Genomic DNA, 72,089 nt, shown 5'->3' with positions numbered 1-72,089 from the left:
TGTTTGTGTCTGGGTTACTTTGTTAATCCTACTAGTCCAGTCTCAGAATCAGGCTCCCTGTCTTTTCCATCTTTGTGGCCTGAGATCCTACCTGAGCCACTTTAACATCGCTATAGTGGGAACAGAAACCAAGCTGAGGAACGAATGGAAAATAATGTGTTAGAGACTGAGAATGTAAATTACTCTTTCAAAAATACTGCTAAAGGAAAGTGAAAGGAGAGCATGACTGAGAAAAGGGAAACAAGAAATGAAGTTTCTGGGGTGAGGGATACCTGAATATATTTGTTGGTTGAGGAGGATGAATGGGTGGAGACAGGAAGATTGAAACTATAAAATGAAGGAATGATTGAAAAGTCAAGTTTTCAGATATCAAGGAAGGACTGAAGTCTTGAGTACAGATGGAAGCATTAGCCTTGGAAAGGAGAAGAGACAAGACTTTCTCTGAGACAGAAGCAGCAAATACGTGATGAATGCCATGGGGGCAAATGGCAAGACCTTGATGCCGTTCACATATGACACTGTATCCCTGGGGTAGGAAACAAGGTCTTCTGCCAAGGCTGATGAGGTGGAAGTGCAGAAAGGAGCTTTCAGGGAGTGATGATAGAGCCTGCAACACGGTACTGGGAAAGGGAAGGACCAAGGGCCATAAAAAGGAGGCACTGAAGATGAGAATCCCATCACTGTGACAGCTCCAAAACGAATGACCTTGTAATTTTCTTCAGTGATACTTGACAGGCAAAGAGTAGTTCAAAAAAGCAGACAGTTAAGTTAATCTAGGGTAAGCCAAGCAGAGGCACTGAAAGACCAGTTATACTAGTCTTTGTTCCTGTTCATCTATATTATTCTACTGACAGAATCTGATCTGGTACCCTGTTCTTTTGCACAGAGCTTCTACAGTGAGTTTTGTTTTCAGTTACCCACCCACCCACCCAGAGAGCAGGGCACTGATTCTCAGCATAGTTGTGAAACATGCAGTTTGTTTACCTTTCCATGTCCTGACCTGTGCTCCTACCCAGCACCCCCCGCCCCAGGCATTCACAACTCAGGGTGCGTTAAGTGGCCTGTGGTCTCAGGATGCCTCACTGGAGGCATTTCTCACTGGCTTCTCATGTTTTCTGACACTCCTACTGAAGCCAACCTATTTATAAAGTCTCGTTGGATTGAGGGGCCAGCTACTCTGAAAGAAAAAGGGAGGGCATAAGAAAGGGTTTAGAGAATAGAGTTGCCTAAGAAGCATGAAGCCAGAAACTTTGGAAGGACAAGATCAGGAAGAAATTCTTCATAAGTAGTAGGAACAGTGATGTCTTACATTGAGTTGTTTATTTTGCTGTGCTATAGTGATGATTTCATGTAGCCATCAGCAGAAGTTGTTAGACACACAAAACAAAGAATGAATGGAGGAAGGGGAGTTGGATTAAGGCATTTTCATTTACTAGTTTATTGCTTTATTTGACAAATTAGATTCTATCTCAGTTTCTACCTTTGTGAAATAGGTATAAAGATATTTATTTTGCAAGATTGCTCTAGGCCCCTGGATAGATACTATTCTCTTTCTTGACCTCAAGGCCTTAATAGGTGATGGATTAACCAGGGCAGAGAAACTAAAATGGTGCACAGGTATTGGCAGATGTATTTGTGGCAATAATTATTTCTACCAATTTTCCTGTTAGGAAAGATTTTCAGTTTTATTAGGGGTCTTGAGTGCCTCAGTTTGGAAGACTTCTCATCCATCATGAGAGATTTTTGTTTGTATTCGTTTTACAGTGTGTGAGATACCTTGTTTCCTGGCCTGCCAGGTCCTGGCTAACTGGAAAGGAGGGAGGTAGCAATGCAGAGTCCAGGAGGGACCTGGAGCCAGACGCAGCTGGTGGAGTGAAGCAGGGTATGGGGAAAGAGTTTGAGGTACAAGAAAGAAGTCCACTCTAGAAGGTAGAACCGTATTGGAGGAAATGAAGCAAAAGACTGTTAGTAAGCAGCCCAGGTTGCAGAGGTCCAGCAGGAAGTGCAAGATTGCCTTAACAAGTGAACAGAACATAGTAATTAATGATCAGGAGCAGAAATCTTAGGTCAATATTCAGCTTTAAAATCAGATTACTCAGTGTCTATTTTCAAGGATGTCCATCAACAGAAAACAAGCTTTAGGACCAGAGTGACTAGTAAGGAGTAAGAAAGACACCCCCACCCCCACCCCCGTGCCCAGATTCCTAGAGGCTATGAATTTCACATTACAGGTAGTCAGGATGAGAGCCTGGGCATGAGAAATCAGATTAAAGGAGTGGGAGTTGGGGGGGTAGGATCTTAACACAAGACATAACCGGAGCTGAAGGTCAGAGCCGGTTTGGTAACAAGGACCATAAGATGTTGAGTGTTGCATTGGAGCCCTTGAGAGCCCATACTCTGCCTTCTCTCCCCTTGATCTCATACACACACACAAATCTAAGGTTTTCTGTTGTGCTATTAGTACATGGAGACCATGCTAGCAGAAGGCAGGTAGTCCATTAAAGAGAGGAGAAAGGGCTCTAGAACTCGCCTGCTGGGATGGCCCTAAAATGTTGTTTGTACCCTTCACATAATGTCAACAAAAAGGCAGACTTAGGAGAGATTCATTAACAATATCAAATCTATAACCAGCTACTCCATGTAATCCACAGGCATTGTGCTGTCATCTGTCTCTTTGTGTCCAAACTCCCTAACATGACATGAAAATTCCTTTGCAGCTCAACCTCTCCAGCCTCATCTCCTGCCTCTCCCCTCCTTGCTGTCTGGTAGACGCCTGCTGATCCTTGAAGACCCAGCTAAAATGTCACCTTCTCTGTGGAACTCACCTAAGTCCCTCAGGCAACCTGAATCACTGGTCCTCCAGGCTGGGTTCTCCAAGCAGAGTGCATAGTGTCCTTTATAATTCATCACTTACATCATCTTCATCTCTTTACATCTCCATCTCTCCCACTGGAGGTGATCTCCTCCAGGGCAAAAAAATGCCTGATTCACTCTTGTTTTCCACTTTCTCATTTTGTTCTTGTCACAATCTCATGTGGTTGCCCAATGAGGACACTGTGGCCCAGAATGTTAAAATGATTTGCCCAAGGATATCCAACTAGTTTGGAGCAGTGCTTTTTCTACCACACTGTTCTGCTCCTCATCTAATGATTATAGTGATCTTTAAATTTTCATAGTACCTTTAGTAACATTTAGACATTTATGTATTTATTTCATGGTTATTCATCTGGTGTGGGTGGAGGGGCCTCATTGCCCCCTGTTAGAGATTTCTGAGTTGAGACAGTTAGTGAATTGTTCAGTCTCAAAGCCAGTCATTGAAAGAGCCTTCATCTTGTCCTTATGCTTTACTACCAGGCCACCCTGTCATACAACACACACTGTTAGCTTTTTGACATGGTTATCAAAGCAAGAGGAAGAAACCAGTTAGACTATGCTGGTCACTGCTTGAGTTGTTATTTATTCCTCCTACAGTTTTAGACAAAAGTCAGAACTCTCCCTGGAGGGAGTCTACTAATGTGGGTGATTTATCACTGTCCTTTCTTTCACATATATGTCTTAGAAGTTAAAAGTAGGGAAGCTGAAAGCAGGAGACCACCTGGGGCAATGTGAATTCTCTTTCTCAATCAGAGTCTTTGTTTAACTGATGTAGCTCTCTGCTTGCCATGCATAAGAAAACTTTTTATTATAGTATACTTTAAAGAAAGGTATTTTCTGCTAGCACTCTATTCCCTAAAGGCACTTTTTATTGGGAATCTGGGATGAAACACTATTCTTAAGGAACACACCAGTGTGGGTAGGTCACATTTCATTCTTGTTTACAAGGACAGGGTTCTGCATAAGACCATATGGCACCATGCTGACATTTTAAAGGCAACACTTGTTTCCTAAGTTACTTTGTAGTACTAAATGAGAACCCCAGTGACTTGAAAGATTATGTCTTTCGCAATTACAGTGTAAGTAGGGTACTCTCTGCTTAGTCTCCAATGAAAAGTTTTCTTCTTCAGGGAGTATGTTTGTTAGCAACAAAAGATGCTCTCTCAAAACTGCCTTGATCCCAAATATTCACATGGTTCAGAAAATACCTGGATAAAATTTTTCCAGCCCATTGCCCTGATGCACTGAAAAAAAAAAAGTTTTTAAGCCAAATCTAAATCTAATTAGTTACATGTGTAGAAATAAATGTGGGTCTCAGTAATTTCAGGTTTTTATGCACCTTTCATAATGAGAATAGCGAATAGAATTTCTCGACAGGGTACAGGGAATAGAGGTCTGGGAGCCTGCAATTATATAGAGTAGCCCTGGAGTTTACAGGCAGATACGTAGTCTGGGGGCTCCTAAAAGCCAAGATGGGCTTGGGTATAACTAGGTTTGCTTAGGGAAAAACAATAACTCAAGTGCCTTCCAACGAAACGTTTTTCTTTTCTCTACATGATGGTATTGCTACATTAACATCAAAAACCAGAATATGAAAACAAACGTGTGTGTATATGTATGACTGAAACATTATATTGTACACCAGAAATTGACACAACATTGTAAAGTGACTGTACTTCAATAATAATGAAAAAAAAGCAAATAAGCAAAGCACAAACAGATGTATTTTTCCCTCATACGAAAAAAATCATAGCTGGTTGAACTTCATGAAGTCTTGAAAGTTATTTAGATATGGCTAAATCTGGCTATAATTGTCCACCAAACAAGACACACTGACATATTTATTATGTTTTTCTTTAGTTCCCACAATTTGCTTGAATTATTATTATTATTATTATTATTTACTTTATTTAGTATGATAAAGGAAAATATGTTTGAATTGCTTCAGGAATGTTGGAATATTACAAGATTGGTATGGGGGATGAACTGTGAAAATGGGTGCAATTATTCCCCAGACTCTCAAACCTTCACCCCTGACAAAGTGACTTTGCACCTCCTCTCATCAGAAGAGGGAATCTCTTTCTCTACCCCTTGAACCTGGGATGGCCTTGCAGTTTGCTTTGGCTATTAAGCCATGGCAGAAATGATGATGTGCCAGTTCTGCCTTTGAACTTCAAGAAGCCATGTATGCTTCTGTTCTTTCTCCTGGACTTTGGCATCTACCATGAGAATCAGCCCAGGTCTGCTTGTTCCAGGATGAAAGACCAAGTGGAACAAAGTTAAGTCATCCCAACTAAGGCCTTCTAGATCAGCAAGCTCCTAGTGAAATGGCAACTGATTACAGACACACGAACAAGTCCAGCTCAGATAAGCCCATTTAGAGGCAGGCAAGTAACTCACAGACTCCTGAGCAAACAGAAATGCTGTTGGATGTCCCTGAGATTTGTTTATTATGCAACATTATTGTGGCAAAGATAAAGGATAGCAATGGTAAATATTTATTTATGTTGACACTTGCAGTCATAATGATGAAACCCCTCTCCTTATTAAACTTTCACTTAAAAATACACATATATAAATGACAAGCTAAATTTTTTTTAAAGCATCAACTTTTCATTCCACTGATGGATAATATGCTATGCCCAGTGTATAGTAATTCTTGGGACCTACTGATATATGAACTTACAGAAAGCCTTTCAAAATCTAACCTGTTTGTAAGTGGAAGAGCTTCTGCAGAGAGGTGGTCCTTCTTTAGCTAGCCAAGATTTTCTTTTTTCAAGTTGAAATGTAAACCTAAATTAATTTATAAATTAACTAGTTTTTTTTTTCCTGCCAAGACATTTACCTCTGTCCAGTTTTTTTTTTTTTTGACACTTATTTTCTTTCCCTTTTTAAGGCATATTTTAACTGCCTATATCCGGAATGATGATAAAACTTGGCTTTAAGGAACTATCCTTTAGAAAGAGATCTCTTACATATCTGATAAGCCACAAATTTCCCTCTAGTGCAAAGCCAGACAAGCAAGTAAGCTATTTTTACATGAGAGTTTAGTTTCTAAAGGAGAGTATAGGCTGAAAAGGGAGGGTGTATCACTGGTTGTTGCAAATTTCTTGATGCAGGAATCCTTTGTTCTTGCAGCTGTCCCTGTAGCTCTGTCACAATGTCCCTATCAACCCTCAACAAGACCATTGTTATTTTCTGTTCTGCAACTTTGTATCTCTATGTGAATGGAAAAGTGTTAAACCTTTAAAGGTCAGAGCCTTGAGAATGGATCATCATGTATATTTCAGGCCATAGGCAACATTCTTTTACAGAGATGCAAAATCAGCATGACTAAGCACAGGCAACAGAGAACAAGGGTTGGAGCTAAAGGAATAGATCCAATATGGAGTCAGGTTTGTTCGTCTCCATTACAAAAATAAAAGCGAAGAGAGTACAGAGAAGTAATTCAACCTGGTAGACACTCAAAATATATGAATTCATGATGAGGAAGTGCTTCTCTTCAGTTCTCTCACTAACTCATTGCCGAGAGCCTTAGAAATCATAACTTGATGATTTTATCTTGAATACATAAATGATGCAAAATCCCATTCCACCCTTACTAGACCTATGACTTCCATGACTAGTTTCCTCAACTGTAAAATGGAGATAATAATACCTGTCTCAGAGGGTTAGTAGGAGGATTAAATGAATATTTGTAAAGTTCTTAGAACAGTGCCTGATATCTCATAAATGTTTAAGTAAAAAGCTAAAAACTAGACACTAAGAACTTCTGGTTTGTATCCTGGCATGTAAGTTGGAAGTTGCTACTCTGTCCTAACAAGTAAAAAGCTGAACAAATTGCAAATTAAACAACTCTTTCTAGATTCATCAGAGAAGTGAGGTCATGGAGCAAACCATTGCCACCCAACCCCAAATTGTAGTGAGAAATAGGTGAATATACAGAATCAAAGCCTACCTATTGGAGCAGGTACCACCTATGCAGGATCCAGGGTCAGGGTAGGAAAACTTGAATAATAATTGATGAATTGCTGGAGGCTCTGAGTAGACAAGTCTGAGAGCTAAAAACTCCAAGGGGCCTCAGTCATCAGGGACTCACACTTTTGTGAATTTTACCTCTAGAAGCTGGACCAGGTTCTCACAGTAAGTATCAGAAAAAAATCCCCTCATGCTTCCTGCAGGGGAAAGGGGAAAGAAACCATTTTGAAACACTCCAGAGTACTCTGTTCTTTAACAAGGTCTGCCCTCAGGAGAAACTAGTTAACCAGAGCCCAGTGTGCTGGAGTTTTATCAGAGCTTGAGTGACCAGGGGGAGGGAAATACGTACATAACTTTAGCCCATTCTAGCCATCCTGTCCCACCAGGAAGAGGGAGCAGAGCTGATGGAAAAGTATGTGTAAACTTCACAGTCACCAGAAGACTGAAGCCTATCCATAGGACTACAGACTGCTTTCCCTCACCCCCACCTCACCACCATGCATGTTACTAAAGACCTTTTACCTGGTACATTGTGTCCAGCTATCAGGAAAAATTATACGTCAGAAGGCAAAGAACCCAGTTTGAGGAGACAAGAACAAACAGCAGAATCAAACTCAGATATGGCAAGGATGTTGGAATAGTCAGACTATGAATTTTTTTAAAGATGCTAGAATTATGATCAAGCCAATAACATTGACAGTCACTAGTAATATAAAGTGTGGTGTCTGCTCCTGTGCATATTGTGATTCAGTTAGAAAGATGGGACCCACTAGAACAGATGACATAAACTTTACCAGATAATTCAGCAACATAGGCACATACATCCTGGGAAAATCAAATCAAATCCATGAGACTCTGGAATAAAAGAGTAATCAGAGAGATGTAGGGTTGTATCAGAGAAGCATTTCCTAGAAAAGCTAAGTTCTGGTGTGGGTCAAGGGGAGGCTTAAGTGAATGTCAATGATTGAAAAAGAGTTGTCAATTTTTTTTATTATAGAGGTAACTCAAATCCCTAGAATTACCCATAGTAAGCTAAAGAAACCACTTATACTCAGTCTCTTAGCCTCTGGAAGGAGTTTATACTGCCTTCAAAGGTAAATAACTTAGACCCAGAGGAAAACATACACTTAGAGAGCACCTGGTCTGATATGTGAGATGCTTCTGGGAGTGTCACTTTCCGAGACAGTAGAATAACTAAGAAGTCAACTATAAGAAAGTGAAAATTAACTTACAGGCAACGGTGGAATTGTCAACTACTTTGCTTCTTTTAATTTTTTTTTTTGTCTTCCTGAAAAGGATAAATTTGGTACACGATAATTAGCTGCTCTGCTTTGCTTCCTCTTTGCAACCTGATGGGCCCTACCTTATGAAACAATTGGTGTTCTTGCACTGTAGACATTTCTTGACAAATGTGAGAGAGTGCACTCACCCAGATGGATGAAAACACCACTTGTAATGACAGGAAGCCATATTAGAGGGCAGGATTGCTGTGCATGTGCAGTCCTCCAGCTGAGGTGTTTGGGAGGTTTATTCTTCCTTTTTCAAATCTTTTGGGAAGGTGGATACAGCAGTTCAAGAAAAGAGATGCCACAATTCTGACAGGTTAATTAAGCTTTCACTTCTGAGTATTATATGTATAGCAAAGAAGAAAAACCTTAATTTTCTTTGTACTGTCTGACAAAAAAGAAACACAAGATAAATGCAGGCAGATTCTTTCAAAGTTGTCCCTATTACCGATTCCTAGTCTGCAGAACAGAGGTTTTAGAAGTCTAAATCAGAACAAATGAAAAGTCTCAGCACCTTTTATCTTTCTGTAATTTACATATGTATGTACATATACCAATAGAGATAAAGATGTTATTCACCAAAATGTGAAAGTTGAAGAACCCACACTTAGGTTCCTCCTTATGTGAGCTTCCTCTTCTTTCACTTAATGTCACCACCAATGCAGAAAATGAAATATCCAGTGTGGGAGGTAGAATTTTGGCCCCCTTGTCTTCACTTTCTGATGTTGTACCTGGGTTTACGTTACATGGCAAATGGATGTTTGCAAATGTAATTCAGTTTACTAAATAGCCTGACTTTAAAATAAGAGGCCAAACTGGATTATCCAAGCGGATGCAACATAATCACATGAGCCCTTAAAAGCAGAAGAGGGAAACAGAGGTTCAAGGCATAAAATGGATTCATTGTGCCCCCATTAGCTTCAAGATGAAGGAAGCCACATGTCAAGGACATGGCAACCTCAGTCCTACAACCACAAGGAACTGGATTCTGTCAACAACTAACAAGCTTAGAAGATGATCCTGAACTCCAAATGAAAAACACAGTCCTGGCTGATGCCCTTACTTTATGCTGATGAGATCTTAAACAGAGAATTCAGCTGTGCTGTACCACAATTCAGACCTGTAAAGACTATGAGCTAATAAATAGGTGTTGTTTTAAGCTGCTAAGATTGTAGTGATTTGTTAACTCAGCAATAAAGAACTAATATATTCAGCTTTTAACCAATTAATTGTCTTACATTTATAGTGGTCATGTTATAGTTTGTTATATATTTTCAGATATTTATATACTACATCTTTGAAGAACACATTCTGAGTATGTATGCTATATATATATATATATATATATATATATATATATACGTATGCCTGCATAGGCATATAAGTTCCCAAAGAAGTTTTTTTACCCCTCAAAAATGTTTCTTCAAGTAGACCTTCAAGGGAGTTCTGAGCTATTTCTGAATTAGGTCAATTCATATGAACCACGGGGCTAACTAAATTTAAGGCCTCATTAAATAGGATTCTGGCTAGATATCCGGGGTTAAGGACTAGGAGTCTGGGGAGAGAGTGCTATAGTGGGCAGCCCTGGTTTGCTGCCTAACACTATCCATTGTCTTTCCTAGTACAGAATCTGTTTCTCCTAGGAACATCACCTCCACCCCCACACACACCCACGTACATACCTTGCCCTCACTGTTACTCATTTGGGTAGAACTGAACCCACTCCTATTTCCAGAGGTGGACCTTGATTGCATTAGGCTTATCTGAACATACCATTCTTATGACATGTTACCTGGTTTAGGAATAGGTACATAACTCAGAGCTAAGTCTATCAGCTCATTGCCATACATTGTCCTGGTCCAAGGATATTAGTTTGTATTCTAAGTTGGTACAGTCAGAGGGAACCTACAGGATTTTGCTGAGACCAGTAGGATATAGACTCTTCCTTTCTTTGACAGACCCAAACAAGGAAGCACACAGCCCCAGTTGTTGCTGGCAGCCATCTTGGGATCACACAGAGTAAGGGCCTACTTGAGATTAGAGCCAACATCAAGGATGTGGAGTGGAGGCAACAAAAATACAGAAATAGCCTCCCAAATACTGCTTGGCCTCTGAATGAGGTCTGTTCTGGTCCTAGACTCCAGTTAGATGAGCCGATAAAGTCCCTTTTTTTAATAGAGCCTGACTTGAATGGGTTTTCTGTTTCAGACATCAAAAGAGTAAAAAATACAAATCTCCTACTTCGCAGGGTTGCCTAGGGCTAGCTCAGCCTACACTTAACCTTTACCACCTTGCTTCTCCCGGGTATGAGTCCAAGTTGTAATTTCCCAGAGAGCAGCTTTCCCAGAACAAACCATGCAGTGGGATAGTGAGCATCCCACACGTCTCTTTTGCTCATTCCTTTTAGTCCCTGCCTTCTCCCTTTGATCATGATTTTTGTTTCTAGGTAACATACCTTTTTCTTCACAGCTCTCATGCCGTTATTCAGAGAAAGTCGATAAGAGATGAAGGTGAATCATTACAGGGAGTTAACTGTTAGGCAGACTTCTCATTTGGGGGCCGTGCTTCTCTTTCTGGTCTTTAATGTTCCAGGCCATTCAGTTAATCCTCTGTCCTTGCATTTGTCCTGCATCTGTCTTTCCATTTGATATATTTCTTCTTCTCACATTCTGAGTAGATGCTGCATAAACGGTGACTGAAAATCTCAAGTATACTTGTGCTAGCTGAAAATAAAAAAATGTAATCTTGCTCTGCTGTTGTACATCCATCTGACAGTTTGCCCTGGAGTAATCCAGTGAGGTAAATTGAGAAATCCGTGTCACTCACACGTATTTGAACAGAACTGCCAAAGCTTGTCTAGGCAAGTTTTCTCACTAGGTAAAATCTACTTATGACAAAACCTTGTTGATTTATTGTCAATATTACTTCATGAGAGTATGTATATTTACACATGTGAACTCTGCACACCTCACACTGAAAATCCTTAACCATGGTATAAATCCATTTCTTCTAGATTATAAATGTACAAGGAATATATTTCTATTGAGAGGAAATGATAAAATAAAAATAAATAAGATGAGGAGTAAACCCATATATGTTGTAATTTTCTTCTTCAAGACCCTTCTCTAAGTTTTTTAATGGCTACCTAAAATTCCTTTACCTTGGATAGAAATTTTTATTTTATACTGAGTTTTAAAAGGCTTAATGTACAAGTGCAAGTTTCTCCACCTTAGAGTTTAAGGCAGTTAAACCTTCCTTTCCCATGAAGAAAGTTTAATAATGTATATGATGGTGGAGACCCAGAGAAAGAAATATAAAAGTATGGGAATGGGAGTATTTAAGTTGGAGACAAATTTCAGTTTTCATAATAAAATTATTTCTCATGCTTTATCCTATGGCAGCAGATTGATCTGTGACTATTTTTTCTTTTAACAACTGAAATGATTTGTCAAGGACCTGAGAAGATAGCCGAATCAGAATCCCTTATGTTGTGGTGACTACTTGTGCTCCCTACGTAATGCCTAATGGAAGATTAGAACTGATGGGAGGAAAGGAGACTTTTCTTTAGAACCTGTTTACAGTTGAGGGGTTGAAAACTACTCTTGATATTATTAACTTTTAACACTATCATTTGAACATCTACTTCTCCCTCAAGCTAGTATGGGCAAATATCCTGTCAGATACTGGTACTGGCCAATTAAGTCTGCATCTCCTAACCAGGGTTCTTTGGAGAAGCCTTTCTCAGGATATCTACTGTGTTAATGTAGATTGTGAATTTCAAAGAAAGATATAGTACATCCAGAGATTTCTGAGCTCATGGAATCTTTTTCTTTCTCCCATAACACCCGGATATAACTCATAGGACACAGGTGGTTCTCAGGACACAGAGAATTTTCTTTAAGGTAGTAAAAGAAAAACCAGTGTTGTCATTAATTCCAGGGTCAGGTTTTCAGTCCTTATATGAACCAGTTAACTTTGCTCTTCCCTGAGAACCTGAGCTTTTGTCTACCTTCTTTCCACCTTTCCACCAGCCTCACAAGTGAGATCAGAAGTAGTGGCACCATCAGTCCAAACTTATCTCTGGTATTGGACAAGACAATCTATAGCATAAATCAAACTCAAACTGGGTTAATAACAGTGCCTTTCACATCCAAAAAAAACTTTCACCATTCAAGATAAAGGTTAGCCTTTCTCCCAGATTTCTCCCTCTACAATTATTTTCTCCACTTAGAATTGAAAAAAGAGCAGAATCTGCAAAAGAATTTAGAGTAGAAGATAAGTGATATATGATTTGGGTCCAATCAAATGCTTTCTTTTCAGTTCTAGATAAAGAATAATGAAATAATTGAAAGTAAATATTATAATATTTGATTCTCACATGAAATAATCATTTAATTTCAAACTGCCTCTTTCTTATTATATTGGTATCCCCCCCTTTTTTTTTGCTTCTTGCTCATTTCTTTAAATGTTAGTATTTTTATTTTTTTGAAATACTGTCATTTTATTGGATTGATATTAGTGGTATTGTCATATCAACAAGTTCACAGCTTTTATTATTTAGATGTGAACATGTATTATTCAGATTTGAACAAGTGTGTGTGCTCGATTATGCAATTACATTGATCAAGTATTTATAAAATAAAAATAAAATAAAAGATCAAAGAATTGCAGAAAGATGAATTCAGAATACTGATGTTATACAAGCTTAGGATTTAAAGAGGTGAATGTGTATGTGTGTATTTGTGTGTTTTGAATCTGAAGGAATGAAAATAACAAGAAGAAAATGCTGATTGCTTCCTAACGGACAGAAAAGCCACCATCCTGTGTGCCTGTTCTCACAGCTGTGTATGTCACTAAAAACAGAATCAAAAAAGGAAATTTTAGTGAGGTGAACTCAGTATACGTAAGAATAAGAACTGAATTTACATCTTCTGATGCTTAGAAAGAATGTCCTAAGATTTTCCTAATCCTAGTTTTATTTCTTTAATGTTTAGTTTTTAGTTCTTTTAAATTGGTCCAATATGCTAATTGTGCTGTGTGAAATCTGCCATTAGAGCCATTATGAGAGTCCTAATATCCACAGGTTTACACTGACAAAGACCTCATGGAGTTCGCTCCCTCTGCTTTTCCAATTTTAAGTGAGCCATTCAGTTAAGCTTGCAATCCTCATATTTCTAATTGTTCAGTTTCTAAGATATCCTCTGAAACAATGACTCATTGTTCACTGTACTGTTTTTTTCATAATGTGCAGATTTTACCTTGAGTCCTTAATTCACCTTAGAGCCATTTCATTTCTATTAAAATGGAACTACATATTATATAAATAATGACTTCACACTCTTCATCACCAAAAAGCTACCTCAAGGAGGATGGAAAGGACCCAGAATTAAATGTAGCCCCTGTGCCATTAGCTAGCTATAAAGGAGGTTATAATCTCCTTTTGCTTTCTGTGCTTGCATCTCCATGGAGAGATGGTTGAACCTGTCAGCATGGCTCTATGGTAAGGTGAAGCTGTGATTTTCCAAGATGGGTCTGACTTTGAAACATCAATGTCTAGTTAGCTGTATAGAACAGAATAATGGAAATCAGCCATTTGAGGAAGAGATTGGGCTAATTATGGGGCATTGGACAATCAGCACAATTTACAAATATTGTGTACTTCTACTACCAGATCAACATATTTTGGTTTAAGTATACTGAGTACTCTAATCTGGTAGAAAATGTTCTTCCTACTTATTACATAAAACATTGGGCTTGCGTTTTGGCCAGTGCATGAAGTCTCATGGGACTTCTCTAAGTCTTTCAACAGATGTGAGTGAAAAATGAAGGATATCCAAGCCAGGTCAACAAGCACGTTAATGGTTCAAGCTCAAACTTTTTCTCTACATATGGACCAAAATCAATTGCAGTTAAATTCCTGATAAAATTAATATGGGATACTTTGCCCTAGCATCTAAAAAAATCAATGCCCAAATCCTCCAGAGCCCCAAGAAACCCTTGAGAAGTATCATGGTCAGAATTATTGGCACTTGAAATATGTAAGGACTTAGATATGACTAAGTTCAAGTTTATCCAAAATACTGAAAATCCTAAGTTATCTATCCTAAATTATCAAAAGGAAAAAAGATAATGTTAGTGGTAGTGAGAAGACTTAAAGGGCAATTGGACAAAAATGACTATAAATGGACTAACACCAAACTGGTAATTATACACAATTACAAAGTTTTTAGAAATTTTGGTTAATATCTCATGGGCTTTAGCTTTGACCCTTGCTCCCTATTGTGTAAAAGTGTCCCTTTTCTCCTCCTCCACGTCTTTTGCAATACTTGGTATAATTATTTATTTTTCTCAAGTTTGATAAGGCATAGGGCTATAACCAAGGAACAACAGACTTCAATTACAAAGGAAATGGTCTCATATCTCACTCGACTATTTAGGGAAAAAAATATGATTCATAAGTTACAAAACAACTCCTCCCTGAAAATACTTTAAATTAGATGTGGTGGGGCTGAAGTTGCTGGTGTTTACACATAGCTGATGACATACAGAATTCTCCAGTGCTCTTGTTTGTTTGGGACCTTAAGAATCTTCTGTGCCATCTAATGGAAACAATGCAAACTGCAGCTTGCTTTGAAGGACAACACTCTGAGATTGTTTAGCACAGATCAGTGCAAAAGAGATGAAAGCAATAGCAACTTAATAGATCAAATACCAGCCTCTAAATATAATGACTTTGGGGAATTGGCCCTTGGTTTTATAGTATACACAATTCAAATATGCCTAAGGTATTATGATTTCAACATGCAAATGAACAAAAATACAATGTATCCCTTCATAGCAGCCGACAATGGAGTTTACCCACATGATTTGCCAAAACAAAATCCAGAATATTCCAGGTTTGCTTTTTAAATAAGTATTCATTTGCAAGTTAGAACTATATTTCTTTTTCATGTCTATGCTACAGGTACAATGTCATTTAATTTTCCAGGTGTTTACCACTTTCAAAACCCATGAATTTCATGTCAGAATCTACACCTAGATATGTAAACTCAAATGCAGGCAGAGAAAAGGAAGTAATTTAAATCAAAAGTGAAAAGGGCAGATTCAGTTCAGTGGGGGCTCTCAGCAAAGTGGAATGACACTCCCCCTCTAAAGGGAATGAGTGCTACCTGGCAACAGCTGACTATTGTCCACTGAGAATGTACAACAGAAGTCAGAAATCTGTACCCTTCTGTACATTTCCCTATTTTTTAAACACTTGTTCACACTCCTGAATACATCTGTGGTCCAGATATGACCCAGACCTAAGACCCACCATTTGTGATTTGCTGCTTCACCATAATTCAAGGCAACACAATGAGAACATAGTTATTAAGTCCTGCCATGTCTGGAATCATTTGGGATACAAATCCTTTGAGAAATGAGTGCTCTCATATTTTAATTAATATGCATAGATTTGTTTTAACTCTACATGGTAATGGGGAATATCAAATCACAAATATTATACAATCTCTCTATTATTCCTGGCCAAGTAGCTCTAAGTCTAAAATGCACTGAATCCGTAGCCAGACTGTCGCCTGTACAGCCCTAGGATAAAGGCAGCTGTCCAATTTTGTCAAACCACAGTTTCTATTATTCCCAGCCCTTGGGTTGGAGACAAGCACACATGAATGAAAAGTGGACTTCAGTTTTTGAAAAGTGTTTTCATGTGATTATTAACATTTTTTTCTATTTCTTGGGCAAATAAAGTAAAGGGATTGACTAGCAGTTAATTAGAATTCAAACATGAAGAAAATGTAAAGAATAATAAAAGATATGAGGGCACTGGATATAAATAAACCCAACCAGACAAAGATGTGCTTTTCCCCTAAAAATGTTTAAGATTTGTGGTGTATTTCAATTCTTTCTCTCTGTTTTTCAGACTCTGTGGCTCACTACCTCACTGTTCTGAGATATTTCTGTGACAGTTCCTCAGTAGGATGTGTGTTTCTTTTTCTCAAAGACCCACAGAGCCTGCAGGGACTTCTTTGACCAGCCTTGGGACAGGTGAATGTCTGATCCACACACCTTCTAACAGCACCTTTGACATCAGATTAGCATCTTACATCTTAATAGTCAGTATTAACTTGCCTTTTCATCAACCAATTGTTCTGTCACAGAGCTGGGTCCTTAGCTCAGGAAGTACTCACAGCACAATGCACATTAGGTACTTAGCACAGGCACTGGACATATAGTAGATCTTCCAATAAATGTAGGTAATTATTATTTTCACTCAAGGACTTCTCATTCAAGGATTCAAGTAGCCAGAAGAGCTATTCTTTTGTAGTTTGTAAGAAGCAGGTAGGGATTATGGAGTGATAAATTAGCTAGCAAGGGTTGAGTCCACTTCCTGGATGCTCCCTTCTGCATGGTGTACATGGTGTTTGTCTAGGGTCGGGGTGGAGGGTTATGCTCCATCAGACAGTGAAGAAGGAAGGAATGATGGTGGTGAGGCCACTCCAGCTGAAGGGACTAGTCTGGCCATTACTGTTTTCATTATGAAAATATTTCACATTTATTTCTTGTCCATTAAATTTCAGGTTTCTTAAAGGCAAGAACTATATCTCTTTTCCTTTCCAATCTTCTGATTTACCTTAACATCAAGTTATACATGTCATAGGTTTTCAAAAATGAATGAGAAATGAGTAAGATGTCACTTATTTCAGTTTCATTATAAATATTGTCTTTGGGATCTTGGAGGGTTAACAAATTAATTGCATGTAGTATTTTATTTGTTGTATATTGATATTAATCCTTTATATGTAAGATATGATTCATCAATGGCAACACAGTACAGTCTTAGTAAGGTATAGAAATTGATGAGTTAATATTTACCAAAGAAAATAATTTTTATGCTTGTGTTGACCTTTCTATAAGACTTAGTATTGCTTACTTGGTAGCATATTTAGTAGCGAAGTAACCTAGATAAAGTTAAATCATTAGTCTTTGCTTTGATACTTAGAAGAGAAACTTAGGTAGATTTTTAAAGCATATATTATATTTAGAATTCAGTATATTTTAGGTGCAAGCAACTGAGTATTTTTAAAATGGTCCATACACTGCACATTGTACCCCTCAGCCCTTTAATTTTTTCCAACTTCTCACTTTTGCTGTCTCATAAATAAGGACTAGTACAGCAGATGTTCTTTGAAATTATGGCCCAGTAATGCTGTTTCACTAGCACTGTTTCCTTAATGAAATATTTTTGTGTTAATCTCAACTTCACCTTGTTCTGGACTCTTGGATCTGCTGCCCTGAACTCAGGTTCCACCTTAGGCTCTTTTCAGGGCTGATAATAAGTTACCCCAATATCTGAATACGATACATTCATTTTCTTACACAAGCCTAGCCCATTCTGTCCTATATGTCCCCAGTTTTTAAGGCACAATTTATCCTCCTCCCCACAACCACCACCTTCAGCCAGGTGAGAACACAGCTCCTATTCCTGGTCTAAGAAACAGTCACACAAAAACCAATTCTCTGTTCCAACTCTGTTATTAGAATGAAAAAAAAATTTATTGAGGCTTGAGAAACTGTCTTGTTTGTGCAAGGTACCCTAAGGAAGGTTCACTGTTGGGAGTTCAGTAAATTTTGGGTTTATAAAATCCCATTCATTCTAATGTATCTTAAATGCCAAAGTATTCTGGGAAGATTGTTCCCAAGAGTGAGTGATCTGATTTGAAGGCCTAAGTGGTGGAGGTTACTGGGAAGAGAACTGGAAAAGGCAGTTTCTCTCGGGTGAATCATGGGCATAGGGACTGGCTGAGAACATCTGAGTGGAGTGAAGCAATGCCTATGGAATGAGCCTTGGCCAGGAAAGCATGCTGGTGTTGGACAGAGGGGATGCAAAATGTATAGCTTCAGCTTTGTTGGAGCAAAATCTTAATTAGTCTTATTCTCTCCCTCTGGCTTTCACTGTCTTTTAGATTTGCAAGGAAATGGGTTATATTAAATGGGCACCTAGAGGCCATTTTTCCCTCAGATTTTGATGGCACCTTCTTTTGCACAGAAGATAGTATCGATTTACATTCATTCTCATAGCTCTGTGTATTTTCTCAGCTTTAAAAAGAATGCATACCCATTATACCAACAGGGTGAAATTACATTTCAAAAGTATAAAGAAGAAAATTACAATTCCCAAACTAGATATAATAATTGTTAAAATTTTGGGTACATTTCTTTGCAGTACACCATGTATCTTTTAACCTGTTTATAATTGTGCCATTTTTACCTTTTATCACTTAAAATGACAATATAAATGTTTTCCTATACATTTTAAGTTTTTAGCATATTTTGCATATATTCATGTCTTTATGATTTTGCTTATATAAATAGACTATAATTTACTTAATTATCCCCCTTTGTTATCCATTGTGGTTGTGCGTGTTTGTGATTTTGCTCTATTTTCTCTCCTTTCTACAAACCAAGTGCAACTTCTAAAGCCAAAGGTAGATTCTCCCATCCTGTGAGGTCATTAACTTGGAGTGAAATGATACAGGAAGAATTGGGACAACAAACTTTTGTCTGTCCACGATATAGTTCAAAGTTGGACAATGAACTGCTTAGGTATTAAATCAAACATCTGTTGTCAAGTCTAATTTCCAACAAGTCACATAGAAAATTGTCTTTCTTTACATGTCTTGCCAAGAGGAAATTTGGGAATTGGAGAGGTTTATCATCTGAAGGTAACCCAGTTTTTCATTTGCAGCCTCTCTGTTAAATGCTGCGTAATGTCTTCTTATGGAGTTTCATTAGACAGGCGCTCTGGTGCTTCTCATTTCTGGGTATTCATGGTTTTATTTAAAATACTCTTAACAAATTATTCTTTTATATTTACAGTATAAATCCAATCCAATATTTATAGAGTAAAGAAACAATGAGCATTTATGTATTTTGTGTTCAATATATTGTTCATACTGAGTTCTCCATAGACAGCAATAAGAAAACAATATAAACCCATCAATATTAAACACCAAATCTTAATCTCAAATGAGTTGTAATTGGATTCAATTGCAAATGGATTTTTCCCCTCACAGCACAATTAAAATTTACTCACAGATTTTTTTTTTCCATTAGAAAATAAAATCAGCTGCTTTGTTCTAAAAATGTACTGTGACAAGAGCAAGGACATTTTCTCTCTGCTAGTTTTGCTTCTTGGAGGCTTTGATACTTTGGCTTTCCATACTTTGGTGTCAGTGTCAGTAATCTATCCTGCAGGGGTATATACTCTTTAAGAGAAAATAAAATGTAAGACATTGTGAAAGAACAGCGTTATAAACCACTTTAGACTTCAGTTGTCCAGATGCCCAAGGCATCTTCATTTCAAATATATCCTGGGATTATATATGTTAAGATTAATTCAAGAGCAGATTTATCTGGCAGTTCACGCTAGTCTCAGCCCACTCCTCCCATGTGGATTTTGTCTTTGCTGGGAACAGAAAAGCATGAAACCAATTTACTTCCTTCATTTCCACTCTCACAAAAAAATTTTAAAAACAAACAAAACTTCAAAATCAAACCAGGATCTACTTCTCAAACATTCTGGTAGAAGCCAGAATGGAAAAACACACAAGAGGTAAAGAGACGAAAGTTTGGCAAAGGTGAGACTAAAATTTCTTCACTTTTGGTAAGAAAAGGCCACATTTTGCTCTCTCTAGAGGTTTTGTCTAGACACTGATAAATGTTTGCCTGGCTGATTAACTACTGAGACATTTTCCTGGGAGAAACTCTGCCAGATTTGGAGTGACCAAGAAATCTGGCTAAGTTAAGGGACTCAAAACGTGTCTACCATTTTCATTCCAAACACAGAGTTGCATGCACATCTTTAAGCTACTTTTTGCTGTCAGGTCTTTTCATTTTTTTCCTATGACTTCTGCCTTCTTATGTCCTCCTCAGTAGAATCCAAATACTGAGAAAAGATTAACACTTGAGCTCTGTAAAACGTTAAGTAAACATCCACAGATAATGAGTATCTGGGACACAAGAGGAAAAGTGTGTGTGCATCCGTGCACACACTCATGTGTGGATTCTCTGATTCTTTTTTTTCAGCAAGAGTGGAAATGACAAAGGAAGGACTATATCACTGTTTCGACATCCTTTTCTCCCTTCCCTTTTAACTGAAAGTCAGCATGCATTCCACCAAATGCTGTTTGAATGAAAAAAGACGCGATTCTCATAATGAATGTGAAATGAGATGAAGACCAGCTCTGAGAAGAAGTGTGTATCCTGGAAGTGAGCTGTCAGGGCTCTAGGCCAATCTTTTGATCTGCTTTAAAAATATTATCCTCAAATAAAGAAATACTTTTCTTCGTTTAAAAAACAGCATTATAATATTTAAGGAGAATACTTAGTTCTTTAGTGGTGTGTTTGAGGAAAAGTTCTCAAAAGCTTTAGAAGAAACGAGTGGATATCTTATTGAACTCTCAAAAGAAGAAAGAGTTGAAGTTTTAAAAAAAGAAAAGAGTAAGTTTTTTCATCTTTTCCCAAAGATGATATTTGCAGTTTTAAATGAGCACAGATTTGATTTCTAAATATAATGCTCCTCTCCTCCCATTCCCTTATTTTCCCCCAGTCTTTCTTAGGTCCACTTCCAACTGAACTCACTAATGAAAGAAAGACCAAAGCTTGGGGTAGTCTGAAAAAAATTAGCAGGAATAGGGTTTATTCTCAAGACTCAGCAACAAGTCTTGAGAACCCTGTGCCTAGTTACCAGCAGAAATCCCATTCCAGCTGGAGAGAAATGTGTACTGTCACATCAGTGAGAGCTTAGTGTCTTTCAGACCAAGTTTGAATGCATCTTAATTAAGTCATTATTTTGTAATTGTAGACTTCAAAACGCAAAGTGAGAGGTTGATGTTAACACTTAGTGGTCAGACCACACAGCTGCCTATAGCTGGAGAAAATCATACCCTGGCTACTAACTACATCAACAACTCTTTTGCACATAGAACTTTCATGGGTTTATCATTTCTGGAGAAAGTGTTCAGGGATTGTATCTTTTCAAGTAGAGAAGGAATGTATACTGATTCAGCCAAGTTCTGGCTGGTTCTTCTTGGCTGGTAACCATTGGTATGCAGTTTGGTTAAAGACCCAGAAGCAGTATGTTGCTGTGTAATGCAAAGAAGTATCACAGCTGGTTTGCATGGTGAACATATGATACTCTTTAGCAAGGCACAGTCTGACATACTGATATAGGAGATTTTTGGTTACAGTTAATAATGAGGATAGACAAGAGGAGATTCTGGCTCTGGCTGATCTGTAACGAAGAACAGCTCTTAAATTGCTTTGGTCATGGTTGAAGAAGCAGACTAGAATATTTGGGGGCTGATGCTAATGATATTTGATTTAGATCTAAATGGGAATATAGAACCTGATAACAAGATCTAATTTCAAAGATAGGACACATCTAACATCTTAACTTTCTTTGTCTCTTGTTTCATGAATAACGATGAATCAAATAATGAAATCATTGCAGGGAAGAAAAACAAATTAATAAAAAAATCCAAAGACAACCAATAAAAACAGCTTGATTTAATTCCAATCTAAAGTGTGTCTACCTTCCTCTTAGCCTTTGTATCTTATGATCCGAAGTTGCTACCTATTGAAAAAGACCTTAGATAATGTGTTAGAATGGCTCCTTAGTGAATAAATCTATTAAAACTCATTTTCTAAACTCATCTGCCACATAGTTTGTTGCGGAATTGTCAATAAATCCCTGGGGAAAAAGGATGAAAACCACAAGGGAACCTGGAAAAGTCTGGAAACAGAAATAGACTATCTGCCTCATGGAGAAACTGACAAAAGACTTAGAACAGAAGCAGACACCCCATTCACCATGGTGTGGATGAATAGGGACAGAAAATGGGGCCCAGAGCTGATTCTGGGAGACACACAAGTAAAAGGCATGGGAGAAGGCTGGTTCTGAAGGATACAGTTCTAGTTCATCAGTCTAATCTTAAAGCCTTTCATAGTATGACTCCACTCTGGTTTTCCACACCTATCCTTTCCTACCTTCCCCAAACACATCTTTACCAGTCAGAAATGCTAATTTAGCATCATCCAGACATGACTTTTGCATCCGTGACATCCTGCCTCCTTTTTGGCAATGCAGGTTTTGCTCACTCCTTTTAAAAGCTCTTTTCTCTGCAAAAATCTTCCCTAACACCACTTATAATTATCTCTTTCCTTCATCAATGTTCAGCATATATTATGCTCCCCCATTTTACATAGACATTGTATTGTGCTTGAGATAAAAATTCACATATTCCACCCCTGAACTATAAAATTTTCTCTCAATAACCCTATTTCTCTGACTCATCCTGTGTGAGTCTCTGCATAGCCATGCACCAACTATTTTCAGCTTCTTAGAGGTCTTGAACATGAGATGTTGCTTTCCATCTCAGAACTCTGGCACAAGGCTCTACTTAGGTGAGTCTTTGAGAAAGAGAAGACTATTAGATAATAGGATGGAGAAAGAAGAGAGAATTTAGGGACGGCTGCATCTCCAGCAAAGCTGATAGCCAAGGTGACTTAGGGGTAAAGAAGGTGTTGGGGGACACCTTTGGGACATGGTGGGGAGTCCAGGGTTTCCAGGAGCTAGAGAGAGAACAGTGAGCAGAGGTTCTGCCAATTGATAACTGGCTTCTTTGGTCTTGATGACCAGGCATTGCATTTGTTTGGAGACAACAGAGGAGAAAGGAGGAGGGAGCCATACTGTTAGCAATGGACTTGGCATATGTTTTATTTCCTGATAATCAGGGTCAGGTTGGTTGTGCTGTCTTCAGCCTCCATCTTCCAGAGTTATTTTATTCTGTCGCTAAGGAATGTTTCAAATATGAATAGGAAGACACAGTCATAGCTAAGCAAAGTTAAGAAAAGCCAGAATTAAAACCTGTTTTTTTTTATGTTTTATTCAGAGACCCAACATCATTCAGTAGATGCTTAACCAGAAACAAAGCTTAGCAAGCACAAATTTGTTAGACCCTTAATTGCCCCCATTTTAAAATTACTTTTCTCAGTAAACCTTGTCATAAAAATATCTTCTACATTTAACTGCGTGTGTGTGTTTATTTGTGTGTATGTGTTTGTGTGTGTGCATGTTATGTGTGTACCTTGGGCATATTAGGTTCTCAAGTAATATTTGTTGATTTTATGTATAACCATATGCCACCAGGTTTCACCAGCCTGTGGATAAGAATAAGACTGGCATTTATACCACATTGCATTGGCATCTCAGTACCTCAACATGTCTCTCTCGCTTCTGTGAGACCGCGGCCCCCTCCACCTTTCCCCCAACCCCGTGTGTTTTGGTGGTCCTGGCAGCGATCCCCGTGTTTCTGTATGAGGACAAGCTGCTGGGCACAGCCACTCTCTAGTCAGGTGTGGGCTGTACCTCTCTGGCAACTGCTGTCATGTTGTCTAGAGTTCTGTGGCTGGAACAAATAACCCAGAGAAATTTTGCAAGTAACCTGGAGAAAAAGAAGCCTGAGGTGACCTCTACTCAGCTGCATAATCTCACTTTAGCCTCAGTTCATATGTATGTATGTATACTGGCACACTTCAAAGAATTAGAAAAGTTGAATAGATGACATTTTCTTGAAATAACCAAGATGAAGAGTTATTTGTGAGAATGCCTCAGAAATATATCCACCACCATTGTAGGTCAATTTCCCCAAGCATTTCTGTAAGGTGAAAGCCTTGTTTCAAACTCCATTAGTAGAACATATGGTCCCGGAAATTGTGTGTAAATCCCAAGGCGGCAGAACCAGGGATCCACCCCATCTCTTTACCATTGACAACCACTACTGTTGCAAAAATTATACCATATGTTAATAACCTCTTCAAGCACAAGGAAAATAACTAATAGAAATTCAAACATAGTCTTGACTCTATTATGTCTGATCAAGTGATCTGCAAGAATAAGGACATTTCTAGCACCCCTGTCAATGAAAAGAGAAAGAACTTGGTTATGTGCCACACTCTTGCATCATCTTGATTCCCCAGAATGGACTAAATCAATTGAAAGATAAACTCACTGTAGTCAGGCATATGCTGACATGTTGGCCCCTTCACAAAAGCTCATGGACAGATTTCCTCTAGACCCAAACAAACTATGTAAAGAGTCTGTTTTGATTCTTGTTAGCTTTGCACTCTCTCCGCAAGCTGCTAAGAAAATTCAAATATGGCTACTCTTTTGGAAAGAAATGGCATTCCAGGATCTTTCAGGTTTTTTTTTTTTTAAATATAAGACAAAGTTATTTTTACAGAACAGTGCTACTCTACAAAGCATTCTTGAGATCACATACAGTTCTGGCAGTTCAGTTAATTCAGAATTTGGGCTCAATGTGTAGTTTGAAAAACTTGAACTAATGAAAATGCCATACAAATTGACCCTTGATGCCATGATGATACATGGCTCACTCTCTGTATCTGGGGAGCCAGAGTAGCTCCCCAAGAATATGGTTTGCATGGCTTGAGTGACATACTATTTCTAGCACCTAAAATTCCCCCATGGTAATTAAAAATTTAAAATGCACAGTTAATACATATTTGTTGAATGAAACAATAAACATAATGTTGGGTGTGTGTGTGCTGGAAAATTAAAGGACTGGTATGCTAATGTCAACCACTCATTGTTCATTTGGAGCATGTGTACATGTTTCTGTCTAAACAAAGGGGACTCTCAAATAAAACCATACATGACTGCTACGTGAGACTCTTTGTTTTATTTTATCTCATTCATTCTTACAACCCTGTGAGGTAGGTGTTAGCATTTCCATCAGTAAAATCAGCATAATAAGACAAATTAGATGATTTCTTTAAAGAATACATAGTTGGTAAGTGGTAGAACAAAGATTCCAAATGAGTTGGGTTTTTTTTTTTTTGAAATTCCCTAATGTTTTCTAGATGAGGATGCTGAGTTTAAGAAAAGTGGAAGGCTATATAATTCTGGGTCTCCAAGTAAGTGTTTAGTAGTGTACTCTGCTCTGATTTAGGCAGAGCATTGGCTATAAATACTCTCCCCATAATAAGCCCTGAAACCAGAAGGTAGCCATTGGGGAAAGGCTCTACGCTGGGCACAATGACATAAAAATCAAGACCTGGATTATGTCTGGACCTACTTCTTATTACAAGGTGTGCAATAAGCCAAGTATCTTTATAGAGTGTACAGAAACATCATTCATTGTTATTCTTATTCTGTGTGTGTGTGTGTATGTGTGTTGTAGGGGATGTGGATTGAAATAACCTACCAAAGTTGTTTCAAAGTGATAATTTTCTATTCCAAGTCAGGAAAAGAAACTGTGCGATTATGGTGCTACCTGTTTAGAAAGATCTTGGCTTTGAAGCAAATTAACAAAGCCTTCATACCTTCATACCTTCACAAAGTTTCCATAAAGATTCCAGGGTAGAAAAATAAGGCAACGGGTGAGAGGCTCCAGTTGTGGAATATACATAGCTCTGAGGACTGACTATAAATTCTTAAAGTCTTGAGTAGAATTAAAAATACATTGCCAGAAAAGAGTGAGGTTTCCGCAAAACCGTAAGATACAGATTATTTCCTTGAGGCTAAGCAGTAAACCAATTATAGATCACCTGAGTCCTGAGTCCTGAACTTTTCTCCAGTAGAGAGTATTCCCTTCATGTTCATCCTGAAAGATGTTATGGTTTGATATTTTGAGTATTTTTGGAATGAAAGGTTCTATTTCTCTCAGAGACTTTTTAATCATACAGATGACTCTCATTATCATTGTCTAATTATACTTGTTAATGGAGGTAGGAGGTTGAAGGAGCAAAGTGGATAACCCAAGGCTGTCCATAGTTTAGATATAACTTATCCTTGGCATCAGAGTCTAAATTAATACTTTCAACTTGAATCATAGGGCTTATAGCATTTTAAGCAAACTAATAAAGCTTTACAAGGAAGGAAATCCATAAGAATTGGTAATTTTCCCATCATGGCACACTACCTAAAACTGCTTGGAAATGAACTATCTAGAAAGTAAATCTCTTTTCCTTATTCCTTCTTAGATTAGTTCAGCAAAGATATACTGGATGTCTACTGTGTGCTATCTTCTGTCCTACATACTGAGCCAATCTTATGACCATTATAAGCTTTAAATTCAGGGGGCCTAATAATAGTCCATGACTGAAGAACCTTGATTTGACCCACATCAAATGGGTCAAATGATTTCCATTCCATTTTCCTGTATTGTCTTGTTTCTCAGGCTGGGTTTGAGGCTAAACATTTTCATCCAGTGTTCTCTACTTCAAACTCACCTTTCCAGAGAATAAATTCGCTTGGCTCACTCTCAATTTAAATACAGTTCTTCCAATGAAGTCTTTCTTCATGCCCCAAGGCAGGGATCAAGGCACCTCTTTAGGGTTCACATAATTGCTTCTTTACTAGATAAAACTCCTATTAGATTATCATGCTACTTGAGGACAGAGACTAAATCGTGTTTATCCTTATGGCCTCAGTAACCATCATGATGCCTAAGGTGGCTAATGAGTATTTGTTAAATGAAAGGATAAATGAATGGACATACTATTTCTAAGTAAAACTGACTGTGCTAGTAGTCAGTAATCTAAACCAACAAAGTGAAAATGTTTCTCTGAAACCGTAATTCAGTCAAATAATTTCAATTAGGGAGAAAAGAGCGAAGAAAAGGAGAGTTATCCAATCCATTATTAGAAGGACACTTAGACTTCTTCGGTGTTTTTCTATGTGATGTCAATCCTGGGCACCTGGAATGTATAGCATTTTCTGGTTTTGCCTGCATTTGAGATGCAGCTTATTATACTGTTGATCTTTTTCTTAATATTTATAGATTGCATCCCAGGACTCTAGAAGATATCTTTGCAATGTTTTAGAATTTCAAAGCAAACTATAGGTATAATTACTTTGGATGCTAGACTATAGACTTTTTTCAAAATAATTTTTGTCTTGAATAAAATGAATCTTTTGCCCAATAGCCAATCAGAAAAACAAACAAAAAACAAATACTCAAGCAAAAATCTCAACCTTGATCTAAGGGTTACTTAACCTAGTTTCCTTGGATTCCACCCTATGCATTCCCAGAAAAGGCATCATTTTCAACTTTGTTTTTAAAGGTTTATGTGCATGGAGATAGGATAGAGGAAAATGTATTGACAGGGTGTTTCTCCACTCCCATAAGGGAAGGTAGGCATTTTCCGGTTTGGATTCTTTCCCCCTCCACTCTCTAAAGAAAGATCTGTCTTTGTCTAAACCTTAGGATTCAAAATCAGACAAATGTAAAAAGAAAGACCAGGCTGAACAGGTTGAAGAAAAGAGAGAAGGTGCTTGCTAGCTAAGTCAGCTGCTGGGCTCTCCTTTGTTACAGAGAATCCAAGTAGAGGCCCAGGTAGAAAGGAAGGTAAATCATAAACTTGAGAAAGTCTGAGCTGTGTGAGAAGGGTAGGGGTGTGATGAAAGGGGCAGGGAAAGCTGGTGAAGCTGGGTGCCAGGAAGGTTTTCTGAGGGTCCAAGGAAGAGACTGTAGGTCTGAGAGAGATGATGAAGAGAAAGTGTTGAATGGAATTGGAAACTGGGATCCTCTAGGGTTACTTGTCCTGTGCCTTTTGCTGAGGAGAATGTCCATATCTTTCATCACGTTTTTAAAAGGGTCTAGTGATCCAAAAGTGTTAAGAACTATTGATACGTACCAAGTCACGTTAAATACTGTGATCTCCAAGACCATCTGTTGAGAGGTGCAGCCAGTTCATAGAAACATTTCAGAACAAATGGAAAAGTTTTCAGCATATAAAATAAAAGGATCCATTTGTAAAGAAAAGTTATTGAAAAGGAAAAACTGTCTTGGATAACACAGGATTTATATGACTAAATTGTATCATTTACTGAGTTCTATCAATCTCTCTTTGACCTTTCTAACAGTAGAGCATTGGGACAAACTAGAAAACAAGATTATTGAATGGCTACTGTGTTACAAGCCTAAAAGGGTATATGCATTAATGAGGTTACATTTACATTTATATCCAAATGCTGATGGTTTCCAAACCTTACCTGCATTACGAATAAGATCTCCAATTCTTTTGGGTAAATTTTCCCTGCAGGATTGTGATGGGTCCTATTATGCCACATAGTGGCCTCAGAAACTGTATCCCTCTACCTCCCTTATCCTGGGGCGGGGGTGGGGGGGCTATTTTTAATTCACTTACGCCTTCTCCTTTCGACTTTAAGGTGTGCCGTTATTCAAGAGCCCGTTATTCTGTTCCTGCAATCTCACCTCCAGCCAGAAGCCACTCCCTCACACATGTGTTTCTGTACACCTGCCTAACTTCATGCAGTCCTGAGCCATGGTCTTGCTCTTCAGGAGGACTCTAATTCTCCCGTGTAAATCAGTGGTTGAAAATCAGTACTCAGCAGGATTAGCCAAGGATGTGAACTACAATGCAGATAGATGTTAGGAAACGTGTGTCTAATTCCATTGGCCAACAGTACTGAAGCCGCAGAGTCCTGCTTAAATAATTTTACAAAAATAACAGACTCATGGTTACCAGGGGGTAAAGCAGGTGGGAGAGGGTAAACTGGGAATTTGAAATTTGCACCTCGTGGGGAGTGATAGAAATGTTAGGTATCTTGACTGTGGCAGTGGTTTCATAGGTGTATACATCTATTGAAATTCGTCAAATTGTATATCTGAAATGTGTGGTTTACCATATAGAATTTCTACCATAATATAGTTGTTTTTAAAATATGTATATATATAAACAACTTAAAAATATGATATCATTTGTTCTTTTGCATTAATAAAAATATTAGGTGCATTTTGATGTTTGGCTTTCCAGTCTGCTTGACTAATGATTTTTACGCTTTTAATTTTATATTTGGGGAATGTACCTTTCTCATAATTTTATCTAAGTGAATTGAAAATACAAAGTTATATTTTATTATTTTCTAGTGTTTTCGATCAAGGTCCAGATTATTTTTCTCTTTAGATAAACTTTTTTTTTTTTGCTCTCAGGATTATCTAAAAAAAATCTTTGTCCGCTTCAATATAGAGGGGAGGAGGAACATAGATGAGTTTGCAAAACTTAGCAAATGGCCTAATATCTAATATTTTAATACGCTAATATTTGAGAACCCTAGGCTAGCAAAGCTATTTTAAGAGCATGTAATTCTTACTCATTTCAGTGAATGCCTGTTGTGCGTTGTCTAGGGTGGGTATTCACATGGATATTTAAAATACTGCAGAGGTGATAGCAGAGGCTGTCCGGAAACCCAGAGGCACTGATGTTCAAAGATCCCACAGAGAGAGGCTGAAATCTTTCAGACCTCCGTTGAAAGCAGCCTCGGCTCTGAGTTTCAGCCTCACAGAAGAGTATGACTCCTGTGAGCTTTGTGCACTCATTATTTTGTAAAACAAAGAACTGTGTCTTCGTAGGCTATTAAGGAAGAATTTTCAGAGAACAGTATCTATGAATCAGCTATATCTGGACTTCTGTGGAAGTTTTAGGGGATCCCAGTGGAGGAGTCTAGAGATGGATGGGACTGCCCAGGCCTTTACTCACCCAGTATAAGGGAAATAATATGGGGAAAGCACTTGTGGGATTGGTCATCTGCCTTTATTTGTATCTACCCCAGAATTAAGAGCCGTAGTTTCGTGGGTGAAGGTGAGCTTTGGGACCTGCAGGGTGCTTGCACCTCCACTGCTATTTCTGGTCCTGAGACTGTGCACACAGGCAGAAGGTGGAGAGTGAAGGAGCCCCTCATGACCCAGGGAAATGTGAAAAGCAGGTGCTTATCTTTGAATTTCCTTTCTCTTTCACCCTTTAAGCATCTTCTTATGACCTTTGGCATTTTTGTTGTCATCCTTCTTGTTGTTTTGTGCTGTTGTTGACTAACCAGACAGTGGAAGGAGCAATAGGATAAAAATCACTGATACGATGTGTCATCCTTTCAGGGATGTTGCATTTTAAAAGAGAGTAGACAAAGAGTGAAAAAAAAATCTTAACACAAAGCAATACATTCACTGGTAACAGTGGTCTTTCATTCATCTGTAAGAGATGTATTTTCAGTCAGCATGACTTTCTAACACCCCACCCACCAAAACAATGCCTTATACTTGCCTTAAAAAGACAGTACTCATAACACACAGCTCTATAGAAAAATAAATGTCCTCTGACAATATCATTAAGCTCTGTTTAAAAACATGGTGAATTTCTTTCCTGGTTTACTGACTGTGTGATATTGAATAAGGCACTTTGTCATCCTGAGTCCCAATTTCTTGCTCTTCAAATGAGATTCATTTTAACCCCACAGAGATATTTTGAGGGTCAAGCGAACTACTTGCTTTACAAAGTTTATAACACTGCCAAGCAAAGCTTGGTTGTGAGGAATATGGGCATTTAGCAATGGAGAAGTTGCTATAGGGATTGAGCCATGAAAATTAACATTCTGGGAACAGCAGGACTGCTGTACTCAACACTGAGTTTATAACTTACAATTCACAAACTGCCACAACATGGATTAATTATAGAATTCAGTTGTGTGTTCTTATTTTGGGGAGCTGAGTTATGGATTTCTACAGAGTCAGTATGACTATGATAATTTCCCAAGACAGTCTTCACTGGAACATGTTGTGAATGATGCTTGGAAAGTAGCAGGATTAACTTTGGGTCTGTTTCAGTCTCCATCTCTCCAATCTGTATAGATTTCAGTCACACTGGGGAGCTTGAGAGTGTTCACATATACAGAGAAAATAAGGAAGAGTAAGGTAGTGCTTCGGCTGAGCCACCGGTGATGACCCCATGGGGTCACTGGAAGGAACGCACAGAAAGGGCTCCTCTGCTTTCAACATTTAGATTGGAACAGACTTCATGTGCATTCATGAAAGATGGTCCATTTTCCCTTAGTTTCAGTGGGGTGTTTGGCAGGCCTCTGTCCTGCTCATTTATCTTTCCCTTTTAGACTTTGGATGACTTTTGTTCAAATAGTGCTCTGGGATGCAATTCATTCTTCATCCAACTTATGCCAAGTATTTCTCAGTAGAAGCTTTCATTTTACATCTCTCAGTCATTATTTTCACCATGAACATCCATGCCAGTATGTAACGATCATGGTTCTTGTTGCAAGCAGTAGAAACAAAGTCTGACTAAAGGATTTACTGGAAGGATATCAGCAGGAAGACTATGGATCCAGGATTGGCAGGAACCAAAGAAGGCAGATACAGGTAACTCTTTGCCACAAAACTGATCTATTGAAGGATGCCAATGATGGTTCCATTGCCCTTGGAGAATGGATTACCTTGCAACCACTCTGAGTGATCTCTACCTGGTCCCATTCATTTTTGTCACCTTCTAAAGATCTGAAGTCCTGGCAGGGCTTCTGACCAGCTGCAGAGGCCATGTGCCATCTCCAGCAGGCAGAGGAGGGAGTATTGACTTCCCTTCCAAACTATGATGAGACTGCCCTCAGTTTTCAAGAATCAGCACATGAGGGGTGGTCTTTAGAGGACTGGCTGAATTAGGATGACTTTTGTCTCTCTCAGCTTTTCAGAGCCTGCACTTCTCCTCAAACCCCACCATCCTTCCCAGTCCTGATCCCTTCTCTCTCTCTCTCTCTCTTTTTTTTTAATTGAAGTGTAGTCAGTTACAATGTGTCAGTTTCTGGTGTACAGCATAATGTTTCAGTCATACATATATTCGTTTTCATATTCTTTTTCATTAAAGGTTATTACAAGGTATTGCACATAGTTCCCTGTGCTCCTTCTCTTTGTCTTTTACTCTCTGGGCCTCAGCTCCTCTCTGAGTCAGGGAAAGAGCTTCTCTTCAACAGCCTTGATGGCTTAGATACTTTCTCTCTTTTCCTAGGCACTGAAAGCCCAGGTTCCTTTGCTTACTGATATAAAGCAGGGGACCACCTCCCTCTCCTTTTCCCCAAAGATTGCCCTTCATGAGAGATTTGCAATTCTTTTCTTTTCCCTAGATGCTTTCATGTACTCTGATGCACTCGTTAACTCCTCCTTCATTACCTACCCACGTGCCCCCAGTTCAGTCCTTGCCATTACCTCTCACTGCACTGTTACCACCAAATACCTTGGGAAAAGCTTCACTTTGAATATTTTACTATGTCAAGAAGCAGTTTTATGCTACGGATGGAAGGAGAATGTTAGTGCAATGTGACATCTCTTCACATGCCTATCAACCCCTTCCCCCCGTCTTTTCCCTGGAAATTCTCAGATTCATGACAGAAGTATTGAGACAGAAGTACATACATTATTGTGGTAGTTCTTGGGTTTTGAACAATTAAAAATTTACCACTGAATTATACTTAAGTTTAAACAGTAGAGGATTTGGAATGAGGTAGACCTACCTTTAAAACCCGGTCACCAGTTCCAAGCTTTGTTTCCTTTAGCAAGCCTTTAATTGCTCAAAATCTCAGTTTGCAATTCTATGGGATTATTTGATTTAATGAGAAAATTAATTAAAGCACCTAGAACAAAGCTGTACTCTATAATAGCATTATCGCTGGTAGTTCTGAAGGTGAGGTATTTTCCAGACCCACATGAGCTCCCAAATCCTTATATGAAGAAAGTTTCCACAGACTCCTGTTTCTCCAGAATCTAATTTCCATGAAGATGCATGAGTTTTCAACAGGTATCTGTTATTAAATTCCATCTCTCACTGGATGGTTGTTTCTCAAAATAAAATTAGATTTACTCTGATTAAAATGATGAAAAGAAAACAACAATTCCACATTGAGTTTAAGAGGTGTAGCTGGTCACTCAGTAAGTCCTATGAACTTTGTGTTTCAAACAGAATCCTCAGGCAAATTCCAAATTATTTTACATTTACATTAGGCTATCTTATTTATATTTTACAAGGTATTTTACCTTATATTAATTACTTCACATTACCATTGGTTTGTAATAAATTGTCAAAATCATGTCACTTACAAATGTGAATCCCATGAGGATAGTCTGCACTGAGTAAAGACCATGTATATGACAGCTTCAGATACTCTAACCTACAGCTACCCAGGAGAATCAATCTGTCATTTTAGGCTTCATTTAAATTCTAGACTCAGAATTTTGTTGTTTGCCCCTAAATTCATTTGGATATTTCTAAATCAAACTAAATATTTCAAAACATCATGACAAGGAATAAGCTGTTCTGATGAGATTTCTTCTTTACCAACAAAGTGACTGAGGGTTGGGAATTTTGGCTTTCTCAGTAATTCTGAGATGAGAAAATTAAAGTCCTATGGAATCAAGAAAAATACATTCTGAGGCTCACCTCAGATCTCAGTTGAGACTTTTGCCCACCATATTTGACTTTTTCATTAGTTTCATCTATATTACTTTATAATCCCATGAGTTGCCAATCTACTGACACAACTTGCTCTTGAAGACAAAATTCCTCTTTTCTGCACACTTTTAGGAATGAATGATATTAAAAACTGAACTGGGGGCACGTGGGTAGGTAATGAATGAAGAAAGACTTAACGAGTGCATCAGAGTACATGGCAGTAGCTTCATTTGCTTTTTTTTTTTAATCTATCAATTAACCAGTCATTCAAATATGATGTATTGATTACTTACTCTGGGTCACCCAGCTCTTATTCCAATAAGGTAGTAGTCTATAAAAGTTTAGGTTGTGCACTTCTATCAGTGACAATGCTATTTATTTATTAATTATATACAGATGCTACTGTACTAATATGCTATATACATTGTTCAGTGTTTGCAAGAGAAGAAAATAGAAAAGGAGGAGATAAAAATAGATACAAATGTCAGTCTTCGTATTTCCTTCCACATCTGGCCCCGTGGATCAGCCTGCATACCCAGGGTTGTGTTTGCACTCCCTTTTGAAGACCATTGGCCTAAAGGTATTGGAGAGCTCTCAACAGGCAAAAAAAGGTAGAGTTTTTGACAGTGGCCAGTTTCCCTAAGGGAGGTTATGATTTTCATCTATGAAGAGTATAAACCGCATCTGTGAAAGCTTAAAGTTAAGCCAGTTTTCCATCCCAAGACTCTCACCAGGTGTGAAAGATAATGAGGAGAAGGAAGGAGCGTGGAGAAAACATGGGCATGGGAACGGCAGTCCTAAGGGGGTTTTGGCAACTTTAGAACTCAATTCCAACAAATAAATGGCTATTTTGGTTCAATTGCATGACAGCTGGGAGTTGAACAAGAGCACATGAGGTCAGAGTCTATCATAAATATGAAAATCTCCAGTGTGAAATGGAGCAAGGAGGTTGGAAGGACAAGTAAGAAATTGAGAAAAGGCTATGACAGAAAGCAAGTCTCAGATGTGTGTCTGGACAGGAAGACAGGGCTCCCCTCTCAACTCCAGGTGCTGAAGTATCAGACACAGAGGTGGAAACAAGGTAGGCCAGGTTCCCAAGTAGCCCTGATCATCAGAGATGAGACAGACTGCCAGAGTCCTTTCTTACTCTGAGCTCTGCTGTGCCTCTTCACCATCTGAGTGTTTTATTGAGATGTCATATTTGTTTCCAACAAGAGCAGAAGCTGATCTGTAAAGCTCCAGACAGTTCCTTGTATCCTTCCTGGAACAGCATTTCTGGATTTGGGGTTGGGGTTTGGGGGAACAGGTGCTGTATATGAACAGATAATGTTTTTTGAGAAAAGCTTTTAAGAAATTTGGACAAGAGGCAGGGACTGACAAGGAGCTCCAGGGACTGACCAGCATCTTCCTCACAAGGAGAAAAGGAATTAGAAAGTCATACTTTCATTTTGTCTGTCTTATTCTTTTGATGCCTGGTTCCAGTTTCTGATGTACGTCTGCACCTGTTTTCTGATCCACATGACTGCTCCATTTTGATAAACTCAGTGGTTATGGGAGACTCTGCTTTACTTCATTCATCTCCCCGAACAGATTTCCTGTGTCCGACTGACCAAATCCTAAAATTAAAGTTGTCCAAGGTGATGTTAATCCTCCGCTGACATTTTGCACTGGCCGATCATGATACCAATTGGTAGAATCACACTTAAATTAAATGATGGACATGTATCATGCAGCTACCTCTTTTGTAGTTCTGTCCACTAGGGAAACAGAATAATCATAGCTAATGGATTAATCATGTAAACATAGAAAGTAGGTTTTACCTGGAAAAAAGAGGGATACAATTATATATGACACATAATTAAACTGTTGAACAAATACCAAGGTGTGAGTGTCAAGAGGGCTGAAGGAAGAGACCACAGGAGAGAAAGTTAGGAAACCCAAGTTCCAGATTTTATTCTTTATTAAGCTAGAAAATGTTTAGTCTGTGTTTAACTCGGTAGTTTTCTTATCTGAAAAATTAGACATGTGAACTACAGAATCAGCCATTCCTTCGAGCATTAACATTCTATGATTCTATATTACAATGGTGTGGGTGTCTGTGGTCTTGGTGTAAAATATTGTCATTGCCAGTTTTCCAGGGGGAGGGGAAATAAATGAACTGTGCCCCAGCTGAAAAATCAGTGTTTACAAAAGCAGAAATATCTTCAGGCAAGCTCTAATAGTTCCCTCCCACCCCACCCCACCCCTGGAATAATAGCAGCTTTATTTTCCTTGCACCAGGTCTGGTGAACCTCCAGTTCCACGGTGAGGGTAATTAGAAGAAGATACGTTTGCAAGAGAGTGCTGGGAACCATCCAGGATGTGTTTATTCCAAAGGAAAACAGAAACTCATACAAATTAACAAGGCTATTGACTTTGAAAATAGTGTATTATTAATTCAGAGAATATGTACTTAGCTTATAATAACTTAATAGTTTCAGAAAAGGGGAGGATGGTGCTAAAATATGTCATTATTTCTGCAGGTATGTTTTCAGAAATGCTCACAAGAAGGGCGAGTTGAAACGAGTCTACCTGTACGTTTCGGCCCAGAGGGCTATTTGGATAAATTTTGAACTCAACAGGTCCTTACACATCACCTGAAAAACATTTGTTGTTTGGGTAGATTTGAAATAACTTCCAAAAGGCCACAGTTGGAGCATTTAAATTTTTTTTTTCTTTCTAGTTAAAGTCAATTGCTGAAATTCTCTTTTACTCCTTTCTCCTGTCCTTTGGTGTTAAGACCACACTTCAAATGATTCTTGGCTCAATAAAAAACCATGGCATGTCTGGCTTATTCTCAAACATATGAGCCCCAGGTTGGAAATAACTCCCTTGTTTAGAAAAGTAGATGCTATTGTTTCTAAATGATCTCTTTTCACCGAGAGAACAGAATGTAGAGAATGACTCTTTCTCTTTCCACTAGTAAGTTATATGGAAATAAAACCCCACATTCAGCATTTTTTAAATACGATTTTCAAAGAGTGACATGTAACATTTTATGGGCAGCAAAAAGTTTAACCTTTAGAACAAATAAAAAAAAAACATGAGCAAAACGCATGTGATTTCAGAAGGGAACACATTGCTTTCTCGCAGGCCAGCTAACAATTGGCTATCATAGACTGTGCAGTTCTTCCAGTAAGATGACTTCTGTATATGCTTCTGTATATACTTCTGCATATTATAAGTAAAGGCTATCATCTGGGAACTCTAGACATCTTCTGATAGTTTTTCAGTATTAACCATATTTTTAGGGGACAAGGTTAAAAAAATTAAATAGATATATTGACATTTTACAAGTAATCAAGCAGCCTTTAAAATTTATTAACATATTTGGAATGGTTCAAATGAAAATGGCAATTTCTTAAGTCATTCACCTGAAAGGAAGACCTAGAATGCGGCAGCAGAGGGAGATTGAGGAATCCACAGGGTAACATAATTGTGGAGACTCTCAGCAGACTCCTTAGAGAATATATATAAGTAGAATCCATGTTTGGTGAATTCTTTTTCACAATTTGAGTACACAGAGCAAGGATACAATTTGTTGACTTTTTACATTATAGTGAAAAAAAAATTTTTTTTTAAACCCTCCTGGTTTGACCTAGAGTGGAAACAAATCTAATACATTACAATGTTCTTTATAGGTTACAAATTAGGAAGTAAAATAGTATTATATTGCAGTCATAATAGGCAAAGGAGCATTTATGTTCTTTATATATATTAAGATATTTAATACAGTACATCCGCAAGGTAAATATTACCGTATTTTGCAATGAGGAAACTGGGTCCAGAGGTGGGATGACTTGCCCAAGTTCACACAGCTGGGGGCAGTGCATTTGGATCTGGCTCCAGGGTCTCAGCGCTTATCATAGCCTCTCTTAAGTCACAGAACCTGGAGATCATGTTAAAAGTCCAGCAGTCCAGCCCTCTAATTTTAGAGATAAGGAAACTGAGGCTCTGAGAGATGAAGGAAGTCCTCATACCACAGTGAGTTAGCAGCAGAGCCAGAAACAAACCCTGATTTCATTAGTCCCACTTGAGAACTCTCAACTCTGTTTTTTTCATAGAAAGGCAAAGCACTTAATAATGTGTTTAAACATTTATAATTAGATCATTCTGTCTCTTCTTCGGTCTAAACACAGTCAGTCAGTTGAAGAAAAACTAACCAGAGTTGTCATTGCCCACTTAGCGGGAGATGAGGTATATGCCATTAGCCAAATGACCCAGAAGCAGCTGGAAGCTCAGTCAGGACATAGCTTACAATACATTTCAAGCAAAGCACTCCCTTGCTCAAAATTCATTTTCCCTGCAGACCACATTTCGTCTAAGGAGTATACCTCTGAGTGTTTGTTTTGGAGTAAAGAGCACAACTGTGTTTCAATTTTATTCCCTCTTTCTCTGTGTTTCTTTGGGAAAATGAAAAAGGACTTTATTATTGACCTCCTGGAATAGCTTCTTCCTCATCCCCTCGTAGTCGTGATGTGTTACCCTTTTTTTCCTTGCTTGATAACATATCCATCAGGCAGGGGAATTAAAACTTCTGTGCTTCTGTGAAGGTCATGAAACTGTAGAATGTGGACACTTTCGTGTTAAACTGAAGGACTTACAGCACCTTTCACTCTTTTGGTCTTCACTGTGGTAGGAGGGGAAGCTAATGTTCATGTACACAGGACATGCCCACGAAACCCACGAAACGTTTAGAGAAACCTAAAGCTTTGTAAGCAATTGGCATTCACAACTGTTAGAGGCTGCTCATTACAGCGTGGATTAGATGGACTAGGGTTGTGTATTATGTGCACCCTCTTCCTGTAGATGTAAGCTCACTCTCTTTCTTCCCACTCAAGTGAATATATTGAAAGGCAAATGACTGAGGGCCATGTTATTATAGGGATTAGTTTTGCTTTGTTTTTTAAAAAATAAATACTAGCATATTTTAGTACTCTCCAAACATTCCATTTTAATGCATCTCACAACCCATTTGTGGACATCCCATTTGTGTCCCCAAATTACAGTTTTATTAGATGAACAAAGAATTTCTAGATCAGGGTCAAGCACATACTCCTTCATTTATTCAACCAAATGCACGGAGCCTCTGCCAGGCGTTAGGTTCTGTGTTGGGGACTGTGAGATCCCCAGGTGGGCAGGGAAAGATCCTAAAGCTCAAAGCTCACATTCTACTGAGGGAGGTGGAGGAATCTGCAGATAATTAGGACGTGACAGAGTAAGAATGGCAAAGACAGGCAGAAGGCTTATGGGATCACTTAGGACATTTATCTTAACCACAGTGCTTGGGGGACATCCGTAAAGCCTTCTAGACCTGCTGGAGGAAGCAATGGCTGAGAGCCTTAAAGGAGGGGCAATAAGTGGCCAGGTGTAGTGGATGCTGTGATGCTGTGAACCTTCATTCCCTTCAGGGCTGAGGCATTCTTTCAGTGATGAGAATGTTGGACGGACTGGCCTACATCAGAAGAAAGCTGCCTGGATCAAGGTCACACCCTCTCATGGAGACTCTGGCATCTGAGGACTTGCTAATGGGGGATAATTAAAAGGCCAGCCCTTTTGCCTCAAGGCAGGAAAGTGCTGAAAGTCCATTCTAGCTCCAGAGCTCCCGCTGGGATCCTTCGAGGCTTTTGTTGCGTGGTTCTATTCCTTTCTACCTTCTTCACTTCCCTGCAGGGGCTTGTCCTGATAAAACTTCCTCCTCAAAACTCAGAATCTGTTTTCAGGCAAGATGACTAGATAATGAATGTAGAAGCAAGCAGAAGAAAGACATTTCTGGCAAAAAGAACAGTGTTGACCTTGTTAAGTTAACATTTGTTAAGTAGAGACTGAGCCAGTGTGCAAGAGGAGACCTCAGGGAATTGAAACAGAGAAGAATGTTACTGATAAGTATACTCTAGGCCTCAAGGGGCCACATGGTGGGGGGGAGGGGTGGTCAAAGCCAGGTGCAAGCTGAGAGGGCAGCAGGACTGAGTCCCTTGCCTTTATTAGGGTGCAGGGATGGAGTGCTTTGGGGTTCCCAGACCAGAAAGAGCAGGGCTTTTGGTGAGCTCTGAGCATCAGGGGAAGGCCCTGGGAAGCTGGGGAGACTTTATCACAAGGGACAGCTTACCAGGAACTTACATTTGCTTGTGACTCTGGGCTGTTATCTAGGTCACTTGTGTGAGGGGCTCATGTCAGCTGAAGCCCTCCCACCCCCTCCCTCCCCACAGGCTGCTTGACTAAGCAATTGGATGCTGAGGCAGCAATTCCCAGGAGCAGCTTAGATAAATGCTTCGACAGAGAGACCAGAAACAGCATGGTAGCTGTAAGCACCTCAGAGATCTGTGTTCTGGACCGTAAACAGAAGATGAAGCTGGAGGATGAGGTGGATTTTCTGAGCAAATATTTTAAGGGAGCTCCCCGGTACCACGTCTAAAGAAATGTTGGGAGCAATTTCAATATTTTATGGAATGCTGCCAGTCCTCATTTTATAGCTTTTTATCTAGATTGATAAAATGTGATGTGACTGAAGTGGCCTCCACCAAAGTAGATTCGTAAGCAAACCGTCTCTACGGGAGGTTTTAGAAACTGGACAACGCTGAACTCCAAGAAGCTTCTTCTTGGTTCTTGCCATGATAATGCTTTTGAGATTCCGATTTACGTAGCTAATATCATGCATATGCAAAGCACGTTAGATATTTGGCATATCTGAGGGGAAATGAATACTTAAAATACTAATTTTGGCATAGCTGTGGTCCCTGGCAGACAAGGTTGCTGAGTCTTTAGGTGCCTGGAGTTCTCCCGGAATCCTCGTAACTGGCTTGTTTTTGCCACCTGTTTTTGTATCAAATTTGAGGTTCTGTGCAAAAGACACAGGCTATTTCTGGTAGGAATGAAGTGACATAAATATTTCACAAAAATACCATGTAAACTCCATATCTTGTCATTTATGTCATCAGTTACACTGTCATCAAGCACACCCACTCTACGAGAGGAAGAATTCACAGGAGTAAAAATGGAGCTGGTCCTCTAGCACAGAAAGTCCAGAAATACAGTTAGGTCAAGGCTTCACAAACACATTGTTGCCTGGTTAAATGTCATTCTATCTTTGGCCTTTGCTCTTAAATATCAAGGTTCCTTGGAAACCCTGGAGGAATGAGAACACTGTCCAGTTTCAATTACTTTCAGATTTCCTATTTCCAACCTGCAAATGCCTTTTGGGTGATGCCTGTGGCCATTGGCTGGAGGCTTCTATCCATGAGTGTACACAAATAAAGGTGATATCATAGTGGAAAACTAGACATTTCTCTATATTTTGGTTTCCTTGGTGGCAAAGGCAGAAAACAGCATTTGATGTGTGTGATAGTACATGTGAAACTGCTTGGAAGGGATATGAGGTGGTCTCTGAATGTCAGTGGTTCTAGTCTGTGTTCAATTAAATTGTCCCTGGTGTCCTTTACCACAGTGCTCCGTGGACCTGCCTCCACAAGGATGGAGACACGGAGTGAGGTGGAAAGATGTTTCTGTTTGCTTCTTTGCAAAGCCGTGAATGCATTACTGCAGTTTTGTTAATGGACTTTGATGTTGAATTCGGGGTCCGTTCCCCTTCTTTTTGCCTGTAACCAGGTTATTATAATTTATTGAAACTTATGGGTCCTGCTGCATTGTTTAAGAAACTCCTTGGACATCAGTGCAAACAAAGACAGGGAAATGGAAGCTCTTGTATATTTTTAGAAAACAAATGTCACTTGAATTCAAGGTAGTGTTGTGGATATAAGAAGAGAAGTCTTCAGATGAAAGCATTTACTCAGAAAGACAGTGTCCTATTTCTGTTTAAAACACCTCAGGTGACTTACCTGTCAAAATGATAAAGTTATTTATTGCCTTCTAAGGGCACATATTTGAGTAAATCCAAATTGTTCCTTCAGGTACTCATATTACAGCTGTAGTTTTGTTGGTGATATTAAATTGACCCAGAGGCTTTATTTTCCCAGTGGAGTACTTATTTGAGCTTTTAAAAGATGCATTTTTGTTCTTGACTGAAGAACATTTTGGAAGGTATTAACACTTTATTTCCAATAAAGTGCTATACAGCCATTTACTCTACACTCATATCTTCTATACAGACAGGCTTGATATTCTTGTCAGCAGCATGAAACTTGTAGCCAAAGGACCTCAAGGGGTTCAGTAATTTTTTAAAGGCAAGAAAATATAGTTTCAGAGTGTCTTATCAGTCCTACATTTAGCCTCATTCTCCATGGTGGATTCTGTCTTTTTGCATGAAGAAACACATGCCTGTTGGCTTCAGAGACTTTTCAGGGCCTCACTTCTTTGGGCAGGCGCATGACCTCATTTCAAACAAACATATTGCTCTCATTGGTTGGGGGGGAGGCTCTTCATTCAATAGTTGGCCATCCATTTACTCTGAAATCATTTGAAATTTAGCCTTTTTAGCTGTTAGGTGAGAAATTTTGCATAATTAATACATTTAAGGACCATTTAAAAAGGACTTTAGGCATAGTTGTAAGAAAAGGCAATTTGTGTGGAAATGGAAATTATCACCAATCTTGACAGCAATTATAAACACTTAGCATATGTCCTAGGAAAAATGGAGGGGTGGGGACGGTGTGTGATAGCCAGTCTTCTAATGAGTCCTGTGAAAGACACTGTGCTTTGGGTTCTGTTATGTGTGTCAGGGAATGCGGTGAAGGATGGAAAACTATGGCCGGTTTTTACTGAACACCTGTACTGTTCTGAGCACATTACAAAGTGCTTTCTATAAATTGATTGTATCATTTGTTCTTGACAACTCCTTGATATTTGGATTATTTTAAAGATAGAGTCACTGGGACTCAGGTTATGCAACAGTAAGGTTAGGCTCTACACTTGAACATCCTTTGATTCGAATCCTAGCCCTGCTCTCCTAACCTGTAGACAACACTGCCTCTTAATAGCTTTAAAATCTGTCCCATGGCTGATAAGCAGGAGGGTTTATTTTGTGAAGGTGGCTGGGTATGACCTGGTGCGGGCAGTGTCTTCAAATTTGGTCCCTGGTTCCCACGTACCCGTAAACTACATCCTCGACTCTTGTGGGGGGATCACATGGTTCCCTGGGCCCACAGGTCCAGGGAAGAGGCAGGGCAGGAGTTGTGTGTGTGAGTCTAGAAGCTTCATTTACAGCTGTGTTGATCAGCAGCTTAGATGAGGCTACACCAGCACCTGACGCTTGAAACAACAATGACTTGGTTCTTGCTCTAGATTCCACTCCATGGAGCAATCTTGTTAGGTATTTGTTTCTCTCTTTTTAGATGTTTCTCTCTTGGTACCTAAACCTGCCACCGAATTCAGCTTTGGCCTGTGCTGCCCTGACAGCTTTCAGTTCTGGGCTGCAGTCCTCATCGGCTCCCCCTCCGTGGTCCTGTTGGGCTTTGCCTGCCTTCTGTGTACTCCCTGGCTGACCGTATCACCACCGTCCCTTCCCAGTCTAAAGGCCTCTGGAGTGTTTGTGTGCATTGTTTTTTCTCATGAACAGCTCCTTGCTGCCCCCTTCTGGCTCAAATTATAATTAACCCTTTGGTTTGCAGTCAGGGTGAGAGTCAAACCCAGGTGTTTGATAACTCCGTGCCAATCTCATTCTTTCTATTTAGAGGAAAGGAAAAGAAAGATACTTCTCTCTTCTCTCTCTCCTACAACTCTCTCCAATTTTTTTTAATATTTTTTTCTTCTATTCTTTCACTAATCAGTATTTTTCTGCGTTTTATCAAATCACGTAAACTGGTTATATACACTTTCAGATTGGTAGCAATAAGAACCCTTTTTTCCCCTTTTATTTTAAACATAAAATCTGTTTTACTTATTAAGACAGTATACATGCCCAATACTGAAAATTTGCAGAACACTGAAAGGCATAGAGAGAGCAAAAATCCCCTGTAATTTAACTGTGACAGATAGCAACCATTAACATTGTACATGTTATTTATATGATTCTGTATGCGTGGTTCCCTAGCCTGCTCTTCCTCTTAGTAAAATTCTATTAGCTATTTTGGTCCTTTTAAATGCTGACAGCCTCCTTTTGGAGGCAATCATACTCACAACTTTGTTGGGGTCTCAAATCATCAGAAGATTGTAAGCATCTGCAAGGCAGGCTTGGAATATATGAATAGCCTTTTCTTCTGCATTCTCCCTACACTGTAGAATGCGAGGCTCTTAATGCTGTGACGCCCAATAAATGTGGTTGACTGGCTATTCAGATTTCATGATGTATTTTCCATAATGGCAATAAAAATGATAATGAAATGTTAAGTTATTCTCAGCTACTAAATTCCTAATTCCAGGGACACCATAAACTGTCTTTTTGATGATCAAAACTATTTGACCATAAATTTCAATGAAGTCACAATAACCTCTGAATTTCTTTCCAGCCCCTTTTATCCTGTATGTTTCCAAAGTATCTGCATCATGACTGAATTACCTTACAACTAATTAGAACACAGGAGAAACATATAATGCAGGTTAAGATGGTTTTGACAAGTAACCAAATTTAGAAAAATTATTCTATATAAAGCATATTTAGGGGAGCATTTCACCACAAATTTCCTTATTGTCAATAACTCGTCTATCTTGCCTCCTCTCTGGTCATAGTGAAGTCAATTTATATACATACTTTTCTGTGAGCTGGAAAGCAGTGAATAAGCTCAAAATCAAGGCAGTATCACTCAAAATCACCAGCACTAATGCTATACTATTTCTTGCTAATGCTTCTAGCTGCTGGAAACTAGTGGTTAGCCGTCTCACATCGAAGGATATCCCAAGCCTGAAGGAGAATCTGTGAACAGGTCTGTTTTTAGCTACAGGGTCAGCCTTGATGTGGGAGGGATCTCTGCACTCCCCTTCACTCTTAATGGTTAAAAAAAAAAAAGTGACAAATTCAAGCCTGGATTGAAGAAAACACTTAACTTACAGGAACTGGTTCACATTTAAAGAAGAAATTAAGAATAGGGAACATAAACGTGCTTTTTTTCCCCAACTAACAAATTTTATGACCTAGAGCAGTTTTAGCTTCACAGCAAAGATGACTACAAAGTACACAGAGTTCCCAAACATCCCCGCCCTCCCACATGCACAGCCTGCCCCACGATCAATGTCCCACACCAGGGTAGCGCATTTGTTACGGTGGAGGAACCTACATTGACACATGGTGATAACCCAAAGCTCATAGTTTATATTATGCTCACTCTAGGTGTTACATATGAATTTGGACAAATGTATAATGATATGTACACACTATTTTAGTATTGTACAGAACAGTTTGTCCCAGAAATCCTCTCTGCTCCATATATTCACCCCTCCCTACCCTCCAACCCTTGTCAAGCACTAATCCTTTTACTGTCTCCAGTTTTTCCTTTTCCAGAAGGTTGGAATCATACCGTATGCAGTCTTTTCAGATTTTAGATTTCACTGAGTAATGTGCATTTGGAGTTCCTTCAAATCTTTTCATGACTTGATAACTCATTTATTTTTAGTGCTGAATGATATTCCATATTCTGGTTGTATCACAGTTTATCAACTCATCTACTAAAGGACATCCTTCCTGGTTGTTTCCAAGTTTTGGCAATTATGAACGAAGTTGTTATGAGTCTTTGTGTGCAGGTTTCTTTGTGGACATAAGCTTTCACCTCTTTGGGGTAAACCACGGAGTGTGATTGTTGGATTGTACGGTAAGAATATGTTTGGTTTTGTCTTCCAAAGTGGCTGTAACATTTTGCATTCCCACCAGCAAATAATGAGAGTTCCTGTTGCTGCACATCCTCACCAGCTTTTGATGTTGTCACTGTTTTGAATTTTGACTCCTCTAATAAGTGTGTGCTGGTATCTCACTGTTAATTTGTAATTCCCTAGTGACGTACGATGTTGAACATATTTTCATGTGTCTACCTGCCATCTGTACACCTTCTTTGTGAGGTGTCTTTTGAGGTTTTTTGCCCATTTTTTAATTGGGTTGCTTCATTTCTTATCGTTGACTTTTGAGAGTTCTTTGTATATTTTGGATGATAGTTCTCTATGGAATGTGTCCTTTGCAAATATTTTCTCCCAGTCTGTGGCTTGTCTTCTCATTCTCTTGAAGAACATGCTTTTTAAAAACAGCCTTCTTTTGACATTTTGCTCAATGGATGACCAATGCAGAGAGTTCTTCTTAACATATTTAGAAAGTAATTGCTTAATCAGAGAAATTGAATGAATTATGTTTGCCTGACTATTCTTGGTTCTAATTCAGGAAGCTTAAAAATGCACTCTGATCTATGATTGCTCAATAGCTAGCTCTTCCTTCTCTAAATGTTAAGTGGATGTGACCTTGCAAGAAAGAATATAGCAAAGAGACTTCTTAACATGATGTCTAATATTCCTGAATGCATTGCTTTTCTGGTGTATTATTTCCTATTCAGAAATATTTCTGTCCAAGGAGATCCAAGACTATTTTTTCTTTGCTTTTCTTCCTTCCTTCCTTCCTTTCTCTTTTCTTTCTTTCTTTCTTTCTTTCTTTCTTTCTTTCTTTCTTTCTTTCTTTCTTTCTTTCTTTCTTTCTTTCTTTCTTTCTTTCTTTATTTCTTTCTGTATCCTAGAGAGGACAACCATAATCAAGCCCAAGAAACTGGGATTAAAGATTTTAAAAATGGTGTTATATTTCAGTTCTGTATCCAACATCCTTAATCATCTTACAACTATTGATGAAAAAGATTTTTTTGTGATATTCTCCCAATTAAAAAAGAAATATTTGGTTTATATTCTGGTACCATATAAAACAGTCTCAAAAAGAAAAGCTTTACAAATTCCTTTAAAAATGCTATTTGTGCTACTTCCTTTTCTTTTTCTCTCTTCCATCCTTTCTTAGATATTTTCCAAATCTAGCTGAAATTTATCTTCAGTGTTCAAATTCCACCTATTTTTTTGTTTATTCTCTACTTCATCATGATACAGAAACATGAGGATGATAAAGTTAGAATTTTATAAAAGCTATGTGTGAAATTTAATTATAGATATTGAGTACATTGGGCTGTTAGGTAATCTCCCCTTTTACTTTGATTGTATAGGTATACTTATTATTTCAGAAGTGTTCAGACAACAATTTTAGATGAAATCAGCCAGGTACTTAAGCAGAGTTAGATTATTCCAGTAAATACACACCCAGACACATAGACACACACACACACAGACACACACACACAAACACACTGTCCTTTTTGATTACTCAGTGTTCTACCTTTATGCACGTTAAGTACAGTCTCTCTCTCTCTCAACACTTGCCCTCTTCTCCTGATACCCCTGCCCTTCGAAATGTAAACGTATGCACTGAGAACTTCACAATAAAAGATACTAGAGAAACGTGACCTCTCTCAGCACACATAACACTCCATAAGAGAGCTGTCCATATTTCCATTTCATCTTTTATATGATAAACACAACACTCTTTTTCTATAGAGAAAGACACTGTAGCAGTTAACAGGCTAATATGTGCTGCTCTTAAAAAAAGTACTAGATAGGCTCAGAACCCTTCAGGATTATAATCTGAGAAGAGCTGCTCTGGCTAGCCACTTTATTTAAGGGCATGTTAAAACTAGTACTCCAGCCTGTCACTAGCCAGTTAGATGTGCTACAGAATACCTCTCCTCTGCAACCAGCATCTTCAGTGTGTTTAAATTGGATGAAGTCATGGTTATTAGCCTGATAAGCAATGATGTCATTGACTTTGGGCTACATTTCTCCCTATTAAACATGGCTGCACAGGAGAATAATTTTGGACAACTGTGTTGGATGTTGCTGCGTCTTGTGAATCTGGCTAACATGGAAGTTTCCTTTCTATTGAACTTGGTATCTCTGGAATTAATTCTCAGAAATCATTAATAAAGTAATTAAAAAATGCTCCTGCCATTTCCATGAGCTCAGATTACAGCAGTTACAGTAATTACTGTTAGTGATATGCAATATACCCGGGGCCTATTAAGGATATTTTTATGGGTCTCTTTTTTACAATCTTTGCACCTAAAAGGTTGTAAAGGAAAAAGAGTACTAATGATGGGCAGCCTCAGCGCTGCTATCACCTTATTGTTTATGATGTTTATAAGAATACTTAGAAACTCTGGTCTTTTCTCATTTAGACAGACTCCTCCCAGGCCGTCGACAGAGTAGCCACCTTGAGGCAGTTTGCGTAGTCTAATTATGGTTCCCTTAAAATTTACTTGGAGGGCAAACTACTACTCCTACAGTGGGTAAGACAATTACCAAGATTCATCATTTGCCATCTGTGCTGGCTGTCAGTGGGTCAGTGGAAATCATTTTCTTGGAGTATTTATCGTCATTTATATCTGAGGCCCTTAGAGAGTTGATTCTCCCATAGGGCCCTTCTAAGGAAGCCGCATCTGGCATCAGTCTTTTGCTTCCGACTTGAATGCAGCCAAGAAGCAGGACTCTCCCAGTGAGAGCTCTGTGTATGCAGGCCCTGTTCAGGCTCTCTAGCAGGCCTGAGGCTGCCTCTAGGGACAGGTTGGATTTTTTTTTTTAATCTCATGGACTCACAGTCCATTGATTTTTCACAGTCTCTGCAGGTAGGTGACATTTTTCTACCTTCCTTCCTTCCTTCATTCCTTCTTTCCTTCTTTCTTCCCTCACTCCATCCCTTCCTCTTCCTTCCTTCCTTTTCCCCTTCTTTCCTTCCTTTGTCTATTACATGTATTTATATGTAGCTCTTTCCTGGGCATGCAGCCTGGCTTGGTTTGAAGTTTGCTTATAATGTGCTACCTCCCTATCTTCTGTCTGGAGGTGGGCATTTCATCCAGAAATGATTAAACATTCTGTGGGTCCTTTAAATATCAACACAGAGAGGGCACTGGAGTCTTAAGAAAGCAAGATCAGCGAAGGCCACCATAAAAACAGGTTTACCACTAAGTCTTATTTACCCAAGGAGAGGCAGGGTTGTCTCTTCAATCAAAGCTCGGACTTTAGAATTAGTGGCCGGCAGAGAGGGGGCATGAACATAAGGAGGAGGGAAGAAGGAAGAGTGTTCTTTTCAAGTCAATGAGGAGTCTCTTTGCTTACAGAGAGGCAAATGGAAGGGCCAGCTGAGATACAATGTCATTCAATTTTGAAATGTGTAAACAAGCTGAATTATTTTCGTCTCGTGGACATCTTTAGCAGTGCTAGAATAGTACTAGAATAATAAGTGAGAAATGTTGCCTTTTTTGAATACTCAAAGTTCCCTAGATTCCCTCCAGAATAAAAATTTTCCATATGTGAGAGTAAGTGGAGTGATTCAAGACATAGACTCGGAAGCCGGGTTGCCTGGGTTCACATTTTGGCTTTGTATTGTGACCTTCCTAACCTGCCTGTGTCTCAGTTTGCTAGGCTGTATAATGGGATTAAAAACAGCATCTACCTCACAAGGTTGTTACAGGGATTAAAAGAGCAAATATTCATAAAGCAATCAGCATAGTGTCTGTCATATAGCAAGCAACCTGAAAATGTTTTCTCAGTGAATCAAGTGTCTACTCTCTCCAATAAGATGGAAATTCTAACACTAGGAGGAAAAGGAGGAGTGGGAGTGAAAAGAGCTTATACAGCATTAGGTCAATGCAAGATGACACTGCTTGTGATTTATTTTCCATGAAAAGAGTTTAGATGTACGTTTGGTGGATGGCCTATAAATTTTATTGAGAGATTGAAAACTCTGCTCAGTTATTTGGTCCACATCGCTATTTTTCATATAGATTATATTTTACTAAACCTTTTCGTTAGATTTAAACAAAATTATGGTCACAGTGGTTCCCAGGATCATTTGCCATAGTCTTGCTAAAGGAAGCACTTAGATAAAGGCATTAAATTATCATTTATTGATAAGAAGCTAAACTTGGTGAATTAATCTTTTATTTATACATTAACCTTTAATAGTCATTTAACTTTAGAAATAGTCGTGGACATATGGTCTTTCAATATCTTCCAGTTAAGGTGTTCTAAAATCAATCTTTTCATTTCCAGAAATAAATCCAATTTCATCATGTCATTTCCCTGATTAGAGGTATTTAGTGTCTTTCCAGCATCCACACAAGATACAATACAAGTGCTTTCATTAGCATGCATGGCCTTTCATGATCTGGACCACACCTTTTTTGCCTGATTTTGTATCATTGCTTCCCTTCCCCCTCACTTTAGCTCTAGAAATAAAGCTTACCAACAGTTTATATATTTCACCTTTGCACCTGACAAAACTGTTCTCAGTGCCTGTAATAGCCTTTCTGACTCCTCTCTGTCCACTTCATACCTCTCTTTTTAGCCCGTGTCAATCTCTGACTTGGCTCTGTCTAACCAAAGTTCTAGGGATACATACATTCTCTTCTCCATGTTGTCACTGTAACAAAAATAAGCTAACCCTATAGAGGACCTACTATGTGTGAGACTCTATTCTAATTGCTTTACACGTATTAACTCATTTGATCCTCCTAATAAACTTGTAAGGCAAATGTTCCCCCCATTTTACAGACTAGGAAACTGAGTCACTGAATGGTTAAATAAGTTGCCCAAGGTCATACTGTTGGTTTATTATACAGTCAGAATTACAGAGCCCTGAAGTTTAGGTATTTTTATATTTTTCCACTTACCAGATCTCTGTAAATATTGATATAAACATGGCTCTTCATTCTAGTAAGCACCTTCTTGACTTCGTAGATGCTCAAAGATATTTGCAAGGTGATTTTTCATTCATTTAAAATATTTGAAATATAGTATGTACAGTTTTTTTAGCTAGAGATGTCTCTTTTTCTTTCTTTTATTTAACTGAAATGTAATTGACTTCCAATATTATATTAGTTTAAGTGTGTAAATTACTAAGTATAATTATTGAGTCCAGAGAAACTCTTATGAGTTCTCAAATCTCCACTGCTCTTTTCTATCTTTGATATTTTCAGATTAATAAAACCACAACGATCTTGCCCACTATTTTCTTTCTAACATGTATGAACTTTTGCAATCAGACTACAGACTGGGCCTCCTCTTGTCTCTTTTACCTTAACTCACCAACCACTTGCTAGTTTAGCCATCTTTTCACTCCGACTACAATAGTCCCAAACACTGAGTGTGCATGTGATTCTAGCACATTTCTTCAATCTTGAAGACGTAACTAGCTCAGTTTTTAAAATTTCTAGCCAACGAGGGAAGAATTGAAATAAGAATGGAACCACAAATTTTGCCATATTCCCAAGTAGTATTTTAGTAACCTAGTACCAAGATGTTCTGGTTTGGAAATAACAGTTAGTTATTCATTTACCAGCACGTAGGGAATTTTAGGGGTGAACTGATTACTTTGCTCCAGTCTTAATTCCCACATCTCTATATTATATATTCCTGTAGGTCTGATTGATTTTCTTTCAGGCATTTAATAGTTCACTCCATGGTCCTTGGTAGAAGTGTCACAAGCCCTTACTTTAGTAAGTACCACTTTCTTTAACAATACTTTGTAGCAATTTAGCTGGGATCACATACAAAACTTGACAACCTCTCTGTCAAGATAAAAAAGCATGTGTAGTCATCACCATACTGACAAAAATACCTAGTTAACTCCCTTTAAATGTGAGTCAAACTGATTGGTTACTGACAGGAGACCACTTACATTTTTCTATTTTTGTGCTTAAGTTCATGCTGTATTTTTTCACCCAGTTGTTTTGGTCCCAAAGAAACACAACTTTGAAGCAACTAACTGGATAAGTTAGGCATCAAATTTTTGTTTTTTTCAAATATTCCTGGTGTCTTTATAACAACAACTATAGAAAAATAACTCAGGAATTTACCACCAAGAGTCTGGGTTTTTAAAATTAGAATGGTGGAATCTTTCTCGTACTGAATCTGACATTGTACATGTATGTGTGTGTAGAATGTGTTGCTAGAATGACCTGGTGCCCTCACTAGTTTGATCCTTGTCCCTTACCCCCATTTTGCTTCTTTAGAAATGCTTCCTGTACAATTTCCTATTGCACCGGGCAGCTTTTTTGGTTTCTTTTTTTCTTTTTTTTTAGCCCGTCCTAAGTTCTGTTGAGTCTCACAGATCTAGCTCTTGGGATTTCAAATTTCAAATACTCCTTGCAAAAAATTTTTCTCTCATAATTATCATTTACACTTCCCCAGGAATAATTTTTTTTAATGGGACTGTCTCTAATAGGCAAATGCAAATCCATATAACAAGATTATGAGCTTTAAAAAGCATGCTACTTTTTGACTGGGACATTATACTGTACACCAAAAATTGACACAGTGTAACTGACTGTACTTCAATTAAAAAAAAATGTTCTTTTTGTTTATGATTTCTGTCAGTTGAATCAACCTACAGATTTCATTTAAATGGTAAACAGGAGGAAACAGAATAAGGTAGCCAGTAGAGTATGAATACAAAGAAAGCAAATCATATTGTTTGTTTTGTCACATTTTCTGCAATGTGTTGCTTAGTGTGGTAGAATTTTTTGCAAATTTTTGAGGTAGCACAAAAGTATAATAACATCCAATTCCAGCCCTGTCAGAATGAATTCCAATCGATAAGCGCAGTTTTTATCCATGTGTTGGAAACCATACAAAGGTTTATGTTTATGAACACAGATGATGTCTCTGCTCTCCTCCTACCTTACTTCCTACCGAAAACCAAGTGCTGCTATTTTAAACTTAAAAACAAAAATTCCTGCCTATCGACGTGTTATAATCCTGCTTCTCAATTTGGTGGATTTTGTTGATTTGTCTCTGGACACACCTGAGTGAATTTCTTATTTTTTCACCTTTTCCTCCAAAGCCAGCTCACTCTCTCTGTCTTTGAGACCCTGGATGAGCTATAGATCAAAGGAGACACTCATAAAGTTCTTAGATTACTGTTACCCATCTGTTCTATTAAAAATATCTTAACATACATCTAATTGTAGTTATAATATTCATAAACTTAATAACATCTTTTTTGGTATGGGTGCATTTATGTTCAAATAGTGTCTGATGTCACCTTATATTAACTTTTCTCTTTATGTAATTACAGTATCCCCGTAAATTCTAAAGAATCAAGTAGTTCCTACAATTCCGTAAACTCAAGAATTGTTGCCAGGCCCTGCCTTATCACCTCTTAAGTCTACAGGTTGGGAAAGTAAGAGAGTGAAAAAAGTGTCTCAAAGTCCCTCATCCTTACTACTTTAATTTTTCTCAGAGTGGTGCGAAGATTTAAGTGGATAATAAGTCATTAATTAACTTGCTGACAGAGGAGAAGCTGGTGAGGTGTGCTCTCTGGTGCCAAATATTCTTCTCCCTTTGCTCAGTGTTTAAGGCTCCCAGAAGAGAGGCCACAGGGCTAGGTATACATCAAATCCATTGGATATTTCTTAGCAGTTTTGCCCAGGGTGGCTCTTGCCCGTCCCAGTCTAATTCCCTTACCCAGAGGCACAGTCTGAATCAACATTCCTCTCTTATTGAAGACTCCAAGAAGTTATGTGACCACTTAATCTTTTTACAGATCAAAATGTGTGAAGTTTTAATCTGCATAGTTCTAAAGTCTAGAAGCCATTTCCTGCTTTATTAAAATTTCATATCAGATGGGCAGCCCTAGCTTGATATATTAAATATGTTAAATTGGTTTTCTTAAGGACCTCAGCGCAAATCAGGAAATCTAGAAGAACAGAGCTATAGAACTTCCTATGGAACCAAAAATCATCACAGTGATTCATGAACAACCAGAAAATGTTCAGACAGATTATGTTGTAGAAATCTTGATTCCAAGGCTTTGGGTTAGACTCTGAGAACTGCTCATGGAATTTGATGAATTACTTAGAAGTAGAATTAATGGACTTTGGAAGAAATATCATAAGGGAAGTGGAATATAAGGCCTCTTAACTTGTGTGAAGGAAATTGTTATTTAGGCCCAAAACCTGTACAACAAAGAAAATTATAAACGCTCAAGGAAAGAAATGATGCAAAGCCTTTAGGAAAAAAATAGCATGAAGAAATTAGGGGGTTCAGATTGGAAAACCTTGTTGAGATGAAAAGGCAATATGGGAAAATGAAATGAATGACAAATTAAGGAAGTAATTTAAAAAAACCCACAAAAATAAATCTTAAGAACCCCCCGCCCAAGAGAAGATAGACATTAAAGGAAAGTAGGTTGGTGGACAGCCTGGAAAGTACTCATTCACACACTGTGTCTAGCTAGCACCTCCAATTCAACTGGTCCCAACCCAAGCTGTGTGTTCCTTGTAGTCCAGGTCTGAGCAATTAGACTGAATGGGAACTTTACAGACATTAATCTAATCAGATAAAAGATGAGTTGCTATACTCAGGTCAGCATGGATATGAACACAAAATTTTAAACAACATTTAGTACTACTTCTCTGGGATAAGAAAAAGCTAAGCATTTATATTATGGAAACTCTAGTTTCCATAATATTTTTTTATATTTGAACTCTAGTCACCATGAGGACAGCAGAGAGCATCTCCAATGATGCTCCCCACTGCAACATTTTCTCTTAGTGAGAGGCATCTTATTTCTCCTGTACCCATGTAAACTGTATTTTTAACTGCAGAGATTCCTCATTAAGATGGGGTTGAAAATATCCTAAGCTGACAGTGCATTTAATATACCTAATCTGCTGAACACCATGGTTTAGTCTGGCTTATCTTACACATGCCCAGAACACTTGCATTGGCCTACAGTTGGGCAGCGTTATCTAACACAAGGCCTATTTTATAATGCAGATTGATTACCTCATGTAATTTGTTGACTACTGTGCTGAAAGTGAAAAACAGTATGGTTGTATGTATACACGGGTTGTGAGAGTATCAGTGGTTTACCCCCCATGATCACGTGGCTAATGGGAGCCGTGGCTCACTGCCCAGCATCATGAGAGTACCGTCAGGGAGGAAGAAATTTTCCTCTACCCTTCCAGGTTCTTCTGGCTGATCTAAGAATTAAATTGACATAGGACAGATTATCAGGAGAAAAATCAAACAAAAGTCTAATAACAAATATACATGGGAGAGACACAGAAAAGCTGAGTAACTCACCAAAATGGCTGAAACCCTCACCTTAAGTGACAAAAAAGGATGTTGGGGTGTGTTTGAGACTTCAAAGGAGAGATAGACAATTTGCCTGGAGATGGAAGAGCAAATGTTTGGTAAATGTTTGGTAAATAGTGTCTCCGGGCCCTGTAGGGACAGTAGGACATAGACTCTGATCTCTATGCCCTGCCAGAGTTCCCCACCCCTGGCAGTTACCCCATAATCTTTGCAGATATCCCTGGTGATAGCTCTATTCTGGGAACAGACCCCGTATCTACATTGTTTTAGGCAGTTAGATGGAAGGTCAAAATTTCTTCTTAAGTCTTTCGGGCCTTCCCTATTTCCACCTCAAAATAATCTACATGCCAAAGACATATTTTGAGGCTGCAAATTTTGTTCCCCTACAGTAGCATACCACATACAGATAGCCAGGAAAAGATCAAAATTTAAAATTTGAAATATGGTTTCTACTGAATGTGTATTGCTTTTGCACCACTGTAAAGTCAAAAAATTCTGAGTTGAACCATTGTAAGTCAGGGACTGTATGTATTTTTTCCAGTCTGCAAGTTATAGTCACAGTTTTCTGATGCACTCCAAAGAGATTTCTCTGGATTCAAAAATAATCTAGGATGGTGAGGATTCCAAAGGCCTTGGTCAGCAGACAGCATAGATCCAGGTGCCAAAGGAGGGGCAAATGTGATTTCCTTGCATTCAATTTTGTCTCCACACATAGAGATAGTCATGAACAACAACTCACAATTAATTCTTGGAATAGAAAAGGGTGCTCTTCAAGGGGGATGCACTTCCATGGTTCCGGATAACTTTGTTTGCTCATCCTGTGATAACAAGGTCTTAGGCACTTCTTTGCTGTCCCCGTTATCTGGTTGGCTCATCTGAGCACTTATTTGTTCTTTGTTCACTCATTCCACAAATATATTTGGAGTATGTCAGCCAACGCAGGCTGGTCTATGTTAGTAAACTATTTGCTCAGTGTGTGTCTGGTCACCCCACATGTAAACTGCTTTAGGGCACAGCTGAACTAATATTTTCTTTATATTACTCTACTCTCCCAAATCACTTCTTGGCATGTTATAAGCAGTTAATGCCTACCTAATTAGTTTAGTTTAATCAAAATAATGTTCAGAAGATGTACAGATTTCAACTGAATCAATGCAGGTTTTAGAATAACTCATTTCCACAGTAACTTGTCAAAGGCTAGCATTCTGAATAAAGGAGACCTGGGATGTGAAAGTTTTCATTCTAAGGGCAGTAGCGGAGAGGCATTCATAGTTGCCACATCAGTGTCATGCTTGAAAGAGAAGGCTTATTTTGAAAAGAAGTGTCCTGGACACAAAGGAAAGCCCTGAAGTCTTTCCTGAATTGTTCTTAAAACTATAATCCAGGGAAGAAGTTGAAACTGGTAAATAAAGAACTCAGTCAAGTGTCAGGTTTCAGGAACACGAGTTCACTCACAGGGCAATTGTAAAACTTGGTTTGATAACCTTCTTTGGTTGGCTCCCTCAGTACATAGCCCAGATTTGACTATATGTGGCCAATTTTACCCAAATAAAGTCAAATGTTTCAGTGGGATCCTCAGATGACCTGAGGCATCTAACTGAATCCCTCACAGTTAGGTTAGAGATGTAGTTAGTGGTGCTGTGTCAGGCTCAAAAGACATGGGATGGCACTAGAAAGAAGCGCTGGGGGAGCAGAATCTCTGACTTTGCTCAGGGCCAGCCTTGCTTTTATTCACATAAGCCAGAAACTTAGAAACACAATGGACTCTCGGTTTGGGGGACTCTCGAAGGTGTGTGTTGTTCATTTCAAAACTTGCCAATAAGAAAGTGAGGTTCTTAGTCTGGTTGCAGTGTGATTGTAGCAGTGGTATGGGAATGATAGTTTTGCAAAAGGGGATCCTCCTGTCTCTTCTGCCATCCCCTGCAACGTTTCTCTATATTTTCATCTGGATTTGACTTTAGTCTTAGAAAGAAGCCCTTTCAGCTGATTCTGGATGGAGGACCCACAGAAGAGGAGGCATTTTCTAGCTGTTTTCATGTGCAGTCTTCTTAATTCTCAAGTGCCAGTTACCCAGAGGCCACCTCAGTATGTGAAAATTGCTTGACTCCTCTGAGATACTCCCAAAGAAATTTTACACTAGATTCCGCCCCCTCTGGCAGCAATACTTAGATTTTAGTATGGCTGCTCCTCTCATCAAGGACAAGCTTTTCCTCCTCCATCAGATATTTGCTAAGCATCACCACTGATTTCTTTGCTAACCTATATAACTTTCTGACCCCTGGCACCAGCCTTTTTCTCCATAATGGCTTTCTCTAGAACTTGCATTCAAGTAGATGAAATCAGGTTAAAAATGTTTTAAGGACAACCTAAAAAAGGAAAAAAAATCATAAACTTTCAAAAGGTCATCCAAAGAGATCTGCAGTGAAGACAAACCATGTAGTCCTGGTGGTGGTAAGGAAGCATATGGATTGATTTCATGCATAAACAGTCTCAAATTTTACAAACAGGTTGTATTCCAGAACTGTTTCTTTGAAATTTGGAAAGTATTCTATCATAGAAACAGTGTGTCGATTGGGGATTAGGGTATCAGGTTAACACACAAGAGTTTGCTGGATTCATGTGGTAGAGCTGCAGCCTGTATTGTCAGACCACCTGGGAAAGGTGAAAGAAGAATGAATGGCTTTTCACATCTTGTAGAGATAGCCCTAAGCAAAAATTTGAAGTCTGTGAGATCTACCCTGAGCATCCTTCTACAAACCTTCTCTGTTCTCTCTTCCTCCACTCAGTGACACCCTGGCAGTCCTAATATACAGTTAACCTGCCCTAAGGCACTTGTGTTTAGACATCTCACCTGCCATTTCCATGCTATTTTTATTTAATTGAAGTATAGTCAGTTACAATGTATCGATTCTGGTGTATAGCAGAATGTGTCAGTCATACATGTTTATACATATATTCATTTTCATAATATTTTTCATTATAGGTTACCACAAGATATTGAATATCTTGTGCTATACAGTAGGACTTTGTTGTTTATCTATTTTATGTATAGTAGTTAGTGTCTACACATACTGAACTCCCAATTTATTCCTTCCCACCCCCTTTCCCAGCTCATAACCGTAAGTTTGTTTTCTATGTCTGTGAGTCTGTTTCTGTTTTGTAAATAAGTTCAAGTGTGTCTTTTTTTCTTTTAGATTCCACTTATAAGTGATATCACATGATATTTTTCTTTCTCTTTCTGGCTTACTTCACGTAGAATGACGATCTCCAGGTCCGTCCATGTTGCTGTAAAATGCCATTATTTTATTCTTCTTTAAGGCTGAGTAGTATTCCATTGCATAAATATACCACAACTTCTTTATCCAGTAAAGGATCTACCTTCCTTCATCCCTCAATTTCCAGTTTTCTCAGTATATTTACTCTCAGATAGGTGTTAAGAACAAATCAATCAGAACCAAATATATCACACTAAAGTGTAGAAAACCAACAATTTCTCTGCAAGTGTTCTTTAAAAAAGAGACCTGTTGACCAAAATATACAAATTCAGATTAAATGATGTAATTATGGCAGTTGGAGGAGGTGTTGGTTTGTGGCAGTGTGGGAAGAATCATAGAAGATGGTCAACTTGTAATTCTTACCATATAACTAAATATATGTTTTACACTTGAGTTTTTATTTGAATTTGCATCACAGATTCATGTGCTTCGGCTCTCAGCTCTGGCTCTGACACCTCAAAACAGCATATAATTTGTCTTTAAAAGCATTTTTTCTCAGGGTAATTAAACTACCTGCTGAAACAAAGAGGTCCCAAATCTGAGTGCATTTATGCAATAAAAGTTTATTTTTGTTCACGCAGAGTCCTTCTTCTCCAGCAGAAATATCGGTGGCTCTGTCTTGTCGGTCCTTTAATTCCAGCTGCTAAAGAAAGAATATAGAAGACTGGGCTGGACATTTCAGAGGCAGACAAGACAGATGACTTCTCTGCACTTTTTTGCACTGACCACACTCCATCACCTGGTCCAATCCAACTGCAAGGGAGTACAGAGATGCAGAGGAGCACATGGCGAGCATAGACATTAGCGCTCTCTGCTGCACTCTTACCAGTGGATATTAGTCCTTAGGGTGAGATGCTCATGTCTTTCTTTTCTACCTGAAACCCAAACTTATTTGCAGGTCCAAAGCTCCTTCCCCTCACTTCTGGATACAGCGACACCTATGTTGTGTGTGTGTGTGTGCTGTAGCCTGGCTAATGCATGGTATAATTTGTGGCAGTGACATGAGCAGGAGGGCAGGTGAGGAAGCAAGTGCTAGTTGGGTAGTTGTGGGAAAGAGAAGAACTGAGCAACACCATCAGAAGCAGGAGGCATGGAAAGGTTATTTGGATAGTGTGTTTCCTAAAGCAAGGACTGTCTCTCTGGTCCTCATCTGTTTAATAGCAGCTAGTAATATCATTCCTTTTTTTTCCCTCTGCCAGTGACTTCATCATACAATTGTTTGGATGCAAAGAGTAAGTCTAAAAGTTCAGGGACCAAGATGATTATCTCCATCTCTTTAAATTTTAGAATAACTGTACAACAAACTCCAAATGTGCGGCAACCATTCATATAGTGCAAGTTCTAGAGGAAGAGTAAACCACTGAGGATTATGAAGAAGGAAGTCACTTCACTTGACTTCACTTTTGTGCTAGTGTAGACGTCCTGGGAATTGCTATGAATGTCAGTTACTTGTGAAATGAAAAATGAGTAAGAACTGATCCCTTAATGAGTTTAGGCTCTGAGTTTGGTTTAATAAACCAGGGAACACTCAGACTCCTGCTTGAGGGGACAGTGCCCTCAACTGTCTAATATGTTCTTGCTGTGGAATTTTCTAGCTCCAATGCTCTTTGAATGTGGAGTCTGTAACTCCTAAAATTGATTTAAAACTTCCAACTTTGCTTTTAAAGCTTGAACATTTTATGCATTTTGTTTGTCTTCTTTTTTCACTGCAATTTCCATTATTTATTTTTAATTTTCCAACCATATTTCTCATTTAAACAAAAATAGATACATGCTACAAAAAAGATGTAGACGGCAGAGCTGATATTAGAACACAGAGCAATTGCCCTGGCTTGGAAAGGGAGATAAAGTTACATGTGCATAGAAAGACATTAGCAAAGATTTTTTTTTTTTAAAGGAGCTTTAAGAGCAACCTTCTGGCTCCCAGACAAGTCCCAATCTCAGATGTATGAAGACTCAGATTATAAAATGTATGTAACAAAAGTTAACTTCACTACTAACAATACATAGATCTACTAAATCTGGAAAGGAATAATTCTTATGAACAGTAGTATTCTACATTTTAGAATTTTTTAGGATACTCCCATCTACTTTATTTCATTTTTTGTTCATAACAACCTTGTGAGTGTGTAGGACATGACTTAGTTTGCCCATTTCATAGTTAAAGTAAATGAAACCAGAATACTCAGGCAGCTTGCTGGGGTCACACTGTCTTCACGTGGTTGAATCAGAAATGGACCTACCTCTCCTGACACCCTGTCTAATTTTCCTTATGCTGTAACGACCTTGGGTCTTATTGCCATGCTAAGACCCAACTGCTAGGAAAGCTGCTCATTTACTGTTTTTTCTACAGACAGCAGTTTGCTTGTCTCTAGAGAGGGTCTTTCTCTTGATTCTCATTCCGTTTTCCTGGAAGATGAAAGTCATAATATTTACACCTCGGTGGTGAGCACACGGAGGGGGTGCACATTATATTTACCAAGCATCATTGTCCACCTTGACTTACAACCCATGTGCAATCTTTAAGCAAATCTCTTGGCTCTCTCTAAATTCAACCACTTCTCACCACTTCTGCCACCAGCACACATCCAGCTGGAGCTCTTGTCATCTCCTGACCCCACTTCCCTGCTTCCTTTCCCACTCAGCCCCCTCCCAAGTCTAACCTCCCCACAGCAGACAGGCCATCAACCTCAGACTATATGTGGAATCCAAAAAAGTCATACAAATGGACTTAATTGCAGAAGAGAAACAGACTCCCAGACATAGAAAACAAATTTATGTTTGCCAAAAGGGGAAGTGAATCAGGGATAAACTAGGAGTTTGGGATTAACAGGCACACACTACTATATACAAAATAGATGAACAGCAAGGTACAGCACAGGGACTATATTCAATACTTTGTAATAATCTATAATGGAAAAGAGTCTGAAAATAAAGACATACATATGTATAACTGAATCATTTTATGTACACCTGAAACTAACACAATATTATACACCAACTATATTTCAGTTAAAAAAAGAGAAAAAGAAAAAAAAACATTCCACAGCCCCCTACAAGGTATGCCCCTGGGAACCGTTTTCACTGTATTTCCTACCATTTCTCCCTGTTATATTTGTTAGTCTTATTTGCCTCCTTCCTCTCCCTTTAATGTGGCAAACTTTCACTGTAACCATTTCAACATGTAGGGACTGTTTCCTTGCAAATGTGTACCTGGCTACCTTCCTGTCTTTGGTTTGGTCTCATTACAAAGTGATCTCTGCAAAAACCCCCTCCTGTCTAGCTAAGCTGCACCCAACACACACCATGACTTTTATCCCTTATCACTACTTATTATGCTAGGAATATTTTTATTTATTAATTTTCTGTCTTCTGCACTGGAATATGAGCTTCATGAGAGTAGAGACTTTGAATTGTCATCACACTTCCGGTGCATAGAGTAGTGTGTGGCATGTAATAGGTGTCTAATAAATACTGATTCAGTGGGTAAATTTGTTGAAGGAATGAATGGTTCATGGGATAAGGCCACTTGGGTCTTAATTTGGCTTGTCTGTTTCTTAACTAGGTAACATTGAGTCTGCTTAACTTCTCTTAGCCTCAGTTTTCACATCTGTAAAGTGGCACTGATAATAGTCTCTGCCTCATTACTAGTTTGCTGTGAACATTAAGTGAGATCATTCACATACATGGGCCCGCATGTGCCTGCCATGTAATAGGCACTGAAACCTTTTTGACAGCTATTGACTCTGCTACCCATGGATAAAATGCAGTTTTGTTGTCCTCAGTGGAACTGTGCCCGTCCATTTACAACATGCAGTCAATGGAACGAGTGACTCAACTCTAAATTGAAGCTGTACAGACAGAATCTTGGATCTCAGCTTATGGACACTGCACCATTACCTTTCAATAGAAAATGTGACAGAAACACGTTCAGGTTTTGTAGGCTGCCTTTGTTTTCACGATCTCTGCCAACAACGTGGCTTTCTTTGCAGAGGCCTGGCTAGAGGCTGCTGAACCCTTCCTTTCACCTGATTTAATACCAGGTGCCAGGAGGGGCAGCTCAGTTAGATTTTGGGTAAGAGGTTTTGTAAAAATAGGATTACACCCATTTGCTTGAGTGGGAGACTGAGCCTGGGCATGAAGGCAGGCTTGCTGGGAACAACAGTCCAATTTGCTTTCCTAAGCACCTGGCTTTATGTACTTTCTTAGGAAAGTCCGGAAGCACCTGGCACTTCTGTGGCCTAGGCCTGGTCCTGGACTGTCCTCTTTTTTTTTTTAAATTTTTTTATTGAGTTATAGTCATGTTACAATGTTGTGTCAAATTCTAGTGCAGAGCACAATTTTTCAATTGTACATGAACATACATATATTCATTGTCACCTTTTTTTTTTCACTGTGAGCTACCACAAGATCTTGTATATATTTCTCTGTGCTATGCAGTATAATCTTGTTTATCTATTCTACATATGCCTGTCAGTATCTACAAATTTTGAAATCCCAGTCTATCCCTTCCCAGCCCCCTCCCCCTTGGCAACCACAAGTTTGTATTCTATGTCTGTGAGTCTGTTTCTGTTTTGTATTTATGTTTCTTTTTTTTTTTCTAGATTCCACATATGAGCGATTTAATATGGTATTTTTCTTTTTCTTTCTGGCTTACTTCACTTAGAATGACATTCTCCAAGAACATCCATGTTGCTGCAAATGGCATTATGTTGTCATTTTTATGGCTGAGTAATATTCCATTGTATAAATATACCACATCTTCTGTATCCAGTCATCTGTTGATGGACATGTAGGCTGTTTCCATGTCTTGGCTATTGTAAACAGTGCTGCTATGAACATTGGGGTGCAAGTGTCTTTTTGAAGTAAGGTTCCTTTTGGATATATGCCCAGGATTGGGATTCCTGGGTCATATGGTAAGTCTATTCCTAGTGCTTTGAGGAATCTCCACACTGTTTTCCATAGTGGCTGCACCAAACTGCACTCCCACCAGCAGTGTAGGAGGGTTCCCCTTTCTCCACAGCCTCTCCAGCATTTGTCATTTGTGGACTTTTGAATGATGGCCATTTGGACTGTCCTCTTGATGCTCAGCCTGGTGATCTTATGACTCTGAGGCTGAAGTTGTATGCTTCTGACCCTTCCTTACCTGGCCTTTCCCTCTGACGGAGGTGCTCCTGTCACAGGTGCCACAGGTCTTTGACAGACTGGGGCTGCTTCTAGGACAATGCTGTAAGCACCAGCTTCACGGCAGAGTTAAGAGAGGGAGAACTTCCCCAGAAACCTCATCACAGCAATATTTGTGGAAAGTCAACATCAAAGAGGACTTGAGCTCAAGCCCAATCCATACAGGATATAGGATGTGACTTTAAAAAGACAATATGCAGGTCAGGGTGGAAATTTATGAAAATCTTATGAGTGATGTGATAGAAAGCACTTCAGGAGACCCGAGCCTTGGGGAATTCCTGAAGGAAAGGTCTGAGACTTAGAAGATCCTATTTGACCTAATTTTACTTGAAATCAGTGTTTTCTCTAGCTGTGAGAATAATGATGAAGACAGTACCTGTCAAGACCCCAGAGTTCAACAGAATCCCTTGAGAGGCTTGTAGAACTTCTAGATTCCTGGATCCCATCCTCAGAACTTCTTATTTAATAGATGAGCAGTTAGGCCCAGATACCTGCTGTCCTCATCTTTCTCCTCTTCCTCACCCTCCTCCCCTCCTTCTCCTTCTCTCCCGCCTTCTTCATTTCATCCTTCCTCTCCCTTTTAATATAGTTTATCAACATACAGTTAACATAAATGAAATGTGTGTGTCTTGGGATTCAGTTCAATACCTTTTAACAGTGGTGTACATTCATACAACTAGTTTTCAATACAAGGTAGAAAATATTTCCATCACCACATTAAGATCCCTTGTGCCCCTTCCTAGAAAATTCCATTTTCCCTAACCTCTTCCCCCTTCCTCCAATTTCTGATTTCTCATCACAGATTACCTCAGTTTATTCTTGGATTTTATATAAATAGAATTATATATTATATACAGTTTTGTGTCTTGTTTCTTTCATTCAACATAATTTGGGGGGAGGGGATATTCATCCATATTGTTGTGTATATCAGTAGTTACTTCTTTTTAAAAAGTGCTGTCTAATATCCCATTGTTTGAATAATCCACAAATTATTACTTTTGCTTTGATGGACATTCAGATTGTTTTCAGTTTTTGCCTACTATGAATAAGTCTGCTTGTAAACATTCTTATAATTTTCCTTTTGTTTTTGTTTCTCTTGGGTGAATACCTGGAGGGGAGGTAAATGCTCATAGGATAGATCTATGTTTCAATTTATAAGACACCAGTAGAATTCTCCAAGATGGATGCATCATTTTATACTCTCAACAGTAATGCAGGAGGGTTCCAGTTGCTCCATATCCTCACCAACATTTAGTGGTGTTAGATTTTTTTAAATTTAATTTAAAATGTTGAGCATGTATTTGTGTACTTGTTGGTCACTTGTAACATCTTCACTGAACTGGCTGTTCAAATCATTTGAACATTTTAATGGAGTTCTCTGCCTTTTTATTGTTGATTTTTGAGTCCTTTATATATTTTGAATATGTTTATGAGTTATATGTTATAAATATCTTTCTACGCTGCAGCTTTTCATTTTTTAAAATTGCTTTTGATAAGTAAGCATTTTTAGTTTTAAGTTTAATTTATCAGTTTTTCTTTTATAGTTAGTATTTTGGGGGGATTGTTTTAAAACTTTCTTTCCATGAAATTGCAAAGATATTCTATATTTTTTTCTAGAAGTTTAATTGTTTAGTACTCTGATCAATTTGAATTTGTGTGTGGTGTGTATATAATGAGATAGGAGGCTGAGTTGCACTTTTTTTCCATACAAATATTTAGTTCATCCAGCAGCATTTGATAAAAAGAATTGAATTAACCTGATACCTTGGGTTTTTCACATTTTAAATAAGCACTTTAGATTGTTCTGATATAGAACATTCTAGGATTATTTAATATATACTGCTGAGGAGGAAAAGTGAGTGGGTATTGATTTTGCTTCCCTGTTGGAGAAAATTACTAGTGGACTAAAATTATTATCAATAATAACTAGAAGAGACTAAATTTTATCAAGCTTTTGCTGCTTTACCTACATTATAATGAACAGATTATACCTGATTTAATCTTTGCAGTAATCCTACAGAGTAGAGATTGTTGTCTGCATATGAAAATATAGAGGCCCAAGAGCTTAATTCACTTGTCCAAAGACACTCTTTAGTAAATACTGAAGCCAAAATCCAAATTCTGATTTTCTGACTCTAGAGCCACTCTCTTAACCACTGCGTTTTCTGCCTTCTTTCCTGGTGTACTGGCTTTGTTTCACCACTCATACCTGAGTATGTATGGTTCCTCAATGCAGTGGTCCTGAAACATTTTTCTCTCAGGTCTACTTCATACTCTTAAACATTACTGAGGACCTCAAAGTGCTTTTGTCATATGGGTAATGCCCATTTATATTTATCGTTTTTATAAAATAAAACTGAGGAACTTTAAAAATATAGATCAATTTATTTAAAAATAACAATAATGAATTTATCATAAGTTAACCTAATAACATGTTTTAAGTGAAAAGTATTTTCTTGAAAACTAATTAGTGAGAAGAATGGCATTATTTTACATTTTTGCAGATCTCATTCATATCTGGCTTAATAAAAGATGTCTGTATCCTTATATCTGCTTTTCATTTAATCTATTGTATTCTTATATCTGCTTTTCATTCAATCTATTGAGATATATTCTTTCTGTTGAAGTGCAGTATATGAAGAAAATCTGGCCACACAAAACATGGTTGGACAATAATATAATTAATAGCCTTTTCAGATGATTATGACTATTCTTGGATACTGTATCAAACTCCAGCAAATAGTGGTTCTTAAATATTAACTACTACTTAAATTTGTTGCAGTGTGGAGTCCAAAACTCCAGTTTATATCAATGAGGTTTTTGTACTCATTTTAGGTGAGTATTTTATCCTTGCATAATTGTGCAACAACATGCATTGGTTGTATGGAAAATATGCAGTTACTGACTTACACAGATTCTGGTGGATATGAAAATGCTCGACTGCGATCTCCTACTGCTGAGAATATAATTGATTGACAGTACCTGCTGCTGCCCTTCTGGACGTCTGTACGTAACATTTGTATGAAAGCCATGCTTCCCATTGCTGGTCCAGGCAAGGAGTGACCATAGTGAAAGCAGTCATGCAGTCCCCTCCCTGCAATATGTAGACACTCTTAAACTGGTGACTTTGCTCAGGAACTTGCTATTAGCTCTGCAGGAACATTCCTGGAACTGCACTGCAGTCAGAAGCTCTCCTTAGCCTGTCCACTTTCCTTCTTCTCTCCTTCACAGGTGTCAGACCTGCATTGTGGTCTGAAGGCTTTCCTTGCCTTCTCTGGATCTCTCCCTTTACCTTTCAGAGGTATTTCAGTAGCTCCTTTGAATGTCTAATCTCATTTTAGCATTCTGCTTTTGAGGATGCTAGAACTAATAAGCAGATCTCTAAATGTGGACACATTTTATCATAGAATATAAAAACTAACATTTGTAAATATCACCACTGATCTTAGCAGGAAAGTTTAAGGGTTGAGGAGCTGTCAAGTATAAAATGAAAGATAGGAGTTCTCAAAAATTCTAATTTTCACCTGAAAACTTGAATTTTATCATTTGTAACATATATTGCCAGTTAGTTTACTTGAAGTAGTAGGTTTGCTCTATTCAATTATGTGAAAATTTCTGCCAAATTCCCAAGTCTGAATAGCCTTAGTTTACCTGTCAGTGATTCTTTCTAGGAAAAAAAAGCAGATAGTTCAGCTCACAACTCATTCACACAAGAGCTTTTCCTTCAGAAAATCACTGGACTAAAAAATGCTGCAGAAGTACTTTTAATGCATCTGTGCCATTTCATCACATACAGTATTAGAAAGTCGTGTCTTGAGGGTCAAGATTTAATAAAATGAATATATTTTTACTGCTTCCTTGGGGACATTTCTAAGTGGGACTGGCACTATATTTATTGCAAGCATGTGGCAGTGAAGAATATGATTGCTTACTAACAGTGTCTGTTGCCAATGGCTTGATTTATGCTCTGACCCCAGTCATTTTACCCATCATTGTTTTTGCTCCATCAGTGCAAAAGTCAACACAGTGAGAAAGGCAAAAGACTCCTTAGTATTAAAATAAAAATAGTTTTGACCTCACAGATTCTCTGAAAGGACTATGGAACCCCTAGGTGTTCACAAACTATACTCTGAGAACCATCTCATAGAGGCATCAACCACTTATCAAGCACCCAATGAGTATCATACATCTTTCTAGGCTCTGAGTATGCAAAGATGGACAATGCCAAGTACCTGCTTTCTAAAAGCTCTGAATTTTTAATAGTGGGCACAAGTTGTTAAGTAAGTATATTAGAATTAGTGGAGTGTGCTATGGAAGAGACACAAAGGATACTTGGTTCTATCTGTAAGGATCAGAGGAATCTATGCCAGGGGGGTGTTTCTTGAAGTAAGACTTGAAGACTGAGAAGTAGCTTATCTAAAAAAATAAAGGAGGTAGGCATTCCAGGAGGAGGGAAAAATCTCATGCAAAGATATGAAGGCCTGGCAGAGTGTGGTATGTTCTTACAACTATCTGAAAAATAGTAAAAATATGATTTTAATCCCCCTCAAAGATTCCAGAAACTTTTAGTTATGTAGTTTGCTAGAATTTTGATTTTCATGTTGTTACTCAACTGAGTAGATCATTGTTTGGCACCCCTCCTTTGTGCCAGGTCCAGTGACAGACACAGACTCATATTGTGACCCCTTTGTGTTCTCTCAGTGTGGCTTCTGAATCACTTCTTGGAACATTGTTTCTTATTTTTATTTTTATGTTTTAAAAGGACCCCAAGATAAGACACATCTGAATATTTCCCCAAGCCATTCAATTTGACTGATATCATTATTAAGAAGTATGTTGTCCTCACATATATGAAGCCCATATGCCCACATTCTCCAGTAGCTTAGATTTGGTTTATTTAATATGTGTAAAACCACAAATCTTGAAATCTAAGCCCTTGTGTTTCTGAACATATCTATGATTTAAACCATAAAGAAACTGGATGCTTTAGACCAGAAACCCACAGTGCAAATAAATGTGTTAGTGTGGTGTGTACTGAATGTTTATGTAAACCCAAGATTGCTAGGGAGAGTTCACCAAACAAATCACTCTGATTCAGATGTTTCCTAACAACCACCTCGGGGAGGAGCACGATCTTCTCATTTAGTCTTAATCACTGGCAATCAGGGACATTTGACAACTGGGAAATATCACACAAATTATTAGTAGAGCAATCATAAAACATCATAAAGGATAGTAAGAAATATAGTCTTCCTTGAGCCAGGAATTTATACACAACTGCTTAAAATATTTAAAGATCTTGTCACATCCCTTCCCAAGCCATCAGGTTTAAATCCAAGTTGTCTTTTTAACTAAAGCCCTGGCTAATGGAACCACAGGTTCTTATAGGCCAAATCTTTTTACATGCAAACAAAATGAATGAATCTTAATACCAATATTCACATTTGATTTTGTATGTATCCTCAACATTTGGTGCTTAGGTAGAGGTTTTACCTTTGTAGTTGCTCTTTTTTTTTTAATTCTTATTTTTATTGAAGTGTAGTCAATTTACAATGTTAGTTTCATGTGTACAGCAAAGCAATTCAGTTATACATATATATTATTTTTTCAGATTATTTATAAATAGTTCTTGAACAAGAAGTTTCCAAGTGTTGCCACCTTAGCTTTTATGTGAGGGAACATCAGCAATCATAACAAGTAGGTCTTGTCGCAAGAGTTTCCATGCCTGAATCTCTGAGGTCTAGGACGGTCTCTTTGCTCTCCTCCCTATTCTAAATGTTTTTATGCATGTGAACTTTTATTAAGGTTAACAATAACAATAGGAAATAAATGGAGAAAACAAGTCACATGAATGCAGTCTAGGAGCATATAAAAGAGTGGGTGAAAAAGGGAAAGGTAGGCAAATTGCTGTAACAATAATGGCTCCAACAATCTCAGTGGTGGTTTTTTGATATGATGTCAAAAGCACAGGCAACAAAGGCAAAAATAAATACAACAGGACTGTATCAAACTAAAAAGCTTCTGTACAGCAAAGGAAACAATCAACAAAATAAAAAATAATCTACAAAATGGGAGAAAATATTTGCAAACCATATATCTGATGGGAGATTAATATCCAAAATATAGAAGGAAGTCATACAACCTAATAGCAAAATAATAAATGACGCAATTTATGGGCAAAGGACCTGAATAGACATTTTGCAAAAAAGACATATAAATGACCAACAGGTAATGAGATATCACCCCCACACCTGTTAGGATGGCTGTTACCAAAAAGTCAAAGATAACAAGTGTTGGCAAGGCTGTGAAGAAAAGGGAAACCTTATACACTGTGGGTAGGAATGTCAATTGGTGCAACCCTATGGAAAACAGTATGGAGGTTCCTAAAAAATTTTTAAGTACCATATGATCCACTAATCCTACTTCTGGCTATATCTGAAGGAAATGAAATTAATATCTTGAAGAGGTATATGTATTCCTACGTTCACTGGCATTCAATAGCCAAGATATGGAAACAACCTAAATATCTGTTGAAGAATGAATAGATAAAGAAAATGGATTATGATGAAAGAATGGGACTTGAAATTGGCCATATGAACTTAGGCAAATGACTTAAGCTTCAAGGTTAATTTTTGATCTGTAAGGCTTTAATTCAGCCTTAAAATAGGAAATCCTGCTATATGTGACAATATGCAATGAACCTGAAGGACATTGTGCTAAGTGAAATAAACCAGATACAGAAAGAAAAAGAGTGCATGATCTTACTTATATGTGGAATCTAAAAAATTTGAACTCATAAAAGCAGAGAGTAGAATGGTGGTTGTCTCGGGATAGAATGAGAGGGAAATGGGAAGATGCTGGTCAAGGGTACAAACGTTCACTTACAGCATGAATAAGTTCTGAGTCTCTAATGTATAGCATAGTGACTATAGCTAACAATACTGCATTGGACACTTGAAATTTACTAAGAGAGTAGGTCTTGAATTTTCTCACCACACATGCACAAAGGCAGCTATATGAAGTGATATATATAAAGTTGATGAACTTGATTGTGGAAATCATTTCACAATGTATACATATATCAAAACCTTACATTGTATACCTTAAATATATACAATTTATATTTGTTACTTATACCTCAGTAAAGCTCAGGGGAAAAAATCTCAGTAACAATAAATTGAAAGTTTATTTCTCAACATGAGCTACTGGTGATTGTAGTGGGGATTATCCTGTTCCATGTAGTCAGGGACCCACATTCCTCCCAACTAGTGGCCCCGTCATATCCTAGGTTTTTGGATTCTACCCCTGGCTTCTTTGCCCCCAGCTGGCAGGAGAAGAAAGAGAATTGGCGAATTGCTTGGGAGGTTTTAAAGGCCAGGCATGGAGGTGGTTTAGCTCACTTTTGTTCCTATTATTGGCCAGGTCTAAGTGCAGGGAAACTTGGGAAGTGTGGCCCGGTTGTCTGCCCTGGAGGAAACGGAAGCCGAGTTTGGTGAACACGTTGCATTGTCTCTGCCACGCTCATCAATATGTTCTTAGTGATAGTGGTCAGTATTACAGGTAGGTTGAGTGTAGAAAAACCTCAGGTCTGTGCTGGTAGGCATATATTCCTAATTTTGTTTGTTCACTCAACAAATTCTGCTGAACATCACTCTGGGTAGGGCACTGGCGAGGCACTCAGTATGCAACACTAAGCAGAGAATATAACACAGAGATCGATCACAGTCCCTCCCTTTAGGAGCTTACAGTCTCCTACTAGCTAACACATCTGCTTTCTCATCAGCTGTCTTCATTCATCCCTAAGCTGCTGACAGTGTCAGAATAGGAAGGAAGGGAAAGCAAACACTTGTCCTAATTTACTATCCCAGAGGTGGCTCCGGCGATAGGCATGTGTATCAATTTATCCACTATAGCTGTCTTAGGGACAATCCAGAAGAACATGTCATTTATGTTTTATAGCACTTCATATTTTTAGAAGTGCTTACTTACACTGGCAAAAAGGACTTGAAATTGGCCATGTGAACTTAAGCAAATGACTTAAGCCCTCAAGGTTAATTTTTGATCTATAAAATGCGAATAATACTAGAATCTACCTGTTGGGGTGACTGAAAATGAGATGAAATGAAATTTGTAAAGTGGTTAACAGAATATCTTGCCCACCATAATAAAAAAGGTGATATTAACTAGCATTTTCATTTTTATTTGGTTTTAAAAACAACCCTGTAGAGTAAATTTTACTTTATAAATAAGAAGAAACACAGTTCAGAGAAGTTAGAAAGAGGTTGCACAGCTCGGTGATCACAGAATCAGGACTCATTCCTAGATCAGTACCCTTTCATTGGTCCATGGTTCCTCACAAGTCCTGCAAGTTATGGAATACTTTTGAGGACTGTTTACTTTCTTCTATACTAAAAAGGAACTGGGCTAACCTCTTTAATAAAATGGAAAAGCAAGTATTACTTCCTCTGAGTAACCAGCCATGACAATTTTCATAAGCATGGAATTTTAGGTTACAGGCAGCACATATCCAAACACCTGCACTTTGCTGCCTCTGTGTAAAGGTTGCTATAGTTTGCAGATGGTGTGGAAAGAGAAGAGTGGGCGTAAGATTTGGAATTCCTAAGTTCTAATATTTGTTCTGCAGGTGGCCAGCTATATGACTTGAGAGAAGACACCTCACCTCTCTTCAGTTTTTTCATCTATAAAATAGGCTTCTGAAATGCCATGTAGTTACTAAGCACCCTGCCAATAGAGCATAAAGCAAATGAACTAATTAGTAAGAAGATAATGAAAACAAAGCATTTTGGAATTAGAAGTTAATTCAAGTCTCTTTAGATCCAGACTACTGAATCTAAGTCCTCTGATCCTAGGCCATTTTGCTGTTTGGGGAGTTTAAATCCTTCAGCATCCTTAGAAAGTAGGGAGAGTCTGAATAGACTCTGTTGCCATGGTAAAGGATATTCTGAAGATATGAATTGTGCCTATGTTGAGGGTCTAATTATGAACAAACCGAGATTTATATCCTACAAATATCTCTGTGCCCCCATAGAAACAGACATGGTGCTGGTAAGTC

The sequence above is a fragment of the Vicugna pacos genome, chromosome 5 (genome assembly GCF_048564905.1).
Source record: "Vicugna pacos chromosome 5, VicPac4, whole genome shotgun sequence".
Lineage (NCBI taxonomy): Eukaryota > Metazoa > Chordata > Mammalia > Artiodactyla > Camelidae > Vicugna > Vicugna pacos.
Note: the sequence above shows the minus strand (reverse complement) of the source record.